Source organism: Aegilops tauschii, chromosome 1, assembly GCF_002575655.3.
Source record: "Aegilops tauschii subsp. strangulata cultivar AL8/78 chromosome 1, Aet v6.0, whole genome shotgun sequence".
NCBI lineage: Eukaryota > Viridiplantae > Streptophyta > Magnoliopsida > Poales > Poaceae > Aegilops > Aegilops tauschii.
Window position 1 is genome coordinate 97,266,996 of NC_053035.3, and position 72,089 is coordinate 97,339,084.

Sequence of the window (72,089 nt, forward strand, 5' to 3'; positions counted from 1 at the left end):
GGCCATGGCCAGGGGGCGGGTCATGGCGTCGGACGTTACTTGAGCCGGTCGCGGAGACCATGTGTCTGCTATAACTCGGGCTCCGGCCTGGACGAGGGGTCGAGTGAATCCTGTCCCGGCTGTAGGAGTACGCCTCTTGCTGCGCCAGTGCTGTCTGAAGGAGTTCCCTGACCCGGCGGGTTTCAATAGCCGTCGGAGAGTCGCCGTCAATTGGGAGGGCCGCCAGCCGCGCTGCTGCGGCTACCATGTTCTCCAGCGGGTTAGCATAATGACCCGGTGGTATTGGCACATACTGAGGCGGGGCAGGGCTCACCCAGGGAGGCCCCATTACTTGTGGCTGAACACTAGACCCTGCACCTGGCGTGTTGAAGAGGTTTCGAGGATCGTAAACCGGAGGGAGTCGAGATTGGGACTTTTGATGCCTCCTTCTCATGACCTCATTGGACGCGTTCTGATCCATCGTGAGCCGGAAGGACTGCGCCTGGATCAACTGAGTTTGGGCGTCGAGAGCCGCCCTCTCCGCAGCCATCCTGATCCCTTCCGCTGCCAGATCCTACTTAGCTTTCACTAGATCTAACTTTAACTGCGCCACCTTCGCATCATGCTGAGCTTGATCCGCCGGGTCAACCGCGGCGGTCAACAGGGCCGTCATCTTGTCCGTGAGATCCATCAGCACCTGAGCCGGCGAGGGCACCGGGTTTCTCGCTCCAGCAGCAGGGTTCTGAACAGGTTGCGCACCGGCCATGAAGATTCCAACCCGGCTTGGCGGCTCAAACGGGTCCGGAATACTGTCAACATCGGAACAACCCATGAGCCTACCATCTTGAAGTTGATACAACGAGTTTGACTCATCTGTGGACGACTCGCCGTCTCATCACCGGATCCAGGTCTATCAGAGTGCCCTCCATGGACACATCCCACAAAGGCATGCCTCAAGGCAGGCTGGGCCCGGGCGGGTCGTACGCGCTGAGCCTTCTCGATGAGATCGGCTCAGAGATCCGGCTCAGGGCCCGGCTCACCAATCTTACCAATGAAAACATGAATTCCGCCGAAGGGGACCCGGTACCCGTACTCAATTGAGCCGGCGTCGGGGCCCCAGTTTGCATCGTCGATGTAGAGCTTGCCGCGACGACTCTTGGTCATCCGGCCCACAGCGTATCCCTTGAGCCCTTCGAAGCTGCCCTTCAAGACCTCGAATCCACCGTGCGCTGGCCCCACGGTGGGCGCCAACTGTCGTGGAATTGTCACGGCAGATGTCCTCAAGCTAGGACTTAGTCGTGGAACCATCGCCACTAGGAAGCTTGAAGGGGTTAACGGGACAAGGAACACGAAGGTTTATACTGGTTCGGCCCCTTACAGTGAAGGTAAAAGCCTACGTCCAGTTGAGGTGGTATTGATTAGGGTTTCGATGACCAGGGAGCTTAATTGCTATGCCTGGCTCTCGATGAGATCTTTCTTGCCCCTAAACCGCTGCCGGGTCGTCCCTTTATATAGGGAGGCTGACGCCCAGCAGCTCTCAGAGTTCTGGCCGGCTCACAAAAGTGTCCGGCTCGGACTCTCAACTATTCTTGCCTTACACTACAAGTTCTACCATAATGATAGTTGTAACTACGGGCCTTAAGCCACATCCGGGTCTTAAGCCCATCTTTGGCCCACCGTCTTCAAGCTTGTCGCCGGGCTTCTGGCGATGACCATTATGAGTAACCCGGCCCCTCCTGGCGGGTGACTCTAAGGTTTATATCCTCAACACTCTTCTTGTGCCACCAACCCCTTGGGAGGAGTCTTCTTGGTGAAGTTGTTCTTGTTGGGGAAGGACTTGGCCTTGTCTTTTTGGATAAGCTTGACACCATTGTCTTCCCTCTTCTCGTACGGGAAATCCGCAACAAAGTGGCTCACATTGCCACAATTATAGCATGTCCTCACACGTTGCTTGCCCTTGGCGCCACTTGAGTTGTTCTTGTTGAAGTTGGGCCTTGAGTTCTTCTTGCTCCAAAATTGCCGTGAAGCGAGAGCCATGTGCTCATGATAAGCATATTTGGTATCCTCGGGGCAACACTCCTCTTCTTCCTCTTCACCCTCTTCTTCCACACTAGCCTTGTCCTTCAAAGCAAGGTTGGGCTTATTTGATCGTTGAGAACGCAACACCGCATTGTCGGTGGTCTTGTCCAAGATCCTCATTGCAACAAACTCATCCAACACTTCACTTGAGGACAAGGCGTGAAAGTCCGGCCTTTGACGGATGACGGAGGACATGGCCTTATGGTAAGGCATCATGGCCTTGAGAAACTTGCTCTTGATCCAATTGTCATCTGTATCCTTGCTCCCATGATCTCGGAGTGAGACCGCGAGAGTGGTTAATCTCCGGCAAACTCATCGGCTTCATCTTGCACCACTTCAAAGTTTGAGCGTTGAATGCTTGCGCTTCCCTTGTAAATGGACACAACATGTTGACATGCTTCCTTGGCCACGGTGAAAGGTCGGAGGTGCGCAATATCTTCGGGTGGAATTGCTTCTTGGAGAATGAAGAGAGCGGACTCGTTGAATTGATGATCCGCGGCTTCTCTAGGAGTGAAGTTGCTTGGGTCGTGCGGGTAGAAACCTTGCTCAATAATTCTCCAAAGATTAGTAGAACTATTATTTAAATGATGTTTAAAGCGATACACCCAAGAGGCAAAATCCCCATTTTCACAAGCTTAGGAGGAGGACCAACATGATTCATATGTGTGGAGGGAACCGGTCCTCCATAAGTAAGTGGAGGTTCAACATGGGCAAAGATGCCACTCCCACTTCTACCACTAGGCAAAGGAACTTGATCAATAGTAGCTTCCCCCTTATTGGAGTTAGCATCCATCACCTTGTTAGCGGGGTCAACCACTTCCAATGGTGCGGTGGATAATTTAAGACCATCAAGAAAATTCTTAAGCATGCCTTTGACCTCGGTCGTCATGGAGGTTTTTAGTGTGTCCAAAGCCACATTGAACTCCTCACGAGAGACCGAGGATCCCCCATCGGCCATAGACAAGAACAGATTCACACCGGGGTGCTCCTCCACCTCGTCTGTGGTGTCAACCATACTCTTCAGACGGTAAAGTCCTTAATAAAGAGACGAGGCTCTGATACCAATTGAAAGAATCGATATGTTTGACTAGAGGGGGTGAATAGGCAACTAACAATTTTTATCTTTTCTTAACCAAATTAAACTTAGCAAAAAAATAGGTTGTCTAGATGTGCAACTAGGTGAGCAACCTATATGATGCAACAACAACAAGCACACAAGCAAGCAAGGGATAACCAAGAGTGGAGCCGGTGGAGACGAGGATGTGTTACCGAAGTTCCTTCCCTTTGAGAGGAAGTACGTCTCCGTTGGAGCGGTGTGGAGGCACAATGCTCCCCAAGAAGCCACTAGGGCCATCGTATTCTCCTCACGCCCTCACACAATGCGAGAAGCCGTGATTCCACTATTGGTGCCCTTGAAGGCGGCGACCGAACTTTACAAACAAGGTTGGGGCTCTCTCCACAACCGAATTGGAGGGTCCCAACCAAACCACGGAGCTTCACCACAATGGAATATGGCTCCGAGGTGACCTCAACCGTCAAGGGTGCTCAAACACCCAAGAGTAACAAGATCCGCAAGTGATTAGTGAGGGGAATCAAATTTCTCTTAATGGAAGTGTAGATCGGGGCCTTCTCAACCAATCCCTAGAAAATCAACAAGTTTGATTGGCTAGGGAGAGAGATCGGGTAAGAATGAGCTTTTGAAAGGCAATGAAGCTTGGGGGGGAGGAGGTCAACCGTAGGAAGAAGAAGACCCCCCCTTTATATAGGGGAACAAAATCCAACAGTTTTCTGCCCTGTGCCCAGAGCTAAGCGATACTACCGCTCCTAGGACCGGTACTACCGCTTAGGCGCTACTACCCCGCACAAGCCTAAAACACACAGAGTGTACCTACGCTAGTGTCGCCGGAGCGGTACTATCGCTGACCCTGGCGGTACTACCGCCTAGGTTTTTTAGACCTGGAGAGGCAGAGGTAGTAGAGGGTGCCAGGGGCAGCAGTACCGTGCGAAGCGGTACTACCGTCCCAGTGCCGCTCTACTACCGCTTAGTGCAAAGTGGGAACAGAACCTTGCACAGAGGAAGACCCCGCAAGCGGTAGTGGAGACGGTAGTACGGGTTGTAGTACCGCCGGAGCGGTACTACCGCCCTACTACCGTGAATTGCAGACCGACAACAGAACGTTGCACGCTTGGGGAAACCCTAAACGGTACTGCCATGGAAGTACCTGCGGTACTATCGTGGGCACTAGCGGTACTACCGCTGGCAAGATGCTGAAACACCATAGAAAACATGGAAAAGCTCCAGAGAAGGGAGAGGAAGTTGTGGGTGCATATGGGGCTGTGTACGTGTTGATTCCACCCATACCTTTCCGGAGCGGACCCCCTCTTAATAGTACGGCTTTCCTACGACTCAAATCCACCGAAAAGAAACATAGAGAACCGCCGTCTTCGATAGGCTCCGAGGGGCATCAAATTGTCTAGTGCCTAGACATGAGATATCTGAAATGCTCAATGCACACGATTAGTCCGCAAATGCATTTTCATTAATCACAAAAACCACTTAGGGAGAAATATGCCCTTACAACTATATTTGATGATAACTTGCATTCCAAATGTGTGGTAACATGCACCATGTTGGCATGGTAACAAATGACAAAACTTTACAATATTTTTTTCCTGAAGATACTTTGTATGAAAAAATGTGCTAGCTTTTTTTTGCTTTGATTCTCTATACAATAATTGTAACAAGTATGGAGTTAGTTGGGGTGTTGTGACTTCTCTTTTACATACAACAAGTGTTTTGTAGCATAATTTCACTATTTTGTGAAATAAGTTGAAAAGGAGCTGCCTTTTTTCAAGAAAAAATTCTGCATATGCCCTGATAACTCATGTATTCTACACATTGTCATTTCCCCTGGTAACTCATTCTTATCTGGCTGGTAGATTCCATGCACACAGTATGATAAAATAGGGAAATGGCCCCTTTTTCTTCCTTTTTGTTCTGTGTCTTTCTTTTTTGATGGGGGCCTTTAGTTTGGACTGGATTGAAATTCAGATACTGTAGGAGTGCTTAGATGTACCTGATCCACCTAGATTCTTATTGGATTCTGGACGCCTGGTAAGATCTGGTGTCCCTGGTGGTAGTTCAAGGCAAGATCAGGTGGTAACTTCAGTTCCTCAAGTGCCTTGCATGGTTTGTGTAGCAATGGGTGGATCAAATCGGGTTTGGGGTGGGGTAGGGGACGGAGATGAATTTTGCCGTCGCTGCCTTGAGTTTGTCGCCAGGGAGAGAGGAAGAGGAAGAGGGGGGTCGATGGAGAGCATTTGCTGCCTTTTCTTGCTCTGGAGGTAAGAAAGTTGGGGTTTAGGGGAGGTGGTGGCGCGTGATGCGTGTGGGCCAAGGTCACGTGAGGGGGCGCTGAGCTGGGCCTCGTCGCCATTGCAGGTTGCCTCACGCAAAAAAAATGCAGGTTGCCTCGTCGTGACGGTTCCGCCTCACGCGCTACGCGCACTTGGCCTTGCGAAGGTGGGGGGGGGGGGTCGGTCGTTCGGATCTATTGGACAGATCCGAATGCTTGCTACATATCACAGTCCTTAAAAACAACTTTAGTTGGTGGCACACCATTTCCAACCAACGTCATCACTATTTTTTTCAAATAGTGGTGGTATTTTGCATATTTGACACGTCACCACAATTGGCCCATTTAGTTAGTGTTGGTGTTGCTTTTTTCTAACACACCACAAATTGGCCCATTTGTAATGACCAAGCACAATCTAATGCTTGCGTTGTATTTCTATTAACGTCGTAGGTAATTAATTTAGTGTTGGCATGGTAATTCCTTATACGCCATAAATAATTTTGAATCTTTTATAATCGTGAGTATTTTTATTGTTTTTTTAGTTTTTTTACTTTAAGTCTGTTTATTGTTTTTAAGTATTTCTATAATTTTGAGTCTTTTATTTTTCTGAAACTTTTATAATTTGAGTCTTTCCATTATTTTGAGTTTATTTATTGTTTTTTGAGTCTTTTATTATTTTTAGTCTTTTTTATTTTTTAAAGTCTTTTATTATTCTGAATCTTTTATACTTTTGAGTCTTTTTATTGTTTTTGAGTCTTTTTATAATTTTGAGTCAGTTTATTGTTTTAAGTCTTTCTATTATTTCGAATCTTCTATAATTTTGAGTCTGTTATTTTTTAGTATTTTTAAAAAAACTTTTCTAATTTTGAGTATTTTTTATTGTTTTTGAGACTTTTATTTTTTATAATCTTTTAATTTTAAGTTTTTTTATTGTTTTTTATCCTTTTTATCAAAGGCAAAGCTTGCCACCACATTGTGTGACTTCTACTCACTTCATTCACTACTATTCATTGAAAAATATTTGGAGACCGTGAAAGTTATAAATAGACGAGCTAACTGCAGTCCCCTCCACATTTTCTCATCCGGGCTTGGGACCGGCAAAGGCAGTGTTAAACTACAAAACTACTAAACACAAAAAAATAGCAAACACTACAACCAATCATTCAGCTAAGCAACAAGCCACACAATCAACCAAAGGCAGTATTGACACGACACACGATTGGCAATAAATATTCATGCAACATTTTCACAAGATCATAACACGGACATGGTTCAAAATCACATGGAAACACCGATGAAATCATACTTGCCTCACTAGCAGAATCACAACTCAAAATCGCACAACTCACAAGAGCACAACCAGAGGTTCAAATTACACAGAAACAAAAAGCATCACACGTAATGGGGATTAAAAATTGAACACACAGAAGAAGTACTAAAGACCCAACGAGGGGCCGCGGCATCGAAGACAAAGTAGTCAAACGGCGTCTAATCCATACGGAACACACAACATGGCCAACCTGCTGAAATGAAAATAAAGGTGAATCAAAGAAATTGAACACACAACATGGACAACCTGCTGCATCTAGGAAGTGAAGAAGCTCCATTCTTGAATACAAGTAAAACTGCATATTGTAAACTACCTGATTGTTCAAAAATAACTAGCTAGTCCTGTTAAAGTAACTACATAATTGCTATCGTGGGGCGCATACTCATACACTGAGCTCCTCTAGTCGCATGTCTGGTACAATCTAATCACATCACTCATCTCAAATATATCACTGGCTTCAGTGATGTTATAGTACAAAATGACACTGAAATACATATACATTGGTACTAGGGTACAGAGAACTTCCGCAAGAGTTCCAGCACACAAAAACCAGTAGTAAAATCACCATTGGAACGAATAAAATGTATGACAACTGCTGCACACAAAGACATTTATCTCTGAACTATATATGCTAACCATATCTTACAACAGATAATCAATTCAGAAACACAGCAAATGGTAGTTAACATCCAAAAGAGGAAAATAGAGGGGAGAACGGGCCACATCTTTAAAAAGGTGCACAACAAAACCATTTATCATGCACAGAAACTAAACACTACATCAGCTAGATTTCAAGTCTTCCATGCACAAAACTAATTAACAAGCTAACCATCTAAGTAAACTAGAATGCCATCAGCCACAAAATTCAGAAGGTAAATGCAGCTCCCTCCACATTTTCACATCCGGGCTTGGGACCGGCAAAGGCAGTGTTAAACCACACCAATCATCACTCAAGCATACAGGCCACACCATCAAGAAATGCAACATTCACACACAGTCACACACACAGAGAGTCAAGCACACACAGAGTCACACACACACACAGAGTCAAGCACACACACAGTCAAGCCACACAGTCAGACACACACACAGTCAAGCCACACACACAGAGTCAAGCCACACAAACAGAGTCAAGCCACACACAGTCACACACACAGAATGGAGCGCTTGCACACAAGAAACATACATAGACAGGGGCACAAACAGAAAGCTAATACATGCAAGACCGAAGTAAACTCAAAAAGCTATAAAGAATTTCCAGAACTGAATGAGTAAACGATTTCTCTAGAGGGGCGAGGGTGATCCAGATCTTTGTTCCTGAAAATAGGAAGCTAGTTAGAGGCTGATTAAGTGATTATTTATTTAGAATTTGGTTTGTAATTCAAATATCATGAGCATACGCATACGGACATAAAAGAAATGTTAAATGTATTCTTGTTCTACTTACTAGAGGAAGCAAGGTATGTAACATGACCAACATTCTTATAGAAATTCTGGCTAAGGTAAGCCATGCGACTTGATCACACCGGATGGTTTGCCATGGTCAAGAGCAACCTTCAACACTGATTCATTTCTAGTGCTAGTAGATTCAGCCTGCAGGGCAGAGAAACAAAGTCAGTACAAATCACCAGGCAAGCCAAGCTTCTTACTTGTTGGGTCCAAATCAAGGAATTGTAGCTACCAAATAATTCAAGGTGGATGCAAGATGAAACCTCCAAACATCAGCCTCACTGGTGCACACCATCTTATAAGCTCGCGTATTGCGTTTATATAATGTACTAATTAACCAAGTTTATGATGACTTGCCAACAGTTCGAAAGTGAACTGCAGTCTAGTGTTTATTCCATTTGTAAGTAGAACATGATGCAAGCAAAAACCCTAAAAGCAGAATTAATTCACTGGCCTGGTGTATGTAAGCATCCACTTTTCACATATTGGGAATATGCACTAACGCCAACCGCCACTATTCCCTTTATGTTCAGAACAAGGAAGTTGATATTTATAGGTAGTTCCTATTTTTCATATCATACATACTGGGTCATGTATTCTAAAATTGAAAAGAACCACCAAAGAATGGTTAATGTAGCCAACAGATGAAAGGCAGGTTAACTCACTGGGTGACGTGGATCGACAAGCATGGGAAAGAGGCCTCTAACTATGAGTGATTGTCTTGCCTGCAGGAAGATAATGCAACAAATGAGTTATAACAGTGGCACACTGCCAAACACCAGAGACAAGTCTTGGTCCAACATAAGCAATATTGTTTCTTATCGGGCAAAATTCTATAGTACTCCCTCCATCCCGAATTACTTGTCTTAGATTTGTCTAGATATGGATGTATTAGACACGTGGTAATACATGTTAATTAGTGAGTCTAGTTGAACACCACACTAAAAAGGTTACAAGGAAACAGGTTGTTCACATACTTCAAATGCGCTTGTGAAGCTCCACTTCAATTGATTTATTTTTAGACAAGGAATGGCATGGTGGGCCTGTACTTGGCCTGCAGATACTCAATACGGCATAATATATGAATCAATTTCTATTAAACTACAAGATGAGGTGAAGCACCTATAAGAAGAAATACTCTTTTTCTCCTATCCGGATGAGGTGAAGCAATGATGACCGAAGCCTTAACTTTAATAGCAGCCCGCACCTAGCAAATAGGTAGCGAACTATTTCAGACTTATAAACCCAAGTGTCACAGACTGATATTCAAGCAATGGAAGACAGAAATTGTTCCCCTGTAAACACTAACAAAAGGTTGGAAAATGAAAAGAAACAAAATACGCACTGCAGAGGAAGCAATAGACTCCTTGTGGGTCATGGGTTCTCCCACGTATTTCATGGTTCGCTTGAAGTACAAATCCTGGTTGAAGACCTTCTCAGCCTGTGAAACAATTCATGAAAATATATCACCAAATATGAAGAGAGAAAAGGCAGGAAGGAGTGAATTTCCATTAGATTCCATTAGAGTGCCAAAGATATACTTGTTGAGGACACATTTAGGGGCTATTCGGAAGAAAAGTATTTATTTGTAACATTTTAGTATTAAAGCCTGATTTGAACTACAAAAGGGAACCTATCAACAAATGCCCTCCCAAACAGGCCTGTATCAAGAGAACATAGACCTCCAAAAGAAAGTTCACCTCAGCACAAATTCTGCCTAGCGTTGAAATAGTCTCAACTGGATACAACCCACGGAGAGTCTCAGCACCAAGGAGAATGGCATCACTACCTGAACAAAACAATTGTGATTTCATGTTACAGCTTGTGTAATTATAGTTTGTTTGGGTACAGTAATGAGCAGCTGCAAGATATTATTGTGATTTCATGGTACAGTAATGATCACCAAAGTATAAGATATCTGCAAGAGGCAAAAACTAACCGTCCAGCACTGCGTTTGCCACATCAGTTGCCTCCGGACGAGTAGGCCTTAGGTTGTCCGTCATTCTGCCCACAACACGAGTAACAACGGTTTCTGAAATAAGAACACCTAAAGAACGAACAAAGTAGCTCAATAGAGAAAAATACATGTTATTTACCTCCAGATTCTCAATTTTGGCAAAAATCAGAGTTTGGCTAAGATCACCTAACTTTGAGAAGAACTCATGTGCCTATTGCAGGAAAAATACTATCAACGTTAGGAACATTTTTCCAAAGTATGAAATGCAAACAAACATGTGATACTATTCAACAAAATATCAATACAAAAAAATTCAATCTGTTGGGAAAGATGGCACTGTGAAGTAGTACACTCTAAATATCGACATAATGAGTTACTTACTTGCCGCACATCTTCTGCATGCCTTGTATAAGAAAGAGAGAGGAAGTCAATCTTGTTTTCCCCCTTTTTTTTCATAACCTGAAAGTGGTGCACGCTCATAAAGTCATTACTGCACCAAACAAACTATAATTACACAAGCTGCTCCCAATTGGTGTAATTATAGTTTTTTTGGGTTACAGCAAGGAGCTCCAGTTTCACGAAAATAATAATTAACATGTAAATCAAGTCGTCAAGTTAATACAAGGAGCAAGAGAGATCCTTGGGAGGAGTTCCTTACATCTTTATCCTCATCAGACAGCGTGGGCATGTCGATATGGATCTGGGAGTAGTACAATGTGAAGGCATAATAATCACAAAAAAATTCAGAAAAAAGAATAGCGCTAGGTCTGTTACCTATGATCAGCAACTACCAATAACAAAGTTAGATACCAATCAACAAACAACAATCAATCAATTGTAATAACCATGAACAAACAGCAATCAATCGTGCCATATAAACATGTAATATCTCAAGGCAACAAACAGCAAACAATCAGCCTACATGGTTTGTACCTTCTCAAGGCAATCAATCAAACAACAAGCAAAAATCCATCTCAAGGCAATCAATCAAACAACAAGCAACAATCCATCTCAAGGCAATCAATCAAACAACAAACAACAATCCATCTCAAGGAAATCAATCAAACAAACAGCAAACAACAATCAATCAATCGTGCCATATGGAAAGATAAGCAAAGCATGATAACAATAAACAATTGAAAAGAACAGCATCAGAACAACCGTAACAGACAAGAACAGGATTCTCTGCATCTAGAATGGGAGCACACACGCCTGCTGGTAGAACAAGAGTCGGCAGAGGGCAACCAGAGTATCAAGATCATGCGTTTGAGATCTGAAAATAACGGACGAACAACGCAGGTGATGGAACAGAGGAACCGACTTGACAGCGCTCCAATTTCAAAACCAGAACCGATCGTTCCTTCAACCGTCTCCCCGACGCGAACACGAAATGCAGGATCGTCAGATAACAGAAGCGCACGCACAAGTAAACACATGAACCATGGCTCCACCGTGAACACGAAACGCAGGAACAGAAGTTTCTCAAACAGACTTTAGCTCGCAAACCAGATCGACCGACCGCTTGCCGCTTCCTCCCAGAGTCGCAGGGACGGAGACCCCCGAAGAAACGGCCCCAAGAACACGCGAGAGCATCAGGGCGACAGCGAGGACAAGCAAAATCATATCACAAGCGACTCTAAAGTGACGAGGAGGACGAGTAAATCAAACCAGACGCGATTTTCTATCTACACGGACGAATCGAGGACGAGCAAAATCAGTCAAATCAGACGCGCTTCAAAACAGACGAATCGAGAACGAGCAAAATGACAAATCAGACGCGATTTTTCTAATCTAAACGATGAATCGAGCAGGGACGAGCAACATAAAGTCAGAGGAGAGGGAATCAGGGACGAATGCCTCACCAGACGCGAGAGGAGGAGAGGCACGAACCGAGGACGAATTGCCTCACCAGACGTGAGAGGAGGAGAGGTAAGCCATTCTTACCTAAAAAATATATGTTTCAAGTTAGCAACAGTGGTTGTCTCTCATCAGTTCCAAGCCGATGGCTAGTCTGAAATGACATGAGCAACTTAAAATGTGAGTGTGATGCAAATGATGTTTCTATTATTCTTGAAGCAAGAAAAGTAGCTTACATCATCGGCAGCACCAGCAGTCATATTTACAAATGAAGATTCAGATGACCTGTTATGTAATAAGCATCATATGAGTCAAAGATACTTAGAAATCAGTTTATGATCATAACAGCATAAGTAATTATTCATGTGTGTGTATCAAAGTTATCAAGGAATCAAGGATTCAGTATAAAACAAGTCAGACAAACTGATGAAAATTCAAACTCTGACCATTTGAAAGCATAGAAACTTACTGATGATTTATAGTCCTGCAACTCCAATAAGTCACCTGGTTTGTCGTCTTTGACTTTAGCTATAGGTGAGAAGAACTAAGAACAAATAGAAGTACACAAATGGAAGTAACCACTGTGTTTCGAAATTAGCAAACATCCCACCCGGGGGAAATGCATTTCAGCAAACCATAAAAATAGAACAATCAAAAGAATACCTCTCTCGACATTGCTTGCCTATACATCCACCCATGGCGTACTCTGTGTCCAGGAGCATGCCGTGGACTCATACTTGGCCCAATCAGTCTTGTACATGTGAGCAATCTCAGGCACCAGAGGATCATTGGGGTTGGGGTCCGTCAGCAATGAACAGATTGACAGGAGGACCTGTTAACAGAGACGGGTAAATGTTAGAGAAACATAAATGAAGATTTTTTCTGAGATTAAGTTGCTGAAGGAACCAAGCTTATATCAGCAACAAGCTTTAAGCAAAAAATGGAACAACCAAGCTAGGAATGCAGATCATTACCTTTGATATGGTCAAAGTCGGGCTCCACTGTTCCTTGAGAATGTCAAGGCAAATGCTGCCGTTGCTGTTGATGTTTGGGTGGAACACCTTGATGCGGAAAGAGACCTGAAATATGTTCATGTCTGAATGTCAGAAAAAAATAGATAAGATAGCAAGCAGCAGCAAACTAATTGTTTGAGGACCCCCAAGACATTTGTGTAACAGCAATTCCAATATCATAGAATCAATATAAACTCTTTTTTACAAAGGTTAGCTCGGTACACCGGAAATTACCTTCGGGGGATTGAAGGGATGATCCAGTGGGAAATGGATGTTCACCAAAAATAGACCACCAGTAAACGGGCTGTCCGAGGGTCCCATGATAGTGGCCTGCCAGTGGAACATGTCCTCACTTACAGGACCTGCCCGAATAAAAGGAAAGTAATACAGTATTACACAACAGTCAGACAAGCATTTGTATGAAGCCAGTCAAGTATGAGTAAGAAACAAGTCATATTTGCTACGAGATCAAACAGCGGCCAGCTTTAGTTATGTGTGAGCAAGTTCAGAATTAGGCATGAAATTATATTATCAAGGGTTATCCATCATATACACGCCCAGTACAATGATTAGAATAATTCAAAGTTCATTGATCTTAATTTCAAGAGGTTAGTGGAACCAACTGCTGTATTAAAAAACATCAAGTCACCCAGGAGGCCAGGACATCCACTGAAGCCACTTATTCTCCACAAAACACAAAACATCAGGTTTACACACATTATGAATGCTAAAGTTGCTTCAGTAGTTATATTTCTTCCTGTATGCATTGATAGACCAAGGAAAACAGGTGACCATTACAACCTCACCTACTAAAACATAGGCCACTCTTGATGATTCTCTCTATTGGTTAGGATGGTACTGTTCTTGTTTCTCAAATCAGATTTACACAACATTTACAATGCTAAAGTTGCTTCAGTAATTATATTTCTTCCAGTATGCATTGATAAACCAAGGAAAGCAGGTGATCATTGCAACCTACTAAAACAGAGGCCACTTTTGACAATTCTCTCTATTGATCAGGCTAGTACTGTTCGTGTTTCTCAAATCAGATTTAAACAACATTACCAAAGATAAAGTTGCTTCAGTAATTATATTTATTCCAGTATGCGTTAATATAGACTAACGAAGACAGGTGACCATTGCCACCTCACCTCCTAAAACATAATTCACTCTCAAAAATTCTCCCTATTGATTTGGTTGGTACTGTTTATGTTTCTTAAATAGTCTAGTCCATGCCTAACATATTAGATTGGTACTGTTTATGTTTCTTATATAGTGCTAGTCATGCCTAACTGTCCATAAACTGTGAAGTCCTTGGCGGTTTTAATTTCTTTTGGTTATGGCAGTTAAGATATCATATAGTGCTACAGGGTGGTGCATGTTCTGCCCATGTGGTACTGACTGTAAACTGTAATAAGGTTGGCATACTTTATAACCTAACAGAACAAAATCCAAGGGTTTTTCTAATGACCTGCTCAGAAGATACATCACACACTTGACATGAGTCAATCATAATAGTAGTCCATGTACAGTTCATAAGCAGTATCCTCACCAATCAATCCAGCAAACCTAAAAGCACTGCGAGAGCACAGCAAAATAATCGACAACCTAACCCCCATGACCAGTAACAACAGTTAACAACCAGACCACGCCAACGGCGCGCTCATCCAGACGCAATACAATTCGGGGCAAGATCTAGACGGAATCAAACGGGGCAGAGGAAAAATCACCTGCGCTGAGGTGGGAGGGTCCTTCTGCAGGTCCTTGCAATGAGACCATTTTGTTGGTCCATACTTGCTTACAAGATCAATAATTTTGTCATCTTCCTGTAGAAAAAAATATCATAATCATAAATATAACTATAAAATGTGCAAAATGTTTTTTTTTCGAGCGAAGTAAGGAGTGCAGTGCCAAACCTCTTGAGTCCAAGGACCTTTGATGAGTTCAGGGTTAAGAACCTTCTGCCATGGATGTAAATATTGTACCTCTGTCCTATCCAGAAAGAGCTCAGCTGCGTAGGTAGATACCGGCACAATATGTCAGCTCACCACACTTGCATATACAGAACATCATCCAAGGAAGTATGGTGTTACTATATAACTAGCTAAAATGTGGGATAAGCATTCATAAGGTTACCATTACCAGCCATGAGATAAACATTGTGTAAAATATAGGAACGAGTTAAATTCGAGAGGGATTATCATCCAAAGACATACCAGGTTGATGAGCGATCCACGGCTTCAGTTAAACCACCAGAAGCACACCATCAGAACAACGATAATGAATCAAATTAGCCATCATGAAAACATCCATGCAAATATCAGGTAAATAAATGCTTTGGGACTACAGGCATCAGCATCGCAAAATGTAAAGAATGTAAATATACCTGCGCTATATGCCAACTCAACCCATCAGTGTCCTTAGCAACACAATAAAGAGCAAATGTGATATGTCCAGATCAACATGTGTGTACCTTAAATACTTAGAAAGCATTATTCCAAGGACTAGACAACAGTAATACCAAAAAAAGAATATGATATCCACATAAGACATAATCACAAAAAAGTTCAGAAAAAAGAATAGTGCTAGGTCTGTTACATATGATCAGGAACTGGCAATACCAAAGTTAGATACCAATCGACAAACAGCCATCAATCAATCAATTGTAATAACCATGAACAAACAGGAATCAATCATGCCATATAAACATCTACCATCTCAAGGCAACAAACAACAATCAACAATCCATCTCAAAGCAATCAATCAAGCAACAAACAACAATCCATCTCAAGGCAATCAGTCAAACAACAAACAGCAATCCATCTCAGGGCAATCAATCAAACAACAAACAACAATGAATCAATCGTGCCATATGGGAACATAAGCAAAGCATGATAACAAGAAACCAGTTGAAAAGAACACCGTCAGAACAACCGTAACAGACAAGAACAGGATTCTCTGCATCTAGGATGGGAGCACACACGCCTGCCGGTAGAACAAGAATCGACAGAGGGCAACCAGAGTATCACAAGGGCGCATGAGTTTGAGACCAACGAACAACGCAGGTGATGGAACAGAGGAACCGATTTGACACTGCTCCAATTTCGAAACCAGAACCGATCGTTCCTGCAACCGTCGCCCCGACGCGAACACGAAACGCAGGATCGTCAGATAACAGAAGCGCACGCACAAGTTTCTCAAACAAGAAACGCAGGAACCATAGCTCTACCGCGAACACGAAACGCAGGAACAGAAGTTTCTCAAACGGACTTGTTAGTTCGCAAACCAGACGGTGACCCAAACTGACCGACCGCTCGCTTCCTCCCAGAGTCGCAGACCCCCGACGAGATGGCCCCAAGAACACGCGAGAGCATCAGGGCAACGGCGAGGACGAGCAAGAATCAAATCACACGCGACTCTGAACTAAGGACGACGGCGAGGACGAGCAAATCAAACCAGACGCGGTTTCTACCTAAACGGTCGAATCGTGGATGAGCATAACCAATCAAATCAGACGCGCTTCTTGAAAACAGACGAACCGAGGACGAGCAAAACTGAATGAAACAAATCAGACGCGATTCTTCAACTCTAAACGGACGAATCGAGCGAGGACGAGCAACATAGGATCAGAAGCGAGACCATGAGAGGCAGGAATCGAGGACGAATTGCCTCGCCAGACGCGAGACAAGGAGAGGCAAGAACCGAGGACGAGTCGCCTCACCGGACGCAAGAGGAGGAGAGGCACGAGTCGAGGACGAGCACGCGCAGCTGGCGCACGACGCCGGTGCCCCCGCCGCCGGTCGCCCGCCACTTGGCCGAGCCCCGCTGGGCGAGGCCCGGGCGCCCGCCCGCGTCCTCGGGGAGCGGCTCGCCCCCGCATGCGGAGAGGAGAGGGAGCAGGGCGCGAGCGGGCACGGAGACCACCACGCGGCCCGAACGGGCCAAGGACGAATGAAGGAGGCGAGAGGCGCGGCCCGGACGGAGAGAGGCGGAGAGGGCCGGCCAAAGGGCGGAGCTTTATAGCCGGGGCGGAGGCGGTGGCGGCGGGCGGAGCCTTGTCCTTGCCGAATATGAAAGGCAAGTTTTTTTCCGAGACAAGGATATGAAAGGTAAGTGGAGCGGGGGTCGGCGGCGGCGCGTCTCGAATTTGGGGGCGGAACGGGGAGTTTTCCAGGCAGCTGATTGATGCCCGTGCGTGCCGTTGCCGTGTCTCTTTCTTTTTTTATTGACTGAGCGGTGAAAACAAATGTGCTATTTTTTGGAGCTGAAAACAAATGCTACCACTACCCCCAAAAAAAGAGAAAAAATACGCCACGTTCATATATGCACAGGGAACTAAAACATTCGACGACTCATTTCGCTAGCACCAACTTCAGTGTAAATTTTTTTTGGCCCGGATAGAATAGGTAGGATACGTATCGGAGTTGATCGAAAACTCGTCTCGCCCGCTCCAGCTTCCGCCGCTCCCCTCCCCTTCATCGCCTCCCCTCCCCTCCTGTCGCCGGGCAAAGCCCGGTGGGTGTAGGCGGCGGCGGGGCGTTTCCCCCCTCCTGATGGCGTGCGTAACACGGAATGCGGCATCGTGCCGGGGGCGCGGCAGCAGCGAGTCAAACGGGCGCGCCGGTGGCGTGGGCAGATGGCAGGGCTGCGGCGGCTGTGCGGATTCTGAAGGTGCGTGCTCGGGGTGCTCGATGAACTATCTTTTAAATTCGAAGATTTTTTCAGATTTAATGAAGTGCTTTTCAAATTTGATGAACCTTTTTTCAAATTCAATAAACTTATTTTCAAAATCGATGAACTTTTTCCCAAAATTGATGAACTTTTTTCAAATTCAATGAACTTTTTCCAATTCGATGAGCTTCTTTCAAATCAATTAACTTTTTTTTAATATGTGAAAAAAATCAAATTCGATAAAACTTTTTTTCAAAATCGTGATCTTTTTTAAGTTTGTGAACTTTTTTCAAAAACAATGAACATTCTTTAGTTCACTGTTTTTTTGCTATTTTTAGAAAAAACATAACTGGTCGACCGCGACCGGTCCAACGCGATCAAGGGAACTAGGAAACCAGTCGAGGGCTATTTTCTTCTTGGGGCGGCCGATGAGTGGGGCGCCAAGAAGCTCAACAAAGTGCCCTATAGGAGCTCCCACTGGACCCAAGGGGCCGCAGTCTGTTCCCGCTAGGCGCAGCGGTATGGCCTACGATTCTTTGCTTTCTTCTTTCTTTACGGTTTTTTCATGTCTCGTGCCCCTGCACTCCAAGGGCACCTCTCCGTAAGATCATCACCTGAATGACAACAAATGGATCCTCTGAGTAGGTCGAACAATTTTTTTTGCAACAACAGGCTATATTGAATTACTCAGAAGGATTACAGTGTGTGTGAATACATCCTAGAAGAAAAGCAGGGGTGCAATTCACCCAGATACATCTTCTACAATCCTCATTAGCCCGTTTGGCACACCTATGTGCCGCTTCATTTGCTTCTCGGTTGATATGTACAATGGAGCAAGATTGAAAACTGGAGCTCGCGTCCACATTTGCTTTTCAGTTGATATGGACAATGGAGCCAGGTCTGCTCTTGAAAACTTTGCATCGTTTAGCATTCGCACAACATCTTGAGCATCACTTTCGATGCTCACCTTGAGATGTCCAAGAGCAAGACCAATGCCATCACGAAGCGCCAAGGCTTCCATAGTGCTTGCATTATGTGCAAACCGATACCAAAATTGCTTGTGCCCGAACCAGTGCTTCGATATGGTCCCGAAGAACAACTCCCGTACTATCATAGCCATCTTGCTCGTAATAGCTCACGTCAACATTGACCTTGATGATCTCGGGGCATATCCAGACCGATTTCTCCCTCGGTTCTCGTGTCGTCTTCGAGCCCACTAGCGCAGCTAGATCGTGGATGGTATCAATGGCCAATTTGAAGTTCTCCATGTCTCTTATTGTTTCTTTCAGTCCAAATCGTCCAGCACCCACACAAAATGAGAGCAGCATTCTGTTTGAATCCGAATGAAGAGAAGGGATCCTGACCGGAATGAAGCAACGATGTTCAATGGTCTCCTCAACACCACAATCTTCACAGAACTCAACACCACAATCTTCACAAAACAGAATCTGCTCATCATGTCGTTCTTGCAGAACATGGACATGTCGCCGACCAAAGAACGCTTTGAGGTTCCATCAAGCACATGGATCAAAAAGACAAAAACCATGGGGTCTAGCGAGTCTACGTCACTTTGCCAGCAGGCTAAATTCTACTCCCTCTGTCCCATAATATAAGAACGTTTTTAACACTAGTGTAGTGTTAAAAACGTTCTTATATTATGGGACGGAGGGAGTAATACCTGACTTGTCTGCTTCCATGCAAGCAAGGTTGAGATAACACAAGACAAGACATGATCCAAGCAACTGAGTCAAGAGCTAATATTAGTATATATATACACACGAAGCACTAATGCACTACATTAACACGACGATTCCATATTTTTGGGGCATGCAATTCTACGACGTACGAGTAGTAATTTAAATAGGGAGTGAGGCTACGCTAAGGCGTTCTCTTAGGTGGCGGTTACAAGTTCAGAGACTTTTAGCTTCTCCAAGGCACCAGGCACAGCACAAAAACGGTCCTGCCTGTTTTCTCCTTCAGAACTTGCGTTGGCGGCCGAAATCACCGCGCCGGTGACCAAAAGACCGGTCAAGTACGGGGTGTTCATCCTTCCGCCCAGATGAGCTTGAAAATGTTCTTGCTAGCCCTCGCGTTGACCATGTCGCTCTTGTTCTTCAGCATCTCCTCCTGGGCGCACCTATCGCTCTTGTTCTTCAATGCTGAATTGCTCTGTACATCAATAGCACGAGGAGCAGCTAAGGATGTGTGTGTAAATACATTGGTCACATCTGTCCCAATGAGTAAGTAAGATTGTATAAGTTGTATATGTGAAGAACATTGTATAAGTTGTATATGTAAAGAACATTGTATAAGTTGAAAGGAAAAGAGGACTCACAAGCATGGTGTACGCCTTAGCAAGCGAGAGAAGAGTGGGGTAGAGACTCGTGACAGCAAGAGTAGCTTCTTTTGTCAATTGTGGCACCTGATTTACATGCACAATAAATGAGAAAACTACTGCATGAAATGGACTACCCGGCAAACTTTGGTGGAGGTGGCCGTATTCGCCCAGTTACCTGCATAAGCTGAAGGGCGAATATATCGCTCATAGTGACCTTCTCAAGGTCAGAACACCTCTTCACAAACTCGTCGTAGGTCAGGCAAAGTCAAGAGGTATCAGCACCAGCAGAGAAGTTTCTGCTGTAGTAATCAATTATAGAGCCCGTGAGGTGGCCGTATTTCTTTTCAGTGTCAGCATACCCAGTGGTTCTTTGGACATCAAATCCTTCAAGAACCTCAGTAGTGAAGCAACTGAAATAGAAGGCATATGGAGCAGTTAATAGGGCATACAACTGACATCCTGAACGGAAGGAATGATACTTAATAATGTTAAACAACGAGAAAAAACACTGCCATTCAAGGGTTAACATGATCGTCCAGGCTTCATGAGAAGAGTACATACGCTGTTTTAACGCCCTCTGATCCATCTACAGTGTTTACATCCCCTTCAACTAGATATATTAGCTTCCTTAGCCCACATTTCTGCAAAAGATACAACAAATGGAGGTATCACGTCGTATTGTTGCTCAAATAACCACAGCAAACCCATATATATGGACAAGAAATACAGTTTCTTTGGGAAGAGATGCTCAATCTACAGGCTCAAGCTTATGTCTGCTAATAACATCGTCCTTCATCATCTCATACCCAAATATGGGCTATGCTTTTCAATTAATGATAACAAAAAATAAGGAAAAAAATCTCCTCGGCTAAGATTAGACTCAAGCAACATCAAATCACAGGGGATAGCATGCGGGCATAAAACATGGCTGGTCAAAAGACACTCAGCACGTTGCAGGGAAACATTCCTTTCATATTCAGCATGTCTGGAACCCAATTGAAATCTAAAATAAACAAGATATCACAAAGTTCTTCATCTAAAAAAAGAAGCACAGATCCGATGCGCTGCTGCTCTTCGTCAAAATAAAAAGTTCTTTATCTAACTGTTTAGAGATCCCTCCATACCTGTGCCTGTTGGGAAACGTAGCAATAATTCAAAATTTTCCTACGTGTCACCAAGATCAATCTAGGAGATGCTAGCAACGAGAGAGGGGGAGTGCATCTTCATACCCTTGAAGATCGCTAAGCGGAAGCGTTACAAGAACGCGGTTGATGGAGTCGTACTCGCGGCGATTCAAATCGCGGAGGATCCGATCTAGCGCCGAACGGACGGCGCCTCCGCGTTCAACACACGTACAACCCGGGGACGTCTCCTCCTTCTTGATCCAGCAAGGGGAGAGGAGAAGTTGAGGGAGAACTCCAGCAGCACGACGGCGTGGTGGCAATGGAGCTCGTGGTTCTCCGGCAGAGCTTCGCTAAGCACTACGGAGGAGGAGGAGGAGGTGTATGAGGAGGGAGGGCTGCGCCAGGGAAAAGGTGTGGCTGCTCTCCCACCCCTCCACTATATATAGGGGCAAGGGGAGAGGGGGAGGCGCCCTAGGGTTTCCCCTAGGGGGCGGCGGCCAAGCAGATTGGATCTCCCTAGGGAAAATCCTAGGGAGACTTGCCCCCCAAGCCAAGCAGGTGGAGGCTTGCCTCCCAAGCCAGGTGGAGGCGCCCCACCTCCCCAAGTAACGTGGGAAAGGGTGTGGGGGCGCACCACCCCTTAGTGGGCTGGTTTGCCCCTTCCCCTTTGGCCCATGAGGCCCTCCAACACTTGCCGGGGCTCCCGAAACACCTTCCGGTCATGCTGGCCATAGCCTGGTACCCCCGGAACACTTCCGGACTCCAATACCCTTCGTCCAATATATCGATCTTCACCGCCGGACCATTTCGGAACTCCTCGTGATGTCCGGGATCTCATCCGGGACTCCGAACAACCTTCGATAACCACATACTATTTCCCATAACAACTCTAGCGTCACTGAACCTTAAGTGTGTAGACCCTACGGGTTCGGGAACCATGCAGACATGACTGAGACACCTCTCCGGCCAATAACCAATAGCGGGATCTGGATACCCATATTGGCTCCCACATGTTCCACGATGATCTCATCGGATGAACCACGATGTCGGGGATTCAATCAATCCCGTATACAATTCCCTTTGTCAATCGGTATGTTACTTGCCCGAGATTCGATCGTCGGTATCCCAATACCTCATTCAATCTCGTTATCGGCAAGTCTCTTTACTCGTTCCGTAACGCATGATCCCGTGGCTAACTCATTAGTCACATTGAGCTCATTATGATGATGCATTACCGAGTGGGCCCAGAGATACCTCTCCGTCATACGGAGTGACAAATCCCAGTCTCGATTCGTACCAACCCAACAGACACTTTTGGAGATACCTGTAGTGCACCTTTATAGCCACCCAGTTACGTTGTGACGTTTGGTACACCCAAAGCATTCCTACGGTATCCGGGAGTTGCAAATCTCATGGTCTAAGGAAACGATACTTGACATTAGAAAAGCTCTTAGCAAACGAACTACACGATCTTGTGCTATGCTTAGGATTGGGTCTTGTCCATCACATCATTGTCCTAATGATGTGATCCCGTTATCAATGACATCCAATGTCCATGGTCAGGAAACCATAACCATCTATTGATCAACGAGCTAGTCAACTAGAGGCTTACTAGGGACATGTTGTGGTCTATGTATTCACACATGTATTACGGTTTCCAGTTAATACAATTATAGCATGAACAATAGACAATTATCATGAACAAGGAAATACAATAATAACCATTTTATTATTGCCTCTAGGGCATATTTCCAACAGTCTCCCACTTGCACTAGAGTCAATAATCTAGTTCACATCACTATGTGATCGTAATGAATCCAACACCCATGGGGTTTGTTCATATCTCGCTTGTGAGAGAGGTTTTTAGTCAACGGGTCTGAACCTTCCAGATCCGTGTGTGCTTTACAAATCTCTATGTCATCTTGTAGATGCAGCTACCACGCGCTACTTGGAGCTATTCCAAATAACTGCTCTACTATATCCGGTTTACTACTCAGAGTCATCCGGATTAGTGTCAAAGTTTGTATCGACGTAACCCTTTACGACGAACTCTTTTACCACCTCCATAATCGAGAAAATTCCTTAGTCCACTAGTTACTAAGGATAAGTTCGACCGCTGTCATGTGATCCATTCCTGGATCACTATTGTACCCCTTGACTAACTCATGGCAAGGCACACTTCAGGTGCGGTACACAGCATAGCATACTGTAGAGCCTACGTCTAAAGCATAGGGGACGACCTTCATCCTTTCTCTCTCTTCTACCGTGGTCAGGTCTTGAGTCTTACTCAATACTCATACCTTGTAACACAGCCAAGAACTCCTTCTTTGCTGATCTATTTTGAACTCCTTCAAAATCTTGTCACGGTATGTATTCATTTGAAAGTACTATTAAGCGTTTTTGATCTATCCTTATAGATCTTGATGCTCAATGTTCAAGTAGCTTAATCCAGGTTTTCCATTGAAAAACACTTTTCAAATAACCCTGTATGCTTTCCAGAAATTCTACATCATTTCTGATCAACAATATGTCAACAACATATACTCATCAGAAATTCTATAGTGCTCCCACTCACTTCTTTGGAAATACAAGTTTCTCATAAACTTTGTAAAAACCCAAAATCTTTTATCATCTCATCAAAGCGTACATTCCAACTCCAAGATGCTTACTCCAATCCTTAGAAGGATTGCTGGAGCTTTGCATACTTGTTAGCATCTTTCAGGATTGACAAAACCTTCTGGTTGTATCACATACAACCTTTCCTCAAGAAAATCGTCGAGGAAACAATGTTTTGACATCCTATCTGCAAGATTTCATAAATAATGCAGTAACTGCTAAATATAATTCCAACAGACTCTTAGCATCGCTACGAGTGAGAAAGTCTCATCGTAGTCAACTCCTTGAACTTGCCGGAAAACATCTTAACGACAAGTCGAGCTTTCTTAATGGTGACACTTACCATCATTGTCTGTCTTCCTTTTAAAATCCATCTGCACCCAACAGCCTTACGACCATCAAGTAGTTCTTCCAAAGTCTACACTTTGTTTATATACATGGATCCTCTCTCGGATTTTATGGCCTCGAGCCATTCGTCGGAATCCGGGCCCATCATCGCTTCTCCATAGCTCGTAGGTTCATTGTTGTCTAGCAACATGACTTCCAAGACAGGATTACGTACCACTCTGAAGTAGCATGCATCCTTGTCGTCCTACGAGGTTTGGTAGTGACTTGATCCGAAGTTTCATGATCACTATCATAAGCTTCCACTTCAATTGGTGTAGGTGCCACAGGAACAACTTCCTGTGCCCTGCTACACACTAGTTGAAGTCATGGTTCAATAACCTCATCAAGTCTCCACCATCCTCCCACTCAATTCTTTCGAGAGAAACTTTTCCTCGAGAAAGGACATGTTTCTAGAAACAATCACTTTGCTTCCGGATCTGAAATAGGAGGTATACCCAACTGTTTTGGGTATTCTATGAAGATGCATTTATCCGCTTTGGGTTCGAGCTTATCAGCCTGAAACTTTTCCACATATGCGTCGCAGCCCCAAACTTTTAAGAAACGACAGCTTAGGTTTCTCTAAACCATAGTTCATACGGTGTCGTCTCAACGGAATTGCGTGGTGCCCTATTTAAAGTGAATGCGGTTGTCTCTAATGCCTAACCCATAAACGATAGTGTAATTCGATAAGAGACATCATGGTATGCACCATATCCAATAGGGTGCAGTTATGATGTTCGGACACACCATCACACTATGGTGTTCCAGACGGTATTAGTCGTGAAACAATTTCCACAATTTCTTAATTGTGTGCCAAACTCGTAACTCAGATATTCATCTCTATGATCATATCACAGACATTTTATCCTCTTGTCACGACGATCTTCAACTTCACTCTGAAATTACTTGAACCTTTCAATAATTCAGACTTGTGTTTCATCAAGTAAATATACTCAGCATCTACTCAAATCATCTGTGAAGCAAGAACATAACGATATCCACTGCATGCCTCAGCACTCATTGGACTGCACACATCAAAATGTATTACTTCCAACAAGTTGCTTTCTTGTTCCATCTTACTGAAAACGAGGCCTTTCAGTCATCTTGCCCATGTGGTATGATTTGCATGTCTCAAGTGATTCAAAATCAAGTGAGTCCAAACGATCCATCTGTATGGACTTTCTTCATGCATATATACTAATAGACATGGTTCGCATGTCTCAATCTTTTCAAAAACGAGTGAGTCCAAAGATCCATCAACATGGAGCTTCTTCATGCATTTTATACCAATATGACTCAAGTGGCAGTGCCACAAGGATGTGGTACTATCATTACTTTCTTATATCTTTTGGCATGAACATGTGTATCACTACGATCGAGATTCAATAAACCATTCATTTTAGGTGCAAGACCATTGAAGGTATTATTCAAATAGACAGAGTAACCATTATTCTCCTTAAATGAATAATCGTATTGCGATAAACATAATCCAATCATGTTTATGCTCAACGCAAACACCAAATAACAATTATTTAGGTTTAACACCAATCTTGATGGTAGAGGGAGCATGCGATGCTTGATCACATCAACCTTGGAAACACTTCCAACACATATCGTCATCTCACCTTTAGCTAGACTCCGTTTATTCCGTAGCCTTTTATTTCGAGTTACCAACACTTAGCAACCGAACCGATATCTAATACCCTGGTGCTACTAGGAGTACTAGTAAAGTACACATTAATATAATGTATATCCAATATACTTCTGTCGACCTTGCCTACCTTCTCATCTACCATCTAGGGTAGTTCTGCTTCAGTGACCGTTCCCCTCATTATAGAAGCACTTAGTCTCGGGTTTGGGTTCAACCTTGGGTTTCTTCACTAGAGCAGCAACTGATTTGCCGTTTCATGAAGTATCCCTTCTTTCCCCTGCCCTTCTTGAAACTAGTGGTTTTACTAACTGTTGAGGATATAAACCTTAGAGTCACCCGCCAGAAGGGGCCGGGTTACTCATAAGGGTCATCGCTTGAAGCCTGGCGCTAAGCCTGAAGACGGTGGGCCAAAGATGGGCTTAAGACCCGGAGATGGCTTAAGGCCCGTAGTGATAAACCGCCGTATGGCGAGACTTGTAGTGTAAGGCAAGAATAGTTGAGAGTCCGAGCCGGACACTTTTATGAGCCGGCCGGGACTCTGAGAGCCGCTGGGTGTCAACCTCTTCATATAAAGGGACGACCCGGCAACGGTTTAGGGACAGGAAAAGATCTCATCGAGAGCCAGGCATAGCAGTTAAGCTCCCTGGTCATCGAAACCCTAATCGATACCACCTCAACCGGACGTAGCAGCTTTTACCTTCACCGTAAGGGGCCGCACCAGTATAAACCCTCGTGTTCCTTGTCCCGTTAACCCCTTCAAGCTTCCTAGCGGCGATGGCTCCACGACTAAGTCCTAGCTTGAGGACATCTGCCGTGACAATTCCACGACAGTTGGCGCCCACCGTGGGGCTAGCGCATGGTGGATTTGAGTTCTTGAAGGGCAGCTTCGAAGGGCTCAAGGGATACGCTGTGGGTCGGATGACCAAGAGTCGTCGCGGCAAGCTCTACATCGACAATGCAAGCTGGGGCCCCGACGCCGGCTCAATCGAGTACGGATACCGGGTCCCCTTCGGCAGAATTCATGTTTTCATTGGCAAGATTGGTGAGCCGGGCCCTGAGCCGGATCTCTGCGCCGATCTCATCGAGACGGCTCAGCGCGCACGACCCGCCCGGGCCCTGCCTGCCTTGGGGCATGCTTTTGTGGGATGTGTCCATGGAGGGCACTCTGACAGATCCGGATCTAGTGATGAGACGGCCGCCGGCTCTGACGGCGAATCGTCCACAGATGAGTCAAACTCGTTGTATCAACTTCAAGATGGTAGGCTCATGGGTTGTTCCGAGGGTGACAGTATTCCGGACCCGTTTGAGCCGCCGAGCCGGGTCCGAATCTTCATGGCCAGTGCACAGCCTGTTCAGAACCCTGCTGCTGGGGCAGGAAAGCCGGTGCCCTCGCCGGCTCAGGTGCTGATGGATCTCACGGACAAGATGGCGGCCCTGTTGACCGCCGCGGTTGACCCGACGGATCAAGCTCGGCATGACGCGGAGGTGGCGCAGTTAAAGTTAGATCTAGTGAAAGCCAAAGAGGATCTGACAGCCGAAGGGATCAGGATGGCTGCGGAGAGGGCGGCTCTCGACGCCCAAACCCAGTTGATTCAGGCGCAGTCCTTCCGGCTCACGATGGATCAAAACGCGTCCAATGAGGTCATGAGAAGGAGGCATCAAAAAGCCCAATCTCGACTCCCTCCGGTTTACGATCCTCGAAACCTCTTCAACACGCCAGGTGCAGGGTCTAGTAACCCGCCAGGGATCATAGTGCCCAGGTCTGGGACCCCTGTTCAGCCACAAGTGATGGGGCCTCCCCGGGTGAACCCTGCCCCGCCTCAGTATGTGCCAATACCACCGGGTCATTATGCTAACCCGCTGGAGAACATGGTTGCCGCAGCAGCACGGCTGGCGGCCCTCCCAATTGACGGCGACTCTCCGACGGCTATTGAAACCCGCCGGGTTAGGGAACTCCTTCAGACAGCACTGGCGCAGCAAGAGGCGTACTCTTACAGCCGGGACAGGATCCACTCGACCCCTCGTCCAGGCCGGAGCCCGAGTTATAGCAGACACATGGTCTCAGCGACCGGCTCAAGTAATGTCCGACGCCATGACCCGCCCCCTGGCCATGGCCCGGTTCATAACGGAGCCTTTCACGCAGCAAACCAAGACAGAGCGCGGCAAGAGGCGGATTAGGTGCCTCAGTTGACGGCTTACCAGAATCCCCCGGCTTATCCGACGACTTCCGTCGACGTGGGTATCCCTATCAGGACTGGAGGTGTCCCTTGTTTAGTGCCAGCTCTCCGCAATGAACGTCTACCCAAGGACTTCAAAGGCCCTAGGAAGGTGCCTAATTACACGGCTAACTTACAACCCGCAGCCTGGATCGAGAGTTACAAGATGGCCATGGAACTGCTGGAAGTCAGTGAAGCGGCAATGGCCAAGTACTTCACCATGATGTTAGATGGGACTGCCCGCACTTGGTTGAAAGGACTACCACCGAATTCCATCGGGTCTTGGGCTGAGCTGAAAGCCCGGTTCATCCAAAACTTCAAGGATACCTGTAGGCAGTCTATGTCAATTGTGGATTTGACTAACTGTAAGCAGCAGGAGGGTGAGTCTACGACACATTGGGTTCGTCGGGTTAAGGAGATAATACATTCCTCTGATAAGATGGATGCCGGCTCTGCAGTCTTAATGTTGGAACAGAATTGTCGTTTCGTGCCCCTGAAGATGAAACTCGGGCGGCTTAAGCGCGACTGCAATGATATGGGTACACTGATGGCGGCTCTCGTCAAGTACGCCGATTCTGATAGTACCAAGGACCCCGCTTCAGATGATGAAAGGACAGGGAAGGGAAAGAAGAACGGCAATGGCAAGGGTCCTCAGCATAACCCGGGGAACCAAGGAAGTGGCAAGCGCAAGGCCGATGGCAGCCTAGAATTCGTAGCCAACGCCAGCTCACAGGGTAATAACCAGCGACGCAAGGGGAGGCCCCCTCCCCGAGCCGGCGGGTCAGGCCCGACGCTGGAGCAGCTGTTGAATGAGCCTTGTCCAAGGCATGGCTCTAGAGAGAAGCCAGCTACTCATCTATGGAAGGATTGTGCAATCATGAAGGCCTTTAAGAATTCCAATGCCTTTAACGGCAACAATGGCCCGGGCGGTGGCTCAGGCGCCGGCGGCTTCCATGGCCCGGGCGGCGGCTCAAATTCTAATCCTCAGAACGGTCAAGGGGGCTTTAATCAGCAGTCTGGGCAGGGTCATCAACAGCAGCAAGGGGGTTATCAGGCCAATCCAAAGCAGCTTAGCGGTGGACAGTATCATATGTTTACCACCAGTCTGTGTAAGCGAGATCAGAAGCTTCATAAGAGGGCTGTGAATGCTGTTGAGCCGGCGGTTCCACGCTACTTGCGGTGGTCTGAGCAGCCTATAGTGTGGAGTAGGGAGGATCACCCTCCCCGGGTGGATAATCCGGGTCACTTGGCCTTGGTGGTGGCTCCTCAGGTGGGAGGATATAAGTTCACTAAGGTGCTCATGGATGGAGGCAGCAGCATCAACATCCTCTATTATGAGACGTTCCGTCGTATGGGGTTGATTGATAAGAACCTCAGCCAGTCAAACACTATTTTCCATGGTGTGGTACCTGGTAAGTCGGCTTATCCAGTCGGCAAGATCGAGTTGGAAGTGGCCTTTGGAGATGAGCACAACTACAGGGTGGAAAAATTGACCTTTGAGGTGGTCAAGATAAGAAGTCCGTACCATGCCATATTTGGGCGGCCGGCTTACGCCAAGTTCATGGCACGGCCGTGTTACGTGTATTTACAGCTCAAGATGCCGGGTCATAATGGGACCATTACGGTTCACGGCAGCCGGAAGGTGGCCCTAGAGTGTGAGGAAGGCGATGCAGCTTATGCAGAATCTGTTTGTGCAACAGAGGAGTTGAAGTTTTACAAAGACAACGTTGACCCAACAGATATGACCTCTCTGAAAAAGCCGACTACGGAGCATGAGCCGGCAATGAAATTTAAGTCGGCTGATGAGACTAAACTTGTTGATTTCGTTCCAGGAGATTCATCTCAGCAGTTTAGCATCAGTGCCAATCTGGATCCAAAATAGGAAAGCGCGCTCATCGAGTTCATCCGTGAGAATAGGGACATTTTTGCATGGAAGCCGTCTGACATGCCAGGTGTACCTAGAGAACTCGCTGAGCACACTCTCAATGTTGATCCGAAATTTAAGCCGGTCAGGCAGTTCCTTCGGCGGTTTAATGAAGAGAGGCGAAAAGCTATTGGTGAAGAGGTGGCCCGGCTCTTGGCGGCCGGGTTTATCGTTGAAGTCTTTCACCCAGAATGGTTAGCTAACCCGGTGCTCGTACTCAAGAAGAACGGCACCTGGCGGATGTGTGTGGACTACACGGACTTGAACAAGGCGTGTCCGGCTGATCCTTTCGCCCTTCCCCGTATTGATCAAATCATTGATGCTACGGCGGGTTGTGAGCGCCTAAGTTTCTTGGATGCTTATTCTGGATATCATCAGATTAAAATGGCAGTTAAGGACCAGGAGAAGACGGCGTTCATCACTCCCTTTGGAGCCTTCTGCTATGTGTCTATGCCCTTTGGACTCAAGAGTGCACAGGCGACTTATCAGCGTTGCGTGCAGAGCTGTCTTCATAACCAGATTGGGCGCAATGTTCATGCTTATGTGGATGATATTGTGGTTAAATCCAGGAAGGAGGAAACCTTGATAGAGGATCTGAGGGAAACCTTTGATAATCTCCGGGTCTACAAGATGATGCTTAACCCGGCCAAATGTGTTTTTGGTGTTCCTGCAGGCAAGCTCTTGGGTTTCTTGGTTTCTAACAGAAGCATTGAAGCTAACCCGGAGAAGATCAAGGCCATCACCTCCCTGGCTAAGCCGGCGTGTATAAACGACGTCCAGCGCTTGGTGGGTCGTATTGCTGCTTTAAGCCGGTTCATAAGCCGTTTGGGTGAGAAGGCCATGCCATTGTATCAGTTGATGAAGAAAACTGATGACTTTGTCTGGAATGATGCAGCTAATACTGCTTTTGAGGATTTCAAGAGACAGCTGGCCGAGCCCCCAGTCCTTGCTGCTCCGGTCGACAAGGAGCCTTTATTGCTGTATGTGGCTGCTAACACCCGAGCCGTCAGTGTGGCCGTGGTGGTGGAGCGCAAGGAAAAGGGTAAGGAGCATCCGGTTCAGAGGCCGGTTTATTATGTCAACGAAGTACTCATTGAGTCCAAGCAGCGGTATCCGCATTGGCAGAAACTTGTTTATGGTGTGTTCATGGCAAGCCGGAAGCTTAAGCATTATTTCCAGGGTCACCCCATCACTGTGGTCAGTTCTGCCCCCCTTTGGAGATATCATTCAGAACAGGGAGGCCACAGGGAGAGTGGCTAAGTGGGCTATAGAGCTCGGACCTCATGGTCTGAAGTATGTGCCACGCACTGCTGTTAAATCTCAGGCTTTGGTGAATTTCATCAATGATTGGACAGAGCTACAAGTGCCCGAACAAAAGCCGGATAACACATATTGGACTATTCACTTTGATGGGTCCAGGCAGTTGGAGGGCTCGGGGGCTGGAGTCGTATTGGCTTCCCCTAAGGGTGATAAGTTCCATTATGTGCTACAATTGATGTTTCCTTGTACCAACAACGCAGCTGAGTACGAGGCCTTGCTCCACGGTCTTCGGATGGCGAAGGAGATGAGCTTGAGCCGGTTAAGGTGCTTCGGCGACTCAGACTTGGTGGCTCAACAAGTATCAGGAAAGTGGGACTCCAAGGACCCTCTCATGGCGGCTTATCGCTGCGAAGTTGAGGCCATTGCTGGGCACTTTCAGGGTTACCAAGTAGAGCACATCGATCGCAGGAAGAACGAGGCGGCTGATGCTTTAAGCCGGCTGGGCTCTCAGCAAAAACCGGTGCCGCCTAATATTTTCCTAGACGTCCTGCATAACCCTTCTATTAAGTTGCCTACAGAGGAAGACTTGGCTGTCCCTGACCCGGAGGCACGACTAGTGGCGGCTCTCCACATCATACCGGACTGGACAATGCCCTATCTGGCTTACATGACCCGGGAAGATTTGCCTGAGGATGAAACTTTGGCCAGACAAATAACCCGGCGGTCTAAGTCAATGATTGTTATCAATGGTGAGTTGCATCGCCGCAGTGTTACGGGAGCATTCCAGCGTTGTGTCTCCCCTGAGGAAGGTCAAGAGATCTTGCGTGAGATTCATGAAGGGGATTGTGGCCATCACGCCGGCTCAATGTCTCTTGTGGCCAAGGCTTTTCGTTATGGTTTTTATTGGCTGATGGCTCATGCTGATGCAGAGGACTTGGTCAGTAAATGTGATGGTTGCCAAAGGTTCTCGCGACGGGCTCATGTGCCGGCTCAGGAGCTGAGGATGATCCCAATTACTTGGCCCTTTGCGGTCTGGGGGCTTGATATGGTTGGGCCTTTTAAAAGGTCCAAGGATAAGAAGACCCACCTCTTGGTGGCAGTTGACAAATTTACCAAGTGGGTTGAAGCGGAGCCAGTTAGCAAGTGTGATGCAGCCACGGCAGTTCAGTTTATGAAAAAGGTGATCTTTCGCTTTGGCTTTCCACACAGCATTATAACTGACAATGGTACCCAATTATCCAAAGGCGCCATGGAGGAGTTTTGTCAACGAGAGCATATTAGACTTGATGTTTCATCAGTGGCTCACCCTCAGTCCAATGGTCAAGCTGAGAGGGCTAATCAGGAGATTCTGAAAGGCATCAAACCCCGGCTTTTGGTCCCTTTACAACGGACGCCGGGTTGTTGGGTGGAGGAGTTACCCTCCGTGTTGTGGAGCATCAACACTACTCCTAACAGGTCTACAGGTTTCACGCCTTTCTTCATGGTTTATGGAGCGGAAGCAGTCCTCCCCAGTGACATCCGTCATGATTCGCCTCGAGTGGCGGCTTATGTTGAGGTGGATAATGAACAGGCACGCCAAGATGCTCTTGACTTGTTGGACGAACAGCGTGATGTAGCAGCAGCTCGCTCAGCGATTTACCAACAGGACCTGCGCCGTTATCATAGTCACCGGGTTAAATCCCGGGTCTTCCAGGAAGGCGATCTGGTGCTCCGGCTCATCCAAGATCAAACAGATGTGCATAAGCTATCTCCGCCTTGGGAAGGGCCCTTTGTGGTCAGCAAGAATTTGCACAACGGGTCATATTACCTCATTGACGTCCGGGAGCACAAAGATTCACGTAAGTCGGAGGAAGAGACCCGACGGCCGTGGAACATAGCTCAGCTTCGGCCTTATTACACTTGAGCCACCGGCTCTCATAATGTACATATTTCTCTAAGCCATGTATATATTATGATAAGCAATAAAGCAGGACCTCTGTCCTTTTTTCTCCTCCAAAGATGAATGTGTTGTTTTCATTACAAGATCATGTGATAACTTGAAGGAGGATCCGGCTTATGATCGTATTCGAATCTAGCCATACACAATATAGTCACTTGGGGGCTTCCTGTTCAAACATAGGTCGTATTCGAACCAAAGAGAACATAGCTGTCGATACCCATTTGATTGGCAAAGTGCCGAGCTCATTGGGGAGTTTTCTTTGATCATATTTGAATCATAGTTTAACCTCTTTGGGAACCGACGTGTATCGTATTCGAATCAGCGTCGTTAAACAATTCTTAAGGTCATTTGGGGGCTTCCTGTTCAAACATGGGTCGTATTCGAACCAAGGAGAACATAGCTGTCGGTACCCTCTTGATTGGCATCGCCACACCCACTGGGGGCTATATGATCGCATTCGAATCCTAGCATAACCCCTTTGGGACGGGTCTCTGGTCGTATTCGAACCGGAAGCCCCTAAGTTCTTCTGATTTATAGCGAGTTCTTCTGATTATTTCAAGTGTGCACGGCGGGTCTCACTTTGCCGGCTTAACTTTGATTTATAGTACTAGTCGAATACAATCGGTGTTATTAAGACTGGTAAACCGGAATTGAGGTACCAACCTTATTACCCGGGCTGTATAAGCCGGAAGTGTGCTTGCAGGCCGGTAAGTGTGTTATTACGGGTATATCAAGGACATAATTGAGGACCAGTCTTTTTTGATTCATATTCCGGGTTATATGTCTAAAACTATGATTCTCAGTGCGGTAAGCCGCCTAGAGACTTGTGATTTGTCCTTCTAGGCAGGATAGTTAAAGGCAACTATTTGAGCTTAAGGAAAATGAATGATCAATTATGACCCGGAGAAGTATAAAGGAGACAACTTCAATGGAATTCAGCATTCAACGTGTGCACGATGGCACGGCAAAGTTAAAGTGTTGGTCCTACTCTATTACAAGACTCATCGAGTCCAAAAGGGTGAAGCATTGTTTAATAAGCCGCCTGCAGCGTTACGATGCTTGCTGGGTTGAAGTTTCCGGCTCATCCCTCTCCGCTCCTCCGGCTGTTCCCAAGACCTGGAAAGTTGACGACTTCCAGTCAATGCCGCTCAGAGCTTCAAATTGAGCTTCCTCGTCAATTAACCCCGCCGGGTCAATCTCCGGGGCAAAGGTGTGCTTCCGAGTCGGCGGGACTAAGCTGATGGCTTCATAGCGCGGAGTGGGGATCCTCTGATTCTCTGAATCGTAACCCGGCTGGTACTTAGTCAGATCCGTATCATTGCCAATCAAAGTGGCCACCGGGCGTACGATCTTCACGCAGGCTGCAAAGTCCCTTTGGTCGAAGGGGGTGCCGTCTTCCTTTAAACTGGGGTAGCCTAGAGCAATGTCCGCCGGGTGTAATTCTGGAGGAACGCCTTGGCCCGGCTCAGAGCAGCTATGGCTCCGGCTCTTGCAGAGGCCCGTCGCAGCTCTTGGACACGTTGAGGAAGAATGGCGAGCCGGCGAAGAACTTCCGCCAGGTGAGTCGGCACCTCATTGGATAGGGCCACCACAGCCAAAGCACGCTGTGACCCGGTGTAGAGCTGCTCCACCAGGGTGTACACGGCCTTCAACTTGGTTACCACACTTTGGTTGAGGTTGGCGCTTCTGGGACCTGTTTAACAGAATAAGACAAGCCGCCGACAAGGATGGGTTATGAGATATAAAGATTATAAACTTGATGAAAGCCGGTGAAATGACTTTCCGAAGATTGCGGCAACCATCTGGGACACTTGGCGCTTTAAGCCGGAGAGTTCGGCGGTCTTCTCTGTCAGAGCCTTCTCCGCCTGTTCGGCCCGGTTCACCAGAGTAGCCTTTTCTTCGGCCCAAGCTTTCCGTTCAGCGTCAAAGTCCGTCTTCAGCTTTTCTTGCGCAGCAATACTGGACACAAATTTGGCATTGGCCTTCCGGGTCTCAGTTTCTTGCGTCCTCAGGCGGGTCTTCAGATCGGAGATGGCAGCTTCAAACTTCTTGCAAGCAGCCTGCATAATTTCCGGGTTATAGGATGAACAGTTATTATGCAATTTTAAAGTCCCAAGCACTTTCCAAGCAAAGACACTTGGCACTTGGGGGCTAATGCATATCAAACGTTTCTATTTACAAATTGCCGGTTCAAGCGAGTAAGCCGGAACTTAAGTCTACAACATATTCTATCATAAGTCGTAGACTTGGGGGCTAGAGTATGGTAAGAATAACAAGATAACTATGCAGTAAGCAAGAAGAAAGAAGAGTAGTACCTCAGACCTCTGATGAATCTGGTTTACCATGCTGATCTCTACATCCCGGCTCTTGTGCACTTGGCTGACATAGCCGGAGACGATCTCTCCGATGTTCAGATTGGCGTAGTCGGTGAGGTCTAGATTAACCCGGCGGTGCTGTAGCAACTCCTCCTTGGCGGAGCACTTGGCCAGTGCAGTAGGTCTCCCCGGCTCAACAAACTCCGTCCGGGTGATTACCACGTCCGGGTCATTGACCGGCTGAGCCGAGCTGGAGGTCTCCGGGTTAGCAGAAGCTTCTGCAGTTGCCTTGTCGGTTGGAGCGGTGGCTTCGGGAGCGGAGGCAGCTGGCGGTTCTTGAGCTGCTACCTCCGGTTCAGGCAAGTCCGGCTCTTTGACCGGCTTGTTCTTCTTCGCCTTCTTGGTGAGCTTTGCCTGGGCACTGAAAGGACAAAAAGGTTAGTACAAAGGTATGAGCAAAGATAAGCACAACAAGAGATGATCATCATTACCTGGGTACGGTCTTGAAGGCCGGCAGGCTTGATTGCATCGAGTCACCAGAGGAGGGTGAGGTTTCCTGATAGGTTGAATCAGAAGAATTGAGCGGCTGACGTATAACACCCGCCAAAGGATGAAAAGGGTACAAGTTGGAGATAACCTCGGTTCGGCGTTTCCTCGATGCGTCGGGTAAGCCGGAGGAGAGGTCAGCGTCCTTGTTGGTCCGGGTGTGCCGCCGGCTCTCATGAGTCTGTTGCTTCAAAAGAAATTGAGGGTCTTGATAAGCTAAAGGATGAGAAAATCTTACTTTCCGGGTTACCCTTCGGACTTTCAGCCTTGGCAAGGGCTCCGAGTCGGAGGAAAGTATCATTACCTCTTCAACCACCGGGTTACTTGCTCCGGTATCATCCTGTTGATGAATAGTATTGATAAGGTGGACAGAAATAAACAATGAATACAACAAGAGATTACAGGTTCAGAGTTTACCTCTGACTCGGAGCTGTCGCTTAGTTGCAGCAGCTCTGAAGCAGTAGGCCTACTTCCCTTCTTGCGGGGAGCGGCTCTCTTGGCGGCTTTCTTAGCCTTCCTGGCCTTCTTGGCCGCCTCATGGTCATATTTGACCTTCCAGAATTTGTCATCAGCCTGAAAAATACAATGATGATTTCTTAAAGATTCAGATGAAGGTTATCTACAGAAGAAGATAAGATGTTCAGGTCAGCGGCTTACTGCTGGGGCTGGGTTGGTCTTGCAGAAGGGGGCTAACCCGGTCCTCTCGCAGTCTGCCAAGCTCTCATTTAAAAGGGCCTTGGTCATGTCTTCAGCAATGTCTTCAGGAAGATCGTTGCGGCTGTGTCGCAGGGGGTCATCTTTCCGGCCTGTGTATTCACACATTAAGCCGGGGCGGCGGCTCAGGGGGATCACCCGCCACGAGATCCAGACCCAGACCAGATCAATTCCGTTGAGACCATTGCCCAGGAGAGCCTTGATCTTGTTGATGGTGGGGAGCAGAGGTTGGCGCTCCGCCTGAGTTAACTTGGCAGACAGAGGGTGAGTTGGTTCCAGACGTGAAGGGCGAAAGCCGGGCAGCGGGCTCTCGTCAGCCGGCGACGTGTCTTGGCAATAGAACCACGTCTGGTTCCAGTCCTTTGGGTGACTTGGCGGCTCGGTGTAAGGGAAAAGGCAGTCTCTCCGTCGCTGAATGGAGATGCCGCCAAGTTCCAAGCTTGGCCCGTTGGCGCACTCGTTCTGACGGTTCAGGTAGAAGAGCTCTCTGAAGAGCAGCGGGCTGGGCTCCTCTCCAAGGTAGACTTCGCAGAACACTTGGAAGTTGCATATATTGGACACAGAATTGGGTCCTATGTCTTGTGGCCGCAGGTCAAAGAAATTCAGCATGTCTCTAAAGAACTTTGAGCCAGGCGGTGCGAAGCCCCGGCTCATGTGATCCGCAAAAATGACCACCTCCCCGTCCCTTGGCTGTGGTCTCTCCTCTGATGGGTCGGGGGCACAGTAGGACATAACGTCCTTCTTAGGCAGGTAACCCGACTTCATGAAATCTGTTAAAGTCTCATCGGTGATGCTGGACCTCATCCAATTGCATGTGATGGGAGCTTTGGGAGCTTTGGAAGGCATGGTGAAAGTCGGACGCCTATGATAAAAGGAAAATGTCTGGTTTAATTGAAAGCCGGAGGAAATTTACAGTTCAGTGTTTAAAGTGACGGCTTATGGAGGGGCCTAATGACATATATCTAAGTGCATCGGGTTATGTAAGCCGCTGGTGTGCTTGAGAGTAATTCAAATCGTCTACAGCCTTGTTGTAAGTGAGCTGGAAAATTTTACGGCGCGTGGCTTCCTTTGAGCCGGAAGGTTCTATGGTGCGTGGTTTCTTTAAACCGGAATGTAAGCCGCCGTGATTTAACGGGTGCAGTTTTCTACTAAGTGTGGTGAAAACAGGTTTCACACGTTGCAGTAAATAATTTGGATCAAAACGGTCGGCTAAAAGGAAAGTTTCTAGACCTAAAAACAGATGCAAAGGAAGTTCTTGGGCTCGAACGGAGGCTTTATGAGGTGAAAAGAGATCTATTTGCATTTGAAATGGGTGCTAAACAACTGCCGCGTTGGTTCTATACTATCTTAAGATCAAGAAGAGGCAGTAAAAATGAAAACTACCAAGAACTCGTGGGCGACGGCGAAGAACATGGAAGAACAGCAGGAGCTTAAACGTAGATCTATTCTACAAGGAGTAAGGAACTTACAGATGCAGATGTGCTGCGAGAGTTCACCGCGTTTCTCTGGACGTTTCAGGGTGATGCAACGGCCAAGGTTGATGAGGACGCGGAGCTCTGTGGCGGCGGCGGCGGCGGAGCTCGAGCAGCACGGGAGCAGCGAGAGGAAGGGGACGACAGAAGGGGGAGAATGGAAAGACCCGAGGGTCGGGCTATTTATAAGGCCAGTCTCATAAGTGAGCGCGAGAAACGAGGAGGCCACGGCGCGGTTATCTCGCTCGAGAGGCGCCTCGATTTTCGGGATGGCAGTAAAGATAAGATTCGTTGCAGATCTGGTGGAGTAAAAAATGGACTTAATGGAAGATGACATCACGGCGGATTACCCGGAGTCCAGAGGATGACGTCACGCCGGGTTATGGCCTTCACACAATTGTAAGCCGGAGATTTTCTGTCGAAAGAATTGAAGATTGACATGAGCCGGTTCAAATCAATCTGGGGCCTAATGTTGAGGATATAAACCTTAGAGTCACCCACCAGAAGGGGCCGGGTTACTCATAAGGGTCATCACTTGAAGCCTGGCGCTAAGCCTGAAGACGGTGGGCCAAAGATGGGCTTAAGACCCGGAGATGGCTTAAGACCCGTAGTGATAAACCGCCGTATGGCGAGACTTGTAGTGTAAGGCAAGAATAGTTGAGAGTCCGAGCCGGACACTTTTATGAGCCGGCCGGGACTCTGAGAGCCGCTGGGCGTCAACCTCTTTATATAAAGGGACGACCCGGCAGCGGTTTAGGGACAGGAAAAGATCTCATCGAGAGCCAGGCATAGCAGTTAAGCTCCCTGGTCATCGAAACCCTAATCGATACCACCTCAACTGGACGTAGGCTTTTACCTTCACCGTAAGGGGCCGAACCAGTATAAACCCTCGTGTTCCTTGTCCCGTTAACCCCTTCAAGCTTCCTAGCGGCGATGGCTCCACGACTAAGTCCTAGCTTGAGGACATCTGCCGTGACAATTCCACGACACTAACCATCAACAATTGATGCTCCTACTTGATTTCTACTTTCGTGGTGTCAAACATCGCGAATAGCTCAAGGATCATCATATCTATCCCTGATTTGTTATAGTTCATCACAAAGCTCTAGTAGCTTGGTGGCAGTGACTTTGGAGAACCATCACTATCTCATCTGGAAGATTAACTCCCACTCGATTCAAGCGATTGTAGTACTCAGACAATCTGAGCACATGCTCAACGGTTGAACTTTTCTCCCTTAGTTTGCAGGATCAAGAAACTTGTCAGAGGTCTCATACCTCTTGACATGGGCACGAGCCTAAAATCCCAATTTCAGCTCTTGGAACATCTCATATGTTTCGCGACGTTTCAAAATGTCTTCGGTGCCTCAATTCTAAACCGTTCAACATTACGCACTGAACTATCACGTAGTCATCAAAACGTGTATGTCAGATGTTCGCAACAACCACAAACGACGCTTGAGGTTCAGCACACCGAGCGGTGCATTAAGGACATAAGCCTTCTGTGCAGCAATGAGGACAATCCTCAGTTTACGGACCCAGTCCGCATAATTGCTACTATCAACTTCCAACTAAATTTTCTCTAGGAACATATCTTAAACAGTAGAACTAAAGCGTAAGCTACGACATAATTTGCAAAGACCTTTTGACTATGTTCATGATAATTAAGTTCATCTAATTATTTAATGAACTCCCACTCAGATAGACATCCCTCTAGTCATCTAAGTAATACATGATCCGAGTCAACTAGGCCATGTCTGATCATCACGTGAGACAGACTAGTCATCATCGGTGAACATCTCCATGTTGATCGTATCTGCTATACGACTCATGTTCGACCTTTCGGTCTCTTGTGTTCCGAGGCCATGTCTGTACATGCTAGGCTCGTCAAGTCAACCTAAGTGTTTCGCATGTGTAAATATGGCTTACACCCGTTGTATGCGAACGTTAGAATCTATCACACCCGATCATCACGTGGTGCTTCGAAAAACCGAACCTTCACAACGGTGCACAGTTAGGGGGAACACATCTCTTGAAATTTTAGTGAGGGGTCATCTTATTTATGCTACCGTCGTTCTAAGCAAATAAGATGTAAACATGACAAACATCACATGCAAATCATAAAGTGACATGATATGGCCAATATCATCTTGCGCCTTTGATCTCCATCTTCGAGGCGCGGCATGATCACCTTCGTCACCGGCATGACACCATGATCTCCATCATCGTGTCTTCATGAAGTTGTCTCGCCAACTATTACTTCTACTACTATGGCTAACGGTTAGCAATAAAGTAAAGTAATTACATGGCGTTTTCATTGACACGCAGGTTATACAATAAATTAAGACAACTCCTATGGCTCCTGCCGGTTGTCATACTCATCGACATGCAAGTTGTGATTCCTATTACAAGAACATGATCAATCTCATACATCACATATATAATTCATCACATCCTTTTGGCCATATCACATCACATAGCATACCCTGCAAAAACAAGTTAGACGTCCTCTAATTGTTGTTGCATGTTTTACGTGGTTGCTATGGATTTCTAGCAAGAACGTTTCTTACCTACACAAAAGCCACAACGGTGATATGCCAATTGCTATTTACCCTTCATAAGGACCCTCTTCATCGAATCTGATCTGACTAAAGTGGGAGAGACTGACACCCGCTAGCCACCTTATGCATCAAGTGCATGTCAGTCGGTGGAACCTGTCTCACGTAAGAGTACGTGTAAGGTCGGTCCGGGCCGCTTCATCCCACAATGCCGCCGAATCAAGATAAGACTAGTAACGGCAAGCAAATTGAAGAAATCATCGCCCACAACTACTTTGTGTTCTACTCGTGTATAGAATCTACGCATAAACCTAACTCATGATGCCAGTGATGGGAAACGTAGCAATAATTCAAAATTTTCCTACGTGTCACCAAGATCAATCTAGGAGATGCTAGCAACGGGAGAGAGGGAGGGCATCTTCATACCCTTGAAGATCGCTAAGCGGAAGCGTTACAAGAACGCGGTTGATGGAGTCGTACTCGCGGCGATTCAAATCGCGGAGGATCCGATCTAGCGCCGAACGGACGGCGCCTCCACGTTCAACACACGTACAACCCGGGGACGTCTCCTCCTTCTTGATCCAGCAAGGGGAGAGGAGAAGTTGAGGGAGAACTCCAGCAGCACGACGGCGTGGTGGCAATGGAGCTCGTGGTTCTCCGGCAGAGCTTCGCTAAGCACTACGGAGGAGGAGGAGGTGTATAAGGAGGGAGGGCTGCGCCAGGGAAAAGGTGTGGCTGCCCTCCCACCCCTCCACTATATATAGGGGCAAGGGGAGAGGGGGAGGCGCCCTAGGGTTTCCCCTAGGGGCGGCGGCCAAGCAGATTGGATCTCCCTAGGGAAAATCCTAGGGAGACTTGCCCCCCAAGCCAAGCAGGTGGAGGCTTGCCTCCCAAGCCAGGTGGAGGCGCCCCACCTCCCCAAGTAACGTGGGAAAGGGTGTGGGGGCGCACCACCCCTTAGTGGGCTGGTTTGCCCCTTCCCCTTTGGCCCATGAGGCCCTCCAACACTTGCCGGGGCTCCCGAAACACTTTTCGGTCATGCTGGCCATAGCCTGTTACCCCCGGAACACTTCCGGACTCCAATACCCTTCGTCCAATATATCGATCTTCACCGTCGGACCATTCCGGAACTCCTCGTGATGTCCGGGATCTCATCTGGGACTCCGAACAACCTTCGGTAACCACATACTATTTCCCATAACAACTCTAGCGTCACTGAACCTTAAGTGTGTAGACCCTACGGGTTCGGGAACCATGCAGACATGACCGAGACACCTCTCCGGCCAATAACCAATAGCGGGATCTGGATACCCATATTGGCTCCCACATGTTCCACGATGATCTCATCGGATGAACCACGATGTCGGGGATTCAATCAATCCCGTATACAATTCCCTTTGTCAATCGGTATGTTACTTGCCCGAGATTCGATCGCCGGTATCCCAATACCTCGTTCAATCTCGTTACCGGCAAGTCTCTTTACTCGTTCCGTAACGCATGATCCCGTGGCTAACTCATTAGTCACATTGAGCTCATTATGATGATGCATTACCGAGTGGGCCCAGAGATACCTCTCCGTCATACGGAGTGACAAATCCCAGTCTCGATTCGTACCAACCCAACAGACACTTTTGGAGATACCTGTAGTGCACCTTTATAGCCACCCAGTTACGTTGTGACGTTTGGTACACCCAATGCATTCGTACGGTATCCGGGAGTTGCACAATCTCATGGTCTAAGGAAAACATACTTGACATTAGAAAACCTCTTAGCAAACGAACTACACGATCTTGTGCTATGCTTAGGATTGGGTCTTGTCCATCACATCATTCTCCTAATGATGTGATCCCGTTATCAATGACATCCAATGTCCATGGTCAGGAAATCATAACCATCCATTGATCAACGAGCTAGTCAACTAGAGGCTTACTAGGGACATATTGTGGTCTATGTATTCACACATGTATTACAGTTTCCAGTTAATACAATTATAGCATGAACAATAGACAATCATCATGAACAAGGAAATACAATAATAACCATTTTATTATTGCCTCTAGGGCATATTTCCAACAGTGCCGCCAAACAGGCTAATGACTATGCCCATCAACTTATTTGCAACATGACCAAAACAATGTGTTGTGTTGCCACAACTGCTGTTCAGGATTGTCACAAGAAACAAATGGTAATCTACAATACAATTTTTTTATCACTATCAGTGAGAAATTAGAAGGGGGGCCTTGGCGCAGCGGTAAAGCTGTTGCCTTGTGACCATGAGGTCAACGGGTTCAAGTCCTGGAAACAGCCTCTTGCAGAAATGTAGGGAAAGGCTGTGTACAATAGACCCAAAGCGGTCAGACCCTTCCCCGGACCCTGCGCAAGCAGGAGCTACGTGCACCGGGCTGCCCTTTTTTACTATCAGTGAGAAATTGAAAGCATGAAGAACTGGGAAAGTTAAGATGGAAGGTTTATAATATTAATGGAAAAAATCAAAGCTATTTTCAGATGGTACCTTCAGTCTTAGTTTTTGATCTTTGTATCTGTTGTCTTTAATTGAGCCAAGTAAATCCTCCACATTTTTCCTTTCAACAATGAAATCAAGAACATAATCCGTGTCAAGTTCTTTATGGCGAGCAATCCAAAGAGCATCTCCAACAGGCAAGTGTTTAATCTGGATGTCATGGTTCGAACAGAAGGATCAGCACAATTTTCTTTGGCACATTATATGAACAGTTCAATCCATGCAAAGCAACTTTGTTAATGTTATTATGCTGTCTCCTTGCACACAAGCAAGAAAAAAGTGCAGTCAGCAATCATTAGCACAGTGGGACAGCGGCCAAACATATCAGATAATTAATCCAGCAGTACAGGGCATTTAATTTAGAACCATGTTGATGCATACAATGACTTAGCAGTGTATTTTGGTTGTCTGAAGAAATGAACAAGGATAACACCCAGAGGAGTACTCATGAATTAGATACAATAAAGGAAAGGGCAAGCATGGTTAAACAAAGAGAGTTCACATAACTCTCAATCCAACTAACCTCTACAGGAATATTAAACTGCGAGCGTATATTATCAACAACTTTTCTTCTCGAACGGGGCCTGCACAAAAAGGGAGCAATCATAAGAGAACTGAATTCTGATGCATAGATGGATGATTAAATAAAACATAAAAAAACTATTGGGTGCAATAATAATCAATTTGTTTCCTTGGAAAATAATTTAATTAAACAACATACAGAATCTAAATTTTATATACAGAAGCAGAAGGTTAAACAGTTGAAGTAATACAAGATAACGAATCAAAGTGTCATCAAAATTCACAATTCCAGCAGTAAGTGGATAAATATGTGAAATCCCTTGCCCATCTTATTTAAACAGAAATAATATTAACATGAAGAATAGAATGACCTTGCAGGTCATGTGAAAGAGAGACTAGGTACGCATACTCCCAATCTTCAGTTACTTACCCTCCTCAAAAGATGTTTTTTTGGAGGGGGGTGCCTAAATATATTGTTTATTTGCTAAGACAGCCTTGTTATGATCCTACTTAAATATCAGACACAACTAAAAAATACAACTCATGAGTAAGATACGATCATACAGACCCGAAAGTATCTCGATCATCCAATATCAGCACCACTTCATAAGCTTTCAGAAAACTTTCATTAGATTGATGAGGTGGCATAGCTAGTAAAGACATTTCAGCAGAACCCTAACGTTAGAAAAGAAAATGTTGCATTATGTTCCATTTGAAAAAGAAGGGTACGGAATGGGGAAGTCAAGTGTACCATTGCACTAAACGATTGCTGTCCAAACATTCCTCGAGATGAAAGAGGAGAATTAGTAGCATGGCCGTTGTCTGAAAAAAGGGCATTAACTACAAATATCAGCTGGGAATAATATTTTGCTTATGGAATATATCCTCATGTTATATGCAAAGAAAGCATGCTGATACCAAAGGAACTGGAACTGCCTGCTTTTGAGTTTGGAAGTCCACTTCTTTCAGAACCTGCAATTGAGTAAAAGGAATTTATTATAGTGCTGCTGGGGTACAATAATCGGTTATCTGGAAATTCATACTGCATGAGCAGAAAACTTTATTAATACCTATCAGGGGACTGCTGCCGTCATATTCATCAGAATCTTAATCGCTGAGCACAACTGCAGGATGACCGGCCGCCGTTAAAGGTCCCGCAGGACCGTCCAATCTAGACCGTGCAAGACAATCACGGGCTGTCTCTTTGCCTTTTTCTGTTAGGTAATACCTACAGCAAACTTATACGGTAAGCCCCAAGTCTATGCTTGGTATCTCAACAGAATGTATGTGCTAGGCAAATAAAGCCCCAGAGAGAAAAAAGGAGATGCAAACTGAACAGGGTGAGTTCTACTTGTATTCAGGGTGGAAATAAAGGAGATGACTGTAGGACCAAAATAATGAGCAAGATCTGGTTCATGTAACAAACTGGCATATATCTGGAACATTCCCAAATGGCCACATGTGCAAGATTTTTATAAACATGTTTCAGGTTCATATTGTGGACCAGATAAGTTCAAAGGAGCTATGGAATTGGACATGCCTGCTTCTATTCCATCGATAGAAAATTGATGATATACCACCACAGAGTTGTATGTTTAAAAGATAAATTTCTTAATTAGCTCAAAAGATTAGAGAGCATTATATTACCTAAGGTCCCACAAGCATCAACTAGCAAACTATCAGATGTTGATACTCTGCTAGCATATATATGACTTCACTGCTGCACTATATCAAACTTCTCTGATCAAGAGAAAAAACTGAAGTAGGAATGTTTCTTGATACTCCCTCTGTAAACTAATATAAGAGCGTTTAGATCACTAAAGTAGTGATCCAAACACTCTTATATTAGTTTACGGAGGGAATACAAGTTAAATTACTGGAGAACACATGTACCAAACAGCAAAAGCACACCAGAGGTTAGCCGCATTTTTTGATCCAGCCGATCCACAATCAGACCAAAACATGTGAGAGGATTTTATATCCGGTGAGTGTCGCAAGAGCATGAATTGGATAACATAGTGCAGACACAATCATACTTAAATATGTGAGAACCCTATGAACCCTCTAATGAGAGTCAAGTTCATGCATACAAGTGATATATTTTATAGCTCTGGTATCTCCTTGAGTTTGAGTCCATTAAAATATCACTTTATCATTTAAGAAAGATCAGGCAAAGTAAAAAGTTCACAACCAGCTAGCAGGGCCACAATAGTACATTATACAGCAATAGCCAGTGATGTGAAGGTAATAAAACTTGTGCTCTAATACGTGAGTATAAAACATATTGGGTTTACTCCTCTAAAAGATCCAATTCCTTTTTCAATAAATGACTGAAAAACATAACCTTAACATGAGGATGAGCCTGGTACATTACTTTGCAGGATTACTCTTTTTCTCAACCAGATCCTTATTTGTTAACGTCTTCATGCTATTCCATCCAGTGAAACTGTAACCGTCATTCCGAGAATTCCTACTGTTGTTTGGGCTGCTCATAATACAACATAGACAGTTAGTGATGCACTAAAGTATCAGATGAAATCAGCAACCGTGGCATATACTGAGTCACTAAAACTGTACCCTATTGCATGGTGTGACAGACCACTGGCTTCAGCAGCATCAATAAGCTCTTGCCTCATCATAAATTCCTTCCCTCTTTCCATTTCCCTAGGGGGGAACAACTGTCAATATCTGCTGTTGCATATTCAAGTGTCTTTTCCCTTTTTCTCTGATTAAATGTTGCCCTTTGTACTAAGGTTGCACTAATTTTGCAGCGTGAACAACAAAAATTTAGGTAAGATAGCCCCCCACCCCCACCCTAAAAAAACCATACCTGTAGAGTGTGATCATTATTGCATAAGCAGCTGATTTCAACTGTGGCACATAAGGTTTGTTCATGTGTTCTTCTTCCCTGTTAAAAGGACAGTACCCTTTAAGATATAACAATAAACCTGTTTCCATAGAACTGACTATTGATAAAACTGAAGGGGAAGAAGACTTGTTGTCATCCTGATGATGAAAAAGGAATAACAGATTCCAGAGGACATGTGAGCAATCAAGAAAACTATTACCCGTTTCTCCTGGTGTATTACTTCTCGGAGGGGACAAATCAAGGCTGGACCCTGGAAGGAGTCTTCCATGACGTCAACAACCCAACCTCCAACTCCCCTGACAAAAATAATAGAACCAAAGAAGCAACAACAATGATTAAACTAATTCAGAAAATGTAAAGTTTTTCAAAAATCGATGCAACTCAATGTAGAAAGCAACCGTTGGTACTAGATATATTCCACACATCAATCTAGTGTGCGATTTCCGCCTCTAAATTCAACACACAAAAGAAAAATCAAAGGGAAAGAGTTATAGTATATGGATCAAAACTAAAGCCATGCTGTTATAAACTTATACCACTTGTTTGGTTATCTACTTGCAGGCAAATCCCAAGTAGAGTAGCAACCCTAAAGGGATGGATATAAATACACCTCGCCATATAAAAATGGTAACGGCCTAGATCAATTTTAGCATATACCTGCAGCAAATCAACGGCCGCAGCAGATGAGCAAACATAAGGGGAACTGAACTGAAACTTATGATTCCACAGACCAATAGCCATCCAAACCGAGAATTCATGCTCAGACCAAATGGGCACAACTAAAATTCCCTAAGGACTAAGCCGTTACATCCATCCACCAAACAAAAACTAAGATCCCAGAGCTAGGGCGCCCAAATCATAAACCGACCCGTTCGTCTTAGAGCAGCAATGTGACCGCAGCGCCGACCCGAAGCACACGACCCGAAATCGACCGAAACCTAGGCTCGCCTCAACAGCGTAAGAGGAAACAGTTCGAGAGGGGCGGGGAAATGCGCACGTGAGACGGGCCAGGTCGCCGGGGGTCTGGACGGGCTCCTTGGCGGCGCAGACGCCGGTGTAGGCGGCGGAGAGCGCGCGGGCCTGGTGCTCCGGGAGGCCGCCCGGCTGCTGCGCCGCCATGGAGTGGTGCTTCTCGAAGATCCTGGCCACGACCTCCTCGTTCTCCGGGAGGTTCACCTTGCGCTTCTTCTTCGACACCGACGACGCCGAGGGTGGAGGGCGTGGGAATGTGGGACTGGGAGGGGACTCGGATGGGACTGCGGGTGTGGGGGTGGGGAGTGGGGAGGGGGTTAGGGTTTGGGATTTGGAAATGGGGAGGGAGAGCCCGCCATTATTAGGTCCTAAAACCTAAAAAGTGCATACGCACTATCGGGAAAGAACGAGCGGTTGAACGAGAGCCGCTCGATCTTGTTCCGATCGATGGCGCAGGGTGTCCAGGTGTTCCCTGGTCGGGTGGTGGAGCCGTGCCGCTCGGACCCGCATGTGGACCGGTCGCCTGGTCCGATCGCGCCGCGCCGCGCGAGATAAACCTCCCGTCAGACCCATACGTCATAGAGGATTAGGCAGTCCCCCAGCGTGATAGCCGTCTTGCCTAGTGGGTGGCGGTTTTGAATTTCGTGCCATTACCCCGTCCATCCCCCACCTCTTGTGGTCCGTCCTTACTCTTTCCCCCTTGCTCTTGGCGTTGGTTGGTGCTGCAGAGGCGGTTCCAAAATCCGCCGGGGTGTGGTCGACGGTGGGGTGCGCCGCGAGGGTCGTCGTTCGCGGCGGCACAGGTACTGCTCCTATACGCGCTCCCTGTTCTTCGTCCCTGCTTGTTTCTCCACTCGCCCGCCCTCCTTTTTCTGGTGAGGTCACACGTTTTCCGGTGAGGTCACAGTCGTTGTCAGGGAGGTCGAGGTAGAGGTCGAACTCGAGGTCACGGTCGGGGTCAGAGAGGTCGAACTCATTTTCCGGCGAGGTTGAGGTCACCCCCGCGGACTACTCCGTTTGGGAAACTGCCGGATTGGCAGGGGTGGGCTAGGGTCGTGCTTATCCCATCGTTTTTGCGTTGCAGTAGGGGGAGAGCTCGTGCATATACGTACGGGATGAGTGGTTCGAGGAGGAGGAGTGGTTCGCAGCGATAGAGCCTCGTCTGTGGATTGTAGCCTCGCGGTGGATCTGGTGTTTTTGATGTCTGTTTTTCCCCCGCGGTGTGCAACTAGGTTGCCCCTTGCGTGCAAATTATGAGCAGTAGTAAACAATTTTTGAGATAATATAGCCAATCTGCCAGCCTTGTGGTGGATCTCCTGGTTCATGTGTTTTCCCCTGTTCTGTGCAATTAGGGACCATTACATGTGCAAATTAGTAACTATGCTTGCCAATTTCCCAATATACTCTATCCAAGCTGCCAGCCTTTGTGATGGATCTGGTGGTTTGTGTGTTTCCCCTGCTGTGTGCAACTAGGGACCCTTGTTTGTGCAATTTAGCACCAATGCTTGCCAGTTTTCCAATATAGTCGACCCAATCTGCCAGCCTTGTGGTGGATGTGGTGGTTCACATGTTTTTCTCCTGTTGTGTGCAAATAGGGACCATCACTTGTGCAAATTAGTACCAATGGTTGCCATTTTTCCAATATAGTCTACTGATTTGTCTGCCAGCCTTTGTGCTGGATCTGGTCGTTCGTGTGTTTTTCCTCTGCTGTGTGCAATTAGGGCCCCTTGATTGTGCAAATTAGTACCAATGCTTGCCAATTTTCCAATATAGACTACCCAATCTGCCAGTCTTGTTGTGGATGTGGTTGTTCATGTGTTTTCCCCTGCTGTGTGTAACTAGGGACCCTTATTTGTGCAAATTAGTGTCAATGCTTGCCAATTTCCCAATATAGTCTACCCAATTGTTTTGCTGGATATATTCTTGTTGGCTATGCATTTTTTGTTTGTCCCAGTTGCACAAGTTTATCATACTCAGTTGGTTGCCTTTAGTTAACTATTTTCTACCTAATTATTACTTGCCACAGTTAAACTTAGTTGGCTTATATGCTGTCCAGTTGCACAAGGTTGACTGCCCAGTTGGCTGCATCACTATCGTAGTTGGCTGTCCACATGTTTACAAATTTTTGCACTAGGTGTCCTGCTTATGTGTAGAGGTCTGCAGATCAAAGCAACCTTTTATGTTTTCTCTAGTTTGTTTGCGCATCTTTTAACTATGTTTTCTTTTCTTGTATTTCCCACGTAGGGTAAAAATGGTTATAATAGGAGGAGATGCGGATGGCAATGAAGATGATGTTTTTTTTACTTTTTATGTGTTTTTGAGTTGTTTTCAACTTATCCATGTATGCTAATGTCCTTTTTTCAAGTTTTTTGGTTGCTTAATCAGGGTTCTGGAAGTCAGTCCCTTCGCCGAAACTCGAAGCGTGCGGATAATCGCCAGCCACGACCTGCGCATAGTGTTCAGTAGGGAGAGGAAGTTGAGGTAAGTGGCATGCTGATGGCACAAGCACCTTATTCTGGTTTTGTTTGGGTCATATAATATTTTTTTGTTTTTTCCCATGCCCATGTTTTTTATTCTCTTAGGATGTTGATCAGTTTCGGGTTGTAAAGCGTACTAGACGTGCAACAGTTGCAGGGGGAGTTGAATCATCTACTAGGGTAAGTAAATACTTGAATATCAATGTTTCTCTCTTTTCTTAGACGCTGATGAAATTATGCAGCCGTTGGCACCACTATTTTTGTTGTAGTTGCTCAATAACCATCTTGTAGTTGACATCACTGGTCATCTTGATCTAAATATAATTTCGCAGAAGTTGACATGAGTTGGCATCTTGTAGCTGACATCACTGGTCACCATTTTGTGCAGGGAGCAGTTGCTGGAGGAGCTGCCTCATCTTCCGCAGCAGATGCTGAGGTATGTGGTTTTTTGTGTGTGTTTGTGAGCTATTGAACAGTTTCTTGCAAACCTTTTTTTCTTAGTTGTTGTTATCTTCTTGCAATATCATGCTTATCGTTGCACACCCCCTAAAACTTTTTGTAGTTGTCAGGTCTAGTATGTTTTCTTAGTTTTTTTGCAGGTTGCAAACTGGTAGTCTTTAGTTGTCATGATGAGCTTTCATAGTTGCACAGAAACATCATATTAGTTGGCATGATCCATTTTATGTTTATATAGTTTTTGCAATACTGATCCAAATGATCATTGCTAGTTTTTTCTCAGTCCAGTTGTTTGTCTTGTGTTTAATTTATTTATTTTCTCATCATCAGGCCAGTGGTGAAGGAGTTGAGGTGGCTGCAGGAGAAGATGTGGAGCGACCATCACAAGCGGGCAGGATAAGGGCATCACCAGGGTGGGTTGCGAAGTTCAACAGCTCGCTATCCGCACTGAAGAAGTCTGAGCTGTTTCGAGGTTGTTTGGGGGCCTCTTGAATTTATCAGACACACTTCCAGCGGACCTCACTAAATTCCTGGTGCAGTCCTACCAGCCAGAGAGCTCTAAAATGGTGGTCCCAAGCAGGGGAAGGATCTGTGTCGATGCTGACAGTGTTCACAGGGTATTTGATCTCCCAAACAGGGGTCAAAAAGTCAGATATGTAGTTGACAAGGATGCAACTAGGAGATTCAGAGAGGCTTTCAACATAACTGGAGATTCTCATCCCTAGATCACAGCATGGTGCAAGATGATTAAGGATATGGCGGGAAGAACGGATGACACATTCTTTATGGCCTAGCTTGCGGTTGCATTCAACACTTTTCTAGCACCAACCACAACCCTGAAGCTCAGCCCAAAGTGCTACGGACTTGTGCTAGATCATGAAATGCTCAAGAACACAAACATATGCCTCTTTGTAGCAGAACACATAAATGAAGCTTTCCGGAACATGGACCAAGAGAAGCAAACCGTCTGTTGCTACTTGTATCACTTGATGGTTAGTGAAAACGAGCACTTCCATGTGTTTTTCTTCTTTGTGCAGTTATAATTTCTGAAATACTCCTCATAATAACTGAACTTGGGTTTCCTTTGTTTGTTCTGCTGCAGATACTATACCTTGATGTGCTCGTTCATAATATCCCAGTAAGCAACTGCGCGATACGAGCGAATGCATGGGACAGTAGCCTAATTGCCAAGGTGATCAAGAAGGACACGATCTCTCCTGGTGTGTTCGTAAAATTACAAGTGAGTTCTCTTTTGTTTCTTTTCCAACAGCGGCTTCCTTTTTATGTTCTATTTCATGTCTGTTCACTTTTTGGTAGTTGCACAAAAACTGTGATCAGTTGGCACAACAATGCCTGTAGTTGCATAGCTTGTAGCTTTAACTTTGGCATCTGCCCACATGTTCATTTTTAATTGGCACAACATCTGTTTTAAGTTGCACAATTTTACTTATCTTGTTGCACAAATGTGTGGCATCAGTTGGCAGAAACTTTTTTAGGTGCCTTGTGGGTTGCACAGTTTTTTTGGTTTGTTCAGTTGCATATATGTAGAATCCAATTGTCTACCCAGTATCTTGTTGTAGTTGCACAGGTTATAATGTTTGATTTTCGTTCAACACCAAATCTGTTTTGATAACCTTGTTCTTTTTTTCTTCTCTTTTTTACATCAGCTTAAAGAGGAGTATAGGGGAACGGAGCAGACACCACTGTTTGGTGGTATTTTGCAAGCTGAAGCATTCATGGCATCCAAGTTACCAATAACCTACAATCTGTAGGTTAGTCTTTGCATACAGGAGTTTGGATCAGTTACCCACATTTTCTTTGGCTAGGATGTATGTTCAGTTGCACATATATGCTTTTTTAGTTGCGAGAATACATGATTTAGTTGGCTGGGATATATGTTCAGTTGCACATATATGCTTTTTTAGTTGCACATATTCTTTGGACAGTCAATGTGCTTGTTTGCAAACAATAACTTCAACTTGGCAGAATGCATGTTTAGTTTTGGCTACAATGCATGTTTAGTTGGCTAGAATCATGTTTTAGTTGGCCAGAAAATGTGTGTTAGTCGACTTGCTGAACACATCATGGTCAGTTACCGAAATTTTCTTTTTTTAAATGGTTTCTAACTGAATCAGTACTAAATCTTTTTTTGTGCTGATGTAGAAAAAGGCAAAGATTGCCAAAGTGGTCAATGACTTGTGCAAGGCAGTAACTGAACAGGTTGGCACCTTCATTGAAGCAGTTGCCAAGATCGATGACGAGGAGCCGGATATTGATCCCTACGTACATGAGCCATCAATGGGAACCAGGACGCCACGTCGTGCTCCAAAAAGAAAGAGACAGGTTTCACCTATACAAGAAGAAGAAGAATTTGTTGAGGAGGAGTCAGAAGAAGATGAGGAAATCGAAGTAGCCCTAGATGTTGGAGATGACGAGGACACAAATGCGGATGAATCAGAGGAGGAGGACAAAGAGGAGGATGACAAAGAAGAAGATGTAGAGGAGGAAGAGGAGGAGGAGGAGGAGGACGAGGAGGAAGAAGAAGAGGAGAAAGAAGAGGAGGACAAAGAAAAAGAGGACAAGGGAGAGGAGGAGGACAAGGAAGAAGATAGTGAGGCAGAGGAGGAGGAAGAAGAAGATGAGGCCAAAGAGGGGGACGGAGACAAAAGTGCAGCAGTTGATTGGAGTGAGGGGGAAGGAGATGACGAGGAAGAAGACGAGGATGATGATGGTGAAGATCAAGGGGATCCAATGGAGGCAGTGACAGCAACGATGACGATGATGACAATGGCCCTGGTTCCGGGGGTACAGGCGGCAACACATCCAGGGGGACTAGGAGCTCTGCCAATCCTGCCAGCAGCAGCAATTCATTGAGCAGCAGGAGCACACTACAGATGCTGATTGAAAAAACTTGCTGGAAAGATAAGGATTTGCCGAAGTCAAAGAAAAATGATGAAGCAGAGTCTCAGGGGAGCATTGACATGTTCAAGATGTGCAACTTGAAGCCACCTTTGCCAACCACTTTTCCCGTGCCAGATTTTAGTGACAAAGAGATGTGTGAGAACATCAACTTTGCCATTGATCAGAAGTTGTTCTTGTCAAGTGAGGCTGAAAAGAATCAAATTGACATGGAGGAAGCAGAAAAGGGTCTTGACTGGGTTCATTCAAAGAAAAAATACAAGGAATATTTGAAGCAGCTTCCAGATATAAGCTCCAGCAAGAGCAAGGCAGCACCCGTGGCAAACCCTCACGTGGTCCAGAAGCGCAAAGCAGTTTCAATCAGGAAGAATCTGCAGTTGCCTCAAACCAAGGAGAAGATGGTGAGGGCAGATACTAAAATAAATGCAGAGAAGGAAGCTGCCGCACCAACTGTTGCGCCAACTGTAGTGAGCAGAGAGCCAACCAACACTCAAGATGTGACAGCAATGCATGTTGAGCCTACAACCATGACAGGAGTTCAACGGATCAAGGGGAAGACTCCTCTTTCAGCAGTCCCACCTACACCAGCTAAGCAGCAAAAGATTGTCAAGTTTGCCAAGGGCACAAAGGGGGACGGGGCACAAAAGGTGTGGGGTTCAGACACAAGACAGAACAACGTGCCACAACCATCGATGCAGGGGTGCCAAGTTCAGCCAGATTGCTGCCAACTTTGGCTGGAAAGATGCCAACTGCAGATACTACTGTACCAACTGAAGTGTCAATTAGAAGCGGGGCCACAACCAAAACTACTACTACTGCTCAAGAAGGCACCACTGCAACTGCAAGCCCCAAGGTGCCAACTCATATAAATACTTCAATGCCAAACACGAAAGGAGGTGATCAAACTGCCAAAGTGTCGTCTCCAAGAGCTAACACACATCAGCCAAGCAAGCTTGCATCACCAAGAGCTGACTTTCAGCACTCATTAACACAAGAGGAGGTGTTCAACATTGTAAGTAGGTGCAAGCCTCCTAGGCCGCCAACTACAACACTATTGCGAACCAAGTCAGCGAATGATGCACCTGTGTATGTGCCGCAAGGAGATGCCCTGGGCCTTCAACCCATACGCAGATCAAACTCTTACAGCTATCATGGTGACGGGTTCTGCGATGCACCATCTTTTGACCTGAGCATAGATGGTGATGCTAAGGTTGCTCCAGCACCTGCTCCAGCAGCACAAATAGGGGAAGCCAGTGCGGTTGTCATAGATGAGGGTGAGTTGGACCCAGCAACTGCGAACGAAGGATGTGCTGCTGCTGATGCTGGCAAGGGAATAGCTCAAGAGCCAGATGTTGGATCATCAGACAGTTGCCACACCCCTATATGCGCAGAACCAACAGTTGGCACGAGCAGTTCTTCAGGACCACCTGTTGCACGAAGACAGAGGAGGGTAATAAGGCCTGGAGCATCTCAAAGGTCTCCATTCATTGATTATAAGAAGAAGAAGACGTTCAACTCCAATGAGGCAGCCAACAAGCTTTACGCTACCCTCTTGTATTGGGTCAGGAATCACCCAGGAGCAAATGATGAAGCTACCAGGTAAACCAACTCCCCACAGCCTACATACATGTCTTTTTCAGTTGCACAGGACCACCCACTTAGTTGCACAGAAAGCAGAGCATGTTGCACAGAACAGGGCTTTTAGTTGCACACTGTTTTGTTTTTATTTAATACACATTTTTGTTGTTGCTGTGACCCTTCAAGCTAACTTGTCTTTTTATTTCTTTTAAAAAAATTCATCCATGAGATAATCAGGTATGGTGCTTTCTACATTTCTTTAAAGGAGTTAGTTGATTCCATGAAGCCGGTTCAATGGTTGTCAAGAATTGTTATTGAGACTAGAATCTTACACATCATGGATAACTTACCAGAAGGGTCAAAGAAGGTCATTATGCCATTGAGGTTTTCTGTAAGTTTTTTCAAAACCTTTTTCCCCTCTTCTTTTTTGTAGCACTTTTGTTGACCAATTCAGGGAGTCCTTTCATCTAGTAAGGAGTTTGAGGCATGTTTATAATCTCTGCAGATCAATTACAGCAAGGGATCCACAATGTGAATGAGATAAACAAGAAGTTTGATTACAAGAGTTGTCTCGACAAGCAAGACTTGGTCAGTGTTGTGCCCACATGATCCATCTCTTTAGTTGGCACCCATAGCATGTTCAGTTGCACATGACACATCTATTAGTTGGCAAATACTTTCTTGCAACCTGTTTTTAACTTCAACATTTTTTTACTGTTTTTCTTTACCTACAATGTGTATCTACGTCTGAATCGTTCATGTGTGCAGGTCATGCTGCCAGTGCTTGAGTGTGTTGATATAAACGATAAGGAGGGAGGGAGGCATTATTGGGTCTTCAATGTCAACTTGAGGGACAGACGTTTCGAAGTTCTTGATTCAAACAGGAAGCTGGACAACATTGAGTTGATGAACACTACATCTACCATCACGGGGGCAGTACGTCAGCTATGGAGGAAGCATTACCCAAATTCCAGCATTGAGCACTTCCAGATTATTGACATTGACGTACCGAAGCAACTCGGCAAGTAAGACAAGAAGCATGACATTCTTCTCAATTTTTACCATCAATCTATAGTTGATTCATATAGTAGTTGGGTGTCCTTATGTTCTGCAGTTGCACCAGTTGTCTTGCCCAGCTGGCTTACTGTTTGTACTAGTCGGGTGTCTACATGTTGTTCAGTTGCACAAGCTGACTGCTCAGTTGGCTGCATTACTTTACTAGTTGGTTGTGTATATGTTGTACACTTGCACTAGTTGTCCTGCTTAGGTGGTTTGCTGTTTTCCACTAGGTTGGCTGTCTATCTGTTGTTCATTTTCCACAATTTGCCTGTTTAGTTGGCTGCATCCATATACTAGTTGGCTGCCCACATGTTCTGCATTTTTTGCACTAGTTGTCATGCTTAGGTTGCTTCCTGTTTTATACTAGGTTGGCTGTCTATATGCTCCCGTGCTCGAGTTGCCCCCGTAGGTGCCCTGCTGATGCACCTACTTGTACATATATTATAGTCGGCTATGTGCCAGTTGCACAAGTTCTCATACTCAGCTGGCTGCCTTTAGTTAACTATTTTTCTGCCTAGTTATTAATTGTTTAAATGATTATCTGTTTTATAGATGTACAATCTATAGTTTTTTAAGACACACAACTAGCTTGCAATCTGTTTTTCATTTTTATGACTTTCTCATGGATTATCTAGCCAGTTGCACAGTGGCACATAAGTAGTTGCACAGTGGCACATAAGTAGCTGCACACTGCCACAGATTACATTATCTTTTTTGGTTTTAAATTTCTGTGACAAATTTTCTTTTTGCCCACCGCAGCAATGAGTGTGGGCTATTCGCACTGCTTAACGCCACTGAGTGGAACGGTAGCCAACTTCCCAACTACGAACCCAAGGAAGTACTCAACATCAGGAAGAAGCTGGAATGTGATTGGGTCACCAGCACACACAACTCCGCCCCATGGAGGAAGTTGCTCAGATACGACAAGGACTAGGTCAATACTCTTTTTTATTCTCTGCCCCATGGAGGAAGTTGCTGGTTTGCACAATTTTTGAGCAGATTTGTAGTTGCACACTAGTAGTAATTCTGTTGCAACTCAATGTCATCACTTTTGTTGACACATTAGGAGCAATGAACATACAATTGTTCAACAACTAAATATTAAACCATTTGCCAACAAAGGCACTAACAACAACCATTTTACACGGTGCATGAACTAATTCAAGGAAAACAACTTAGAGAAGAGAAAGCATAGATGCTGAATGTGTCCACTTGGTCCCAACATTGCTCAAAAACCATCATTCTTTTCCTTTTTGTCAGAAAGATACAAACGATGCAAGAGAATCACAGCAGCCTGAGTGGACACACACCAGCAGTGTGCTCTGTAGATTGGCAGTGACTGCATTTGTTTTTCTTCTTTGTGTGTAGCTCTAGCGCCAATTTGTACCGTCGACTCTTCGCCCTACCCTTTGTAGTAGACCTTGGAGGATCCCTGGGCACAAAATCATCAGAGGCTTGTGCAGGGGATGCAGCCTCCAACTGGGCAGTAGGACAAGTGTGCGTGGGCGCTGGACCATCACGAGGTTGTGTTTGATCACCTGTGAAATAATCATATAAAAAGTTTAGTATTTTTTTGCGCAACCAGGACTGATGTTCTCTGCAACCACACAGCCCATGCTGTGCAACTAACTGGTTGTTGTGTGCAAGTTAAGTTAAAAAAACCCGTAGTAGCACGACCCGTCATGGCACTTGGATGGTAATCACCTATAGCCAGAACAGGAAAAACAAGTTAGTTTTTTATCTTGATGCTTGAACTAACATAGCGCACGCAACTGGGTAGCCTGTTCTGTGTAACTGGGCACCATGATGTGTGCAACTGAAGTTACACACCTAGTTGCATGGGGAGTTGGGGCAGGTAATTACCTGGGTGATGAGCCCCCTGAGTACTCCCTGTAGGGCCATTGGGAGGAGCACGCGGGGCACTACTTGTTGGGCCAGGTGGGGGAGGAGGTGGCGGAGCATGCCGTGTAGGGCCTGGAGGTGGAGGAGGACCTCGAGGGTTGCCATCACCTATAGCCAGAACAGGAAAAACAAGTTAGTTGTTTATCTTGATGCTCGAACTAACATAGCGTGCGCAACTGGGTAGCCTGTTCTGTGCAACTGGGCACCATGATGTGTGCAACTGAAGTTACACACCTAGTTAGATGGGTAGTTGAGGCAGGTAATTACCTGGATGATGAACCCCCTGAGTACTGCCAATAGGGCCATTGGGAGGAGCACGCGGGGCACTGCTTGTTGGGCCAGGCGGGGGAGGAGGTGGCGGAGCATGCCGTGTAGGGCCAGGAGGTGGAGGAGGTCCTCGAGGGTTGCCATCATCTAATGGCCCCGTAGCAGCAGCCGGTTTTTTCTTTTTCTTGGACTTGTTCAAGTGGCCGATCTCGGTACGTGCTCCGCGCATATGCTTGTATACAATGTCCTGTGCTGCATCAGAGCCACTCACAAACTTGGCTAGTTTCCGAAAATCGTATATCATGTTTCTCCCCCTTATCTGCTTCTTTGATTGAGCAGGCATTTCATCCGGTTGCTCATACCCAGTCCCTGGCGCACTAGGGACAACAATAGGTGTCCACCGTCTTAGCATGTACCTTTCCGGTATGACATCAACTCCAATATGGGTGAACACCTTGAGGATGTGGCAGCAGAGCATGCCGTCATTGTCCATTTTGCAGCACTCACACAAATAGGAACCCTCCTCCACCTTTGCCTGCACCAAGTAGTTTCGAGAACCATATTTGGCAACAAATTCCTGGTTTGGTCTGAGCTCAAAAATATCAGCACCAACTTGGAACGCATTATAACGTCCAATCAGCTCAAACTCTTCTCTGAACTTGCGGTAAAGGTCCCTAGTGTAGGTTTCGTAAGCTTGCCTCTCTATTGGGAAGTTGGACCATAGCTCAATCTCAAGGTGTTCTGTCCTGTAATCATTGCAGCCTTCCTTGGCAAGGATGTGGTTCTGAATTTTTTCATATTGCTTGACGAAGTTCAGCATTGAGTTGTGTGGGTCCACATATCTTTTTAGGATGGCGTTGACTCCCTCACTACGCTGTGTAGACTACAGGAAGGGGAAGAACCTGTGTTTGAAGTAGCACGACACCCAAGTTGACCTGAATTCGTACAACTTCTCAAAGTGTGTGTGTGTGTGTCATAGCCTCGTACTTCATCATTAACTCATCCCAATACTGCTCAAACTCGTCTGTAGTGAAGCTGAAGTCAACACAGTAGTTGAAATCATCAAAGAGCCCTGGATTCCGGCACAACAGCCAACCAACTTTTTCTTGAGCCTTTTTGATGATGTGCCATCGACAACAGCGATGCACCGTGGTTGGAAAGATGCTCTGTATTGACTGCCTCATTGCACCATCCTGACCGATTATGAATTTGTCAGGAGGTTTGCCATCCATAGCCTCTAGGAGTGCTCAGAAGACCCAATCAAAGCTCAATGCCAACTCCTGCCTCACAAACGCGCAACCCAACATGAAAGATTGGCCATGTCGGTTTATTCCGATGAAGGGCGCGAACGGCATATTGTACATGTTGGTCATGTAGGTGGTGTCAAACGATATGCATCGTGGTACGCCTCCGCATAAGCTTTTCGAGCTAAGCCATCCACCCAAAATATGTTGACAACTCTGTCCTCTTCATCATATTTTACCTTATAGAAGAAGTCTGGATCGGTTTTTTGTATATCCTTGAAGTGCACAATTGTATCAATCATGTCACCCTCCTTTGTGTCATCTCTACGTAAACTTGTACACAGATTTGTTATTTCCTTTGGTCCGAACGGCACCATCATCTCAGATGCATAGAACTCTGCCATTACATGCATCATACGTCCTGCATAATACAAAAAGAAACAATATATCTTTTTTTAGTCGCACGAATGCACATATCCAGCTGCATAGTAATATGACATGTGTTGGCACAGAAGATAGTTGCAGGAAATGGACAACCAGCTGCACCTTTTAAAAAACACTTACATTTTGCTCACAGGACATTATGTAGTTGCATAGTGAAGGTAATCTAGTTGCATAGGACATTATGTAGTTGCACAGTGAAGGTAATCTAGTTGCACACTTAAGACATTTTAGTTGCACACCAGTACCATAACAGTTGCACACTGGACTGCCTAGAGGGAAACTTAATTCTGTAAGGGATATAGAAACACACCTGTAGTCAAGCTGCAGTTATACAAGATGCGCAAAAACTCCTTTTTATCAGGAGAGATGCCTTGGTGGGATCTCAAGTATTTGGACAACGAAGGTTTGTTCACCAGCGGATGATTGTGGTCACGAACAAAGTGCGTCACGTGCCATCGCCCATCTATCAGCTTCACCAACATTTTTGCCTTGCATTGAGTCTGCTTTATTGTCTCGCGTTTACGCTTCTTCTTTTTCTTACTAGTACCAGCCTCCTCTTTAGCAAATATTGGAGGTTCATCTTCCATCTCCTCATCACTGTCAATAGGTTTTGGATCTGGTATAGGGTCCAGGACAGGAGGAGCCGGCTCCTCCATCATTAGCTTTGGGCTTCTTGAACTTGTTACAGCAAAACTGTTGTTTTACCAATATATTGGTGTGGGGTGTCCGCCTAGAGGTGTTCATTTTGACAGAGAAACCCATCCGTAGGGCATAGCTGTTGTAGTGATCCTTAGCAATTTGAAGGCTGTCAAACCTCATGCCAACATAGGGTTCCATCGGCTGAGAACCAGCCTCATCTTCTCCTTCTTCTCTCCTTGCACAACACCGTCAACAGCACCAGCTCCGAGCTCAGTCCTGGTTTGGCCAGGAACATTTGCCGTGGTGCCCGTGTCATCAAGAGTATGGCTCTCTGATACGTCTCCAACTTATCTATAATTTTTTATTGTTCCATGCTATTATATTATCTGTTTTGGATGTTTAATGGGCTTTAATATGCACGTTTATATTATTTTTGGGACTAACCTATTAACCGAAGGCCCAGTGCAAATTGCTGTTTTTTTGCCTATTTCAGTGTTTCGCAGAAAAGGAATATCAAACGGAATCCAAACGGAATGAAACCTTCGCGAGGATCGTTTTTGGAACAAACGCAATCCAGGAGACTTGGAGTGGACGTCAAGGAAGCCACGAGGCAGGAGGGCGCGCCCACACCCTCATGGGCCCCTCGCAGCTCCACCGACCTACTTCTTTCGCCTATATATACTCATATATCCTAAAAACATCCAGGAGCACCACGAAACCCTATTTCCACCACCGCAACCTTCTGTACCCGTGAGATCCCATCTTGGGGCCTTTTTCGGCACTCTGCCGGAGGGGGAATCGATCATGGAGGGCTTCTACATCAACACCATAGCCTCTCCGATGATGTGTGAGTAGTTTATCACAGACCTTCGGGTCCATAGTTATTAGCTAGATGGCTTCTTCTCTTTCTTTGGATCTCAATACAAAGTTCTCCTCGATCTTCTTGGAGATCTATTCGATGTAATACTTTTTGCGGTGTGTTTGTCGAGATCTGATGAATTGTGGGTTTATGATCAAGTTTATCTATGAACAATATTTGAATCTTCTCTGAATTCTTTTATGCATGATTTGATATCTTTGCAAGTCTCTTTGAATTATCAGTTTGGTTTGGCCTACTAGATTGATCTTTCTTGCAATGGGAGAAGTGCTTAGCTTTGGGTTCAATCTTGCGGTGTCCTTTCCCAGTGACAGTAGGGGCAGCAAGGCACGTATTGTATTGTTGCCATCGAGGATAAAAGATGGGGTTTATATCATATTGCTTGAGTTTATCCCTCTACATCATGTCATCTTGCCTAATGCGTTACTCTGTTCTTATGAATACTACCTCTTGAGCACTACGTTGGTTTTCCCTTGAAGAGGAAAGGGTGATGCAGTAAAGCAGCGTAAGTATTTCCCTCAGTTTTTGAGAACCAATGTATCAATCCAGTAGGAGGCCATGCACGAGTCCCTCGCACCTACACAAACAAATAAAATCCTCGCAACCAACGCAATAAAGGGGTTGTCAATCCCTTCACGGTCACTTACGAAAGTGAGATATGATAGATATGATAAGATAATATTTTTGGTATTTTTATGATAAAGATGCAAAGTAAAGAAAGCAAAATAAACGACAAAAGAAATAGCTTGTTGACGGGAGATTAATATGATAGAAAATAGACCCGGAGGCCATAGGTTTCACTAGTGGCTTCTCTCGAGAGCATAAGTATTACGGTGGGTAAACAAATTACTGTTGAGCAATTGACAGAATTGAGCATAGTTATGAGAATATCTAGGTATGATCATGTATATAGGCATCACGTCCGCGACAAGTAGACTGACTCCTACCTGCATCTACTACTATTACTCCACACATCGACCGCTATCTAGCATGCATCTAGAGTATTAAGTTCAAAAGAACAGAGTAACGCTTTAAGTAAGATGACATGATGTAGAGGGATAAACTCATGCAATATGATATAAACCTCATCTTGTTATCCTCGATGGCAACAATACAATACGTGCCTTGCTGCCCCTACTGTCACTGGGAAAGGACACCGCAAGATTGAACCCAAAGCTAAGCACTTCTCCCATTGCAAGAAAGATCAATCTAGTAGGCCAAACCAAACTGATAATTCGAAGAGACTTGCAAAGATAACCAATCATACATAAAAGAATTCAGAGAAGATTCCAATATTGTTCATAGATAAACTTGATCATAAACCCACAATTCATCGGTCTCAACAAACACACCGCAAAAGAAGATTACATCGAATAGGTCTCCACAAGAAAGGGGGAGAACATTGTATTGAGATCCAAAAAGAGAGAAGAAGCCACCTAGCTAATAACTATGGACCTGAAGGTCTGAGGTAAACTACTCACACATCATCGGAGAGGCTATGGTGTTGATGTAGAAGCCCTCCGTGATCGATGCCCCCTCCGGCGGAGCTCTGGAAAAGGCCCCAAGATGGGATCTCACGGGTACAGAAGGTTGCGGCGGTGGAATTAGGTTTTTTTGCTCCGTATCTGGTAATTTGTGGGTACGTAGGTATATATAGGAGGAAGAAGTACGTCGGTGGAGCAACGTGGTGTTGGGGAACGTAGTAATTTCAAAAAAATTCTACGCACACGCAAGATCATGGTGATGCATAGCAACGAGAGGGGAGAGTGTTGTCCACATACCCTCGTAGACCGAAAGCGGAAGCGTTAGCACAACGCGGTTGATGTAGTCGTACGTCTTCACGATCCGACCGATCAAGTACCGAACGCACGGCACCTCCGAGTTTAGCACACGTTCAGCTCGACGTCCCTCGAACTCCGATCCAGCCGAGTGTTGAGGGAGAGTTTCGTCAGCACGACGGCGTGGTGACGATGATGATGTTCTACCGACGCAGGGCTTCGCCTAAGCACCGCTACGATATTATCGAGGTGGACTATGGTGGAGGGGGGCACCGCACACGGCTAAGAGATCAAGAGATCAATTGTTGTGTCTGTGGGGTGCCCCCTGCCCCCGTATATAAAGGAGCAAGGGGGGAGGCGGCCGGCCTAGGACTCCCACCGGGAGTAGGACTCCTCCTTTCCTTGTTGGAGTAGGAGAAGGGAAGGGAGAAGGAGAAGGAAGGAAGGGGGCGCCCCCTCCCTGGTCCAATTCGGACTAGTCCATGGGGAGGGGTGCGGCCACCCTTTGGGGCCTTTCTCTCCTTTCCCGTATGGCCCATTAAGGCCCAATACGAATTCCCGTAACTCTCCGGTACTCCGAAAAATACCCGAATAACTCGGAACCTTTCCGATGTCCGAATATAGTCGTCCAATATATCGATCTTTACGTCTCGACCATTTTGAGACTCCTCGTCATGTCCCTGATCTCATTCGGGACTCCGAACTCCTTTGGTACATCAAAACACATAAACTCATAATATAACCGTCATCTAACTTTAAGCGTGCGGACCCAACGGGTTCGAGAACTATGTAGACATGACCGAGACACGTCTCCGGTCAATAACCAATAGCGGAACCTGGATGCTCATATTGGCTCCCACATATTCTACGAAGATCTTTATCGGTCAGACCGCATAACAACATATGTTGTTCCCTTTGTCATCGGTATGTTACTTGCCCGAGATTCGATCGTCGGTATCTCAATACCTAGTTCAATCTCGTTACCGGCAAGTCTCTTTACTCGTTCCGTAATACATCATCCCCCAACTAACTCATTAATTGCAATGCTTGCAAGGCTTAAGTGATGTGCATTACCGAGTGGGCCCAGAGATACCTCTCCGACAATTGGAGTGACAAATCCTAATCTCGAAATACGCCAACCCAACAAGTACCTTCGGAGACACCTGTAGAGCACCTTTATAATCACCCAGCTACGTTGTGACGTTTGGTAGCACACAAAGTGTTCCTCCAGTAAACGGGAGTTGCATAATCTCATAGTCATAGGAACATGTATAAGTCATGAAGAAAGCAATAGCAACATACTAAACGATCGTGTGCTAAGCTAACGGAATGGGTCAAGTCAATCACATCATTCTCCTAATGATGTGATCCCGTTAATCAAATGACAACTCATGTCTATGGCTAGGAAACATAACCATCTTTGATCAACGAGCTAGTCAAGTAGAGGCATACTAGTGACACTATGTTTGTCTATGTATTCACACATGTATTATGTTTCCGGTTAATACAATTCTAGCATGAATAATAAACATTTATCATGATATAAGGAAATAAATAATAACTTTATTATTGCCTCTAGGGCATATTTCCTTCACGTGGGCCCCACGAGGGTGGAGGGCGCGCCTAGGGGGGGGGGTAGGCGTGCCCCCTACCTCGTGCCTTCCTGGTTGCTTTCTTGACGTAGGGTCCAAGTCCTGTGGATCACGTTCGTTCCAAAAATCACGTTCCCGAAGGTTTCATTCTGTTTGGAGTCCGTTTGATATTCTTTTTCTGCGAAACTCTGAAATAGGCAAAAAAAACTGCAATTCTAGGCTGGGCCTCCGGTTAATAGGTTAGTCCCGAAAATAGTATAAAAGTGTATAATAAAGCCCAATAATGTCCAAAACAGAATATAATATAGCATGGAACAATCAAAAATTATAGATACGTTGGAGACGTATCAAGCATCCCCAAGCTTAATTCCTGCTCGTCCTCGAGTAGGTAAATGATAAAAACAGAATTTTTGATGTGGAATGCTACTTAGCATAATTTCAATGTAATTCTTCTTATTGTGGCACGAATGTTCAGATTTAATATGATTCAAGATAAAAGTTTAATGTTGACATAAAAACAATAATACTTCAAGCATGCTAACCAAGCAATTATGTCTTATCAAAATAACATAGCCAAAGCAAGTTATCCCTACAAAATCATATAGTCTGGCTATGCTCCATCTTCCCCACACAATATATTCATATCATGTACAACCCCGGTTTTAGCCAAGCACTTGGTTCATACTTTTTAACGTGCTTCAGCCTTTTCAACTCTTACGCAATACATGAGCGCAAGCCATGGATATAGCACTATGGTGGAATAAGGTATAATGGTAGGGGTTATGTGGGAAGACAAAAAAGGAGAAAGTCTCACATCAACGAGGCTAATCAACGGGCTATGGAGATGCCCATCAATTGATGTCAATGCAAGGAGTAGGGATTGCCATGCAACGGATGCACTAGAGCTATAAGTGTATGAAAGCTCAAACAAAAGAAACTAAGTGGGTGTGCATCCAACTTGCTTGCTCACGAAGACCTCGGGCATTTGAGGAAGCCCATCATTGGAATATACAAGCCAAGTTCTATAATGAAATTTCCCACTAGTATATGAAAGCGACAAAATGAGAGACTCTCTATCATGAAGATCACGGTGCTACTTTGAAGCACAAGTGTGGTAAAAGGATAGTAACATTGTCCCTTCTCTCTTTTTCTCTGATTTTTTTATTTGGGCCTTTTCTCTTTTTTATGGCCTCTTCTTTTTTTTAGTCCGGAGTCTCATCCCGACTTGTGGGGGAATCATAGTCTCCATCATCCTTTCCTCACTTGGGACAATGCTCTAATAATGATGATCATCACACTTTTATTTACTTACAACTCATGAATTACAACTCAATACTTAGAACAAAATATGACTCTATGTGGATGCCTCCGACGGTGTACCGGGATATGCAATGAATCAAGAGCGACATGTATGAAAGAATTATGAATGGTGGCTTTGCCACAAATACAATGTCAACTACATGATCATGCAAGGCAATATGACAATGATGGAGCGCATGATAAACGAAACGATGGAAAGTTGCATGGCAATATATCTCGGAATGGCTATGGAAATGCCATAATAGGTAGGTATGGTGGCTGTTTTGAGGAAGATATAAGGAGGTTTATGTGTGATAGAGCGTATAATATCACGGGGTTTGGATGCACCGGCGAAGTTTGCACCAACTCTCAAGGTGAGAAAGGGCAATGCACGGTACCGAAGAGGCTAGAAAATTGCGGAAAGGTAAGTGTGCGTATAATCCATGGACTCACATTAGTCATAAAGAACTCATATACTTATTGCAAAAATTTATTAGCCCTCGAAGCAAAGTACTACTTCGCATGCTCCTAGGGGAAGGGTTGGTAGGAATTAACCATCGCGTGATCCCGACCGCCACACAAAGGATGACAATCAATAAATACCTCATGCTCCGACTTCGTTACATAACGGTTCGCCATACGTGCATGCTACGGGAATCACAAACTCCAACACAAGTATTTTTCAATTCCACAATTACTCAACTAGCACAACTATGATATTACCACCTTTATATCTCAAAACAATTATCTAGCATCAAATTTCTCATGATATTATAGTTAAAGCAAATTGCCATGCTGTTTTAAGACTCTCGAAATAATATAAGTGAAGCATGAGAGATCAATAGTTTCTATAAAACAAATCCACCGCCGTGCTCTAAAAGATATAAGTGAAGCACTAGAGCAAAACTATATAGCTCAAAAGTGAAGCACTTAGAGTACTCTAATAAATTCCGATTCATGTGTGTCTCTCTCAAAAGGTGTGTACAACAAGGATGATTGTGGTAAACTAAAAAACAAAGACTCAAATAATGCAAGACGCTCCAAGCAAAACACATATCATGTGGTGAATAAAAATATAGCTCCAAGTAAAGTTACCGATGGAAGTAGACGAAAAGAGGGGATGCCTTCCGGGGCATCCCCAAGCTTTGGCTTTTTGGTGTCCTCAGATTATCTTGGGGTGCCATGGGAATCCCCAAGCTTAGTCTCTTGCCACTCCTTGTTCCATAATCCATCAAATCTTTCACCCAAAACTTGAAAACTTCACAACACAAAACTCAGCAGAAAATCTCGTGAGCTCCGTTAGCGAAAGAAAACAAAACACCACTTCAAGGTACTGTAATGAACTCATTATTTATTTATATTGGTGTTAAACCTACTGTATTACAACTTCTCTATGGTTTATAAACTATTTTACTAGCCATAGATTCATCAAAATAAGCAAACAACACACGAAAAACAGAATCTGTCAAAAACAGAACAGTCTGTAGTAATCTGTAACTAACGCAAACTTCTGGAACTCAAAGAATTCACCCAAAATAGGAAGACCTAGAAAATTTGTTTATTGATCTGCAGCAATTGGAATCAATATTTTATCACGTTCTGGTTATTTTTAACAATTATTTTCGTGAACAAAAAGTTTCTGGAATTTTCAGCAAGATCAAATAACTATCATCCAAGAAGATCCTATAGGTTAAACTTGGCACAAACACTAATTAAAACATAAAAACAAATCTAACCAGAGGCTAGATCAAATATTTATTCCTAAACAGAAGCAAAAAGCAAAAAACTAAAAAATAAAATTGGGTTGCCTCCCAACAAGCGCTATCGTTTAACGCCCCTAGCTAGGCATAAAGCAAGGATAGATCTAGGTATTGCCATCTTTGGTAGGCAATCCATAAGTGTCTCTCATAATAGATTCATAAGGTAATTTTATTTTCTTTCTAGGGAAGTGTTCCATGCCTTTCCTTAATGGAAATTGGAATCTAATATTCCCTTCCTTCATATCAATAATTCAACCAATCGTTCTAAGGAAAGGTCTACCAAGAATAATATGACATGAAGGATAGCAATCTATATCAAGAAAAATAAAATCTGCGGGCACATAATTCCTATTTGAAACAATAAGAACATCATTAATTCTTCCCATAGGTTTCTTAATGGTGGAATCCGCAAGGTGCAAGTTTAAAGAGCAATCATCAAAATCACGGAAACCTAGCAAATCACACAAAGTCTTTGGAATCGTGGAAACACTAGCACCCAAATCACACAAAGCATAGCATTCATGATTTTTTATTTTAATTTTAATATTAGGTTCCCACTCATCATAAATTTTTCTAGGGATAGAAACTTCCAACTCAAGTTTTTCTTCATAAGATTGCATCAAAGCATCAACGATATGTTTGGTAAAGGCTTTATTTTGACTATAAGCATGTGGAGAATTTAGCACGGATTGCAACAAGGAAATACAATCTATCAAAGAGCAATTATCATAATTGAAATCCTTGAAATCCAAAATAGTGGGTTCATTAATATCTAAAGTTTTGATCTCTTCAATCCCGCTTTTACCAATTTTTGTATCAAGATCTAAAAACTCCAAATTTTTGGAACACCTTCTAGGTAAAGGTGGATCATATTCAGTCCAATCATTATCAAGATTCATATTGCAAAACAAAGATTTAATAGGGGACACATCAATAACTTTTAGATCTTCATCTCTATTTTCATAGAAACTAGAAGAACACGCTTTCACAAAACAATCTTTCTTAGCACGCATCCTAGCGGTTCTTTCTTTGCACTCATCAATGGAAATTCTCATGGCCTTGAGAGACTCATTGATATCATGCTTAGGTGGAATAGATCTAAGTTTTAAAGAATCAACATCAAGAGAAATTCTATCAATGTTCCTAGCTAATTCATCAACTTTAAGCAATTTTTCTTCAAGCAAAGCATTGCAATTCTTTTGCGAATTCATAAACTCCTTAACACTAGTCTCAAATTCAGAGGGCATCTTATTAAAATTTCCATAAGAATTGTTGTAGGAATTACCATAATTATTAGAGGAATGACTAGGATACGGCCTAGGATTAAAGTTTCCTCTATACGCGTTGTTACCAAAATTATTCCTACCAACAAAATTCACATCCATAGATTCATTATTATTCTCAATCAAAGTAGACAAAGGCATATCATTAGGATGAGAAGAAACACTTTTATTAGCAAATAATTCATAAGTTCATCCATCTTTCCACTCAAAACATTAATTTCTTCTATCGCATGCACTTTGTTGTTAGTAGATCTTTCAGTGTGCCATTGAGAATAATTAACCATAATATTATCTAGGAGTTTAGTAGCTTCTCCTAAAGTGATTTCCATAAAAGTGCCTCCCGCAGCCGAATCTAAAAGATTTCTAGAAGCAAAATTCAATCCGGCATAAATTTTTTGTATAATCATCCACAAATTCAAACCATGTGTAGGGCAATTACGTATCATTAATTTCATCCTCTCCCAAGCTTGTGCAACATGTTCATGATCAAGTTGGTTAAAATTCATGATATCGTTTCTAAGAGAGATGATCTTAGCGGGAGGAAAATACTTAGAGATAAAAGCATCTTTGCACTTATTCCAAGAATCAATACTATTTTTAGGCAAAGACGAAAACCAAGCTTTAGCACGATCTCTAAGCGAAAAAGGAAATAGCTTCAATTTAAAAATATCATTGTCCACATCTTTCTTCTTTTGCATATCACACAAATCAACGAAGCTATTTAGATGGTAGCGGCATCTTCAGTAGGAAGGCCGACGAATTGATCTTTCATGACAAGATTCAACAAAGCAACATTAATTTCACAAGATTCAGTATCGGTAAGAGGAGCAATCGGAGTGCTAAGGAAATCATTGTTGTTGGTATTGGTAAAGTCACACAATTTGGTATTATCTTGAGCCATCGTGACAAGCAAGCAATCCAACACACGAGCAAACAAGAAGCACGTGAAAAAGAGTCGAACGGAAAAGAGAAGGCGAATAAAACGGCAAGGGAGAAGTGGGGGAGAGGAAAACGAGAGGCAAATGGCAAATAATGTAATGCGGGAGATAATGGTTTGTGATGGGTAATTGGTATGTTGACTTTTGCGTAGACTCCCCGGCAACGGCGCCAGAAATGGCTCGTTGTCGGGAGTCAAATCTTGAGTTGACTTCGCGTAAGCCTCCCCGGCAACGGCGCCAGAAATCCTTCTTGCTACCTCTTGAGCACTGCGTTGGTTTTCCCTTGAAGAAGAAAGGGTGATGCAGTAAAGCAGCGTAAGTATTTCCCTCAGTTTTTGAGAACCAAGGTATCAATCCAGTAGGAGGCCACGCACGAGTCCCTCACACCTACACAAACAAATAAAGTCCTCCCAACCAACGCAATAACGGGGTTGTCAATCACTTCACGGTCACTTACGAAAGTGAGATCTGATAGATATGATAAGATAATATTTTTGGTATTTTTATGATAAAGATGCAAAGTAAAGAAAGCAAAATAAACGGCAAAAGAAATAGCTTGTTGACGGGAGATTAATATGATAGAAAATAGACCCGGGGGCCATAAGTTTCACTAGTGGCTTTTCTCGAGAGCATAAGTATTACGGTGGGTAAACAACTTACTGTTGAGCAATTGACAGAATTGAGCATAGTTATGAGAATATCTAGGTATGATCATTATATAGGCATCACGTCCGCGACAAGTAGACCGACTCCTGCCTGCATCTACTACTATTACTCCACACATCGACCGCTATCCAGCATGCATCTAGAGTATTAAGTTCAAAAGAACAGAGTAACGCTTTAAGTAAGATGACATGATGTAGAGGGATAAACTCATGCAATATGATATAAACCCCATCTTGTTATCCTCGATGGCAACAATACAATACAATAAGTGCCTTGCTGCCCCTACTGTCACTGGGAAAGGACACCGCAAGATTGAGCCCAAAGCTAAGCACTTCTCCCATTGCAAGAAAGATCAATCTAGTAGGCCAAACCAAACTGATAATTCGAAGAGACTTGCAAAGATAACCAATCATATATAAAAGAATTCAGAGAAGATTCAAATATTGTTCATAGATAAACTTGATCATAAACCCACAATTCATCGATCTCAACAAACACACCGCAAAAGAAGATTACATCAAATAGATCTCCACAAGAAAGGGGGAGAACATTGTATTGAGATCCAAAAAGAGAGAAGAAGCCATCTAGCTAATAACTATGGACCCGAAGGTCTGAGGGTAAACTACTCACACATCATCGGAGAGGCTATGGTGTTGATGTAGAAGCCCTCGATGATCGATGCCCCCTCCGGCGGAGCTCTGGAAAAGGCCCCAAGATGGGATCTCATGGGTACAGAACGTTGCGGCGGTGGAATTAGGTTTTTTTGCTCCGTATCTGGTAGTTTGCGGGTACGTAGGTATATATAGGAGGAAGAAGTACGTCGGTGGAGCAACGTGGGCACCATGAGGGTGGAGGGGCGCCGGGGGGGGGGGGGGGGGGTAGGCGCGCCCCCTACCTCGTGCCTTCCTGGTTGCTTTCTTGACGTAGGGTCTAAGTCCTCTGGATCACGTTCGTTCCAAAAATCACGTTCCTGAAGGTTTCATTCCGTTTGGACTCCGTTTGATATTCTTTTTCTGCGAAACTCTGAAATAGGCAAAAAACAGCAATTCTGGGCTGGGCCTTCGGTTAATAGGTTAGTCCCAAAAATAATATAAAAGTGTATAATAAAGCCCAATAATGTCCAAAACAAATATAATATAGCATGGAACAATAAAAAATTATAGATACGCTGGAGACGTATCAATGAACTTAATACTCTAGATGCATGCTGGATAGCGGTCGATGTGTGGAGTAATAGTAGTAGATGCAGAATCGTTTCGGTCTACTTGACACAGACGTG

The 72,089-nt window shown here is 45.1% G+C and overlaps 1 protein-coding gene and 1 pseudogene across 1 annotated transcript; both read right to left on the reverse strand.

The window, feature by feature from the left end:
* Positions 1–8,205: 8,205 nt before the first annotated feature.
* On the reverse strand, positions 8,206–17,136 carry LOC109783496 (pyruvate kinase 1, cytosolic). The gene is made up of 16 exons (XM_073509052.1): positions 15,407–17,136; positions 15,237–15,258; positions 14,937–15,031; positions 14,751–14,846; positions 13,255–13,382; positions 12,982–13,086; positions 12,696–12,839; positions 12,477–12,535; positions 12,244–12,292; positions 10,809–10,850; positions 10,532–10,609; positions 10,133–10,361; positions 9,894–9,982; positions 9,539–9,634; positions 8,859–8,918; positions 8,206–8,337 (listed from the first exon to the last, which is right to left on the reverse strand). The coding sequence occupies exons 4-16, from the start codon at positions 14,797–14,799 to the stop codon at positions 8,242–8,244; spliced, it is 1,224 nt and encodes a 407-aa protein (XP_073365153.1). The 5' UTR covers positions 14,800–14,846; positions 14,937–15,031; positions 15,237–15,258; positions 15,407–17,136; the 3' UTR covers positions 8,206–8,241.
* A 1,238-nt stretch (positions 17,137–18,374) lies between these two features.
* Positions 18,375–47,935, reverse strand: LOC109783501 (uncharacterized; annotated as a pseudogene).
* Between the last annotated feature and the right edge of the window lie 24,154 nt (positions 47,936–72,089).

What these genes read in the sequence shown, in the direction of transcription:
- LOC109783496 (XM_073509052.1), bottom strand. Translation starts at nt 14,799, where the DNA reads ATGGTCTCATTGCAAGGACCTGCAGAAGGACCCTCCCACCTCAGCGCA. An exon ending in ATCCCTTCAATCCCCCGAAG is followed by an intron (nt 13,087 to 13,254) that starts GTAATTTCCGGT and finishes AACATATTTCAG; the next exon opens with GTCTCTTTCCGCATCAAGGT. An exon ending in CTGCTGGTGCTGCCGATGAT is followed by an intron (nt 10,851 to 12,243) that starts GTAAGCTACTTT and finishes TACTACTCCCAG; the next exon opens with ATCCATATCGACATGCCCAC.